The 60,103-nt window shown below is 39.5% G+C and overlaps 1 protein-coding gene across 1 annotated transcript; it reads right to left on the minus strand.

The window, feature by feature from the left end:
* Positions 1-12,479: 12,479 nt before the first annotated feature.
* On the minus strand, positions 12,480-54,868 carry gucy1a2 (guanylate cyclase 1, soluble, alpha 2). Its single transcript, XM_042415393.1, has 9 exons — positions 53,471-54,868; positions 45,117-45,178; positions 43,962-44,086; positions 40,288-41,198; positions 25,889-26,101; positions 25,000-25,272; positions 22,657-22,800; positions 14,427-14,581; positions 12,480-13,780 (listed from the first exon to the last, which is right to left on the minus strand). Exons 1-9 carry the CDS (start codon positions 53,792-53,794, stop codon positions 13,561-13,563), a joined length of 2,427 nt encoding a protein of 808 aa, XP_042271327.1. The 5' UTR covers positions 53,795-54,868; the 3' UTR covers positions 12,480-13,560.
* Between the last annotated feature and the right edge of the window lie 5,235 nt (positions 54,869-60,103).

Raw genomic sequence — 60,103 nt, forward strand, 5'->3', positions numbered from 1 at the left:
TTCTGAGTACTAATCCAAGACCCAAGTTAAAGTGACTCCCAGTAAAGTAAACTGACTGCTGTGTGCTGGTGAGCTATTGGGGCAAGGTGACCGTGTCGTCCATAGTTCTCACTTCACAGGAGTACTCTCATGCAGTCGTGTTTCCATCACTTCAGAGGACATTACATTGACTTACATTCATTTCCTGAGGCTTACCCTGACCCTAACCATAACCACTACTTGACTAACCCTAATCTTTAAAATAATGCTAACTTTACATTCACCTTAAAACAAGTTTTCACCCTAAAATTGAATGATTTTACGTTTTGGGGACTTTTTGTCCTCAAAAGAGAGGAGAGTTCCCACAATGTGACAAACAGATTTATGTCGCCACAACATGAGTCATACAAGTACACACACACAGCAGATCAACAGAGAGTCCGTATGTCATACTGTAATTGCTTTCTCTTTCACTGTCCCCTTATAACCAAAACCAACTCAGTGAAGAAGTGAGGACTGTCCAACATGTCCTCACTTTGACAGCGTGAAACCCCAAACGGTTCCCACAAATGTAAAAGTACAAGGACGGGCACACATAACAGATGGTGGGTCCCAGTTCTAATTAGCTGGATATTTGCAGTAATAATAGATTTCTCTCATTATTTATGCGGAATGATTAGATTACAGAGCAATCTGATTGGTCTAAATGAGTTTCTAATGAAAGGATTGTAATGAAGTTACAGGATGTTCCAGGAAGTGGGAGGGTAATCAGAGTGTATCCTTAAATCACACACACACACGCGCACACACACACACACACACACACACACACACACACACACACACACACACACACACACAGTTATGTACAGTTTGTTTCATCAGCTGTTTATCTGTGTCCTGTTAGTTCCTTTGAACAGCCCTGGACTGACTTCAAAGCCTGACAAAAACACACACACACACACACACACACACACACACACACACACACACACACACACACACACACACACAATTAGAGACAGTTAGTCTCCAAAGTGTTAAATGAGGATATTGTGTATTTTCTGTTTCAGCTCTATCAGATCTGCCTTTTTTTAGTCAGGCATCCAAATTGACCAGCAGAGATTAACATTTTAAATGACCTTCACATTAAGGGCAACTTGCAGGTTTGTGCCTTGCTCAAGGGAAAACAGTTCTGTCAATTAATATTTTTGACATCAATCGACTCTTTCCTTTGATTGTATTCCTGGATATTTAAAGCTGGAGTGTGGGACTTGTGGCAGTGAGAGTAAAGGGGGGCGCTTGGCAGTGATTGCCTGAGTACAAAGACATTACTAGGACAGGACAAGGGGAGGACATTTCTCTTCCTTTGATAACATTTAAAGTAAAGTCAGACTTTTCTGTCAACTTCCCAACTCATTTTAAAAAGAGACGAGAGAAAAAAAGAGAGAGAGAGGGCTGAGAGCACCAGCGAGTGAGAGAGAGAGAGAGAGAGAGAGAAAGCAGCTGTGGTCGAGTGAGCTAGAGAGTGAATGAAGAGAATGGTCGCGAGAAAGATGGTGAATCAGATCAATAAAATGAACAGACTTTGATCCATTCAGTCTGATAACATTTGGAAAGTCTAGAAGAGCAGCATAATTAACGGTCAAACAGCCAGCGCAGGAATTTCACCCCCGACATGAGAGTTAAAAACTCCATATACAGTAAAATACAGAGAGATTTATCTGATGGTGATAAGCTTGATCTGCATTGTGTGGACTTGTTTGGCCAGGGCTTGAATTCATTTAAAAAAGTCCCACACTGCAGTTTTAAAGTCTAGGGTGAATTAAACAACCTTCAGCAAAGTTGAGAGTTCATATGGGGATATGAGGATACATTAAGGACAAAATTATCTTTTTTTTATTACTGTGGGTACTGTGGGTACAACACCATCCATGCTATTTCCTGTTGCCCCTGCTTTTGGTGACACACTGATAAATTTACATATGGCAGCACAGTTTCCATGAATCAGCAAGTTACCAATAAAAAGTCAGTTGATCATGAGCTCTTCCACCAAACTTCATTGCAATCATTATGAATTATGTCAGTTGGTAATCACAGACAGCAAGACGGACAGACAGATGCAAATCTCGGACAAGATGTGTCTGATTTCAGTCTGTTAGGCCAGATTATAATGTAAAATCCAGGCTTTCTAGAGCAGTGCAGTGTTTGCTGCAACATTGGTGCTTATGGTGTGTTTCTAGTAATCCTGTAGGTAAAAACATTTTCACAGAGATATTATACACTGATCTCTGAGATTAACCAGGACTTCACCAGGGGAGATCACAGAGACATCTAGGAAAAATATACATTTATGTCATTCTAGTCTGCAAAATATGCATCACTTTGCTCAAACCATTAAGATTAATGGAGGCTAAATCTCCATGAATTCACACAGATGCGTAAAGCACTGAAAAAAAGGCACGTGTTCATGGAAAGTGGAAGTGGAAGGGGGGTAAGTGCAAGCTCTGGCACACAGACTCTAAACATTCACACACATGCAGATTCATGCAAAGGGCATCCTACTCACACGGCCTTGTGAGGTTGCCTCTATGATCTTTTAATTTGCATGGATCAACTCTAATCCACAATCCTGCTCATCTCTTTCCACTCTGGTGACCCTGATGGAAAATATCAGAGCCAGGCAGGATATGTGGATTATTGCTTGTTTGGGATAAATTTGTCTGAGGTTTCAGATTGTTTGTTATGTTTTTCACTCAGAGCCCAATGAGAATTACGTCACTCTTCAGTTCTTCAACAGTTACAACTGGACATAGTCAAGGTTTTTTTCAGCCTTTTGTCCTTGTCGTTATTATAGTATAATATAGTTAAACATTAAAGGGGACATATTATGCTTTTTGTGATTTTCTGATATTTTCATAATGTTATAATGTTGGATGTCTATGTTAAACATGGTCAAATGTCGAAAGCTTGAGGTGAATGTATGTAAAAATGCTCCCTGCACGTAAAAAACCCAGGCTTCAGCTCTACTTCACTACTTCCTCCTCGTGATGACATCAGATTGTTCACAAATGTCCAAAATAGCCATCCATTGCGTAGCCTCTGGTGCTAAGATTACTGTTGAGGTTGTTCCAATCATTGTCCACATGCGTATTTTGGATCAGATTCAGGCTTGACCATGTACAGATATATTTGAGAGATTCCCATTTACAGTAAATTTTTTAAAAAATGAGAAAAAGAAGTGAAATCCTATTACTACTGCTTGTTACGTAGCCTCTTGAGCCATCTGAAGTCGGCTGAGACACAGTGTAAACGGGAGCTAACCAATTAGAAAAGAGTGGGCTCATCGGGAGGTGGGGGGCTTAAACAGACAGGAACTAAAACAGCCTGTTTCAGACAGAGGCTGAACTGAAGGGCTGCATAAAGGATAGTATGAGATAAATAAGGAGTTTTGGTTGTGTTTTTTGGGGGATTTTTTTTTTTTACAGTAAATCATGCAAAGATATTCCAGTAGAGCCCCAGAATATAAACACAGATCTGGAAATGTGCATGATATGTCCCCTTGAAATAATCAGTTGCAGAAAAAAAAAGAAAATATTAATCAGTAAAGAAGACATTATCTGAATGTCTTTCTGGCATTCAACTAAAGGAGTGTAAAAAAGTAGAAAGACAGCAACAACAGAGAAGTTTACAGGCAAGTTAATGAGAAAAGGACTTGGCTGGGAGGAAAGAATGATTTGAAAAAGCTGAGGGAGCCAGAGAGTGATGGATGAGAAGAAGATGGAGAGAGAGAAAACAGATGAAAGAAGAAAACAAGTGAGAGGGCGGCAGTGATTCATTATTGAGGACCACGCCCCTTGACTGAACTACAGCTATGAAATACACACACAGATATGTGCACTGATTCAGATAAACACTTGTGAATTTAAGGCTTGGCAGGGTGTGTGACACCCCTCTCAGCCCTGTGTGGACACGCCCTGTTAGCCAGAGCACCTGACAGATTAATACCTAACCACAAGAACCACAAGGAAGATGAAGGTCAATCCTTCCCTCATATATCTTCATCTACATGTTTACAGCCCACATATTTATCTAATGACGGTTACAGGATCAAGCCGTCACACTTTCTATTTTTGAATTAATTTGTCTCTTTGGTTTTGAAAGAATGTTTTGCTTCTTATTAGGTCAGCACTTAATGTTTTGTGCTGCATCTCTCCCTGATGTTTTTTATTTAATTTCTTTTTGCCCATGTTTTGTTCTAATGTGAACCTGTGAACCAACTCTCAGTAGTGGAGTGACAAGCAGGGCCATGGCAGAGGTAATATTGGAATTTGTAAGGTTACTCTTCGATTATACACTTTACAAAGGCTAATTCTCATATTTCCAGACTAAATATCTTTTAAAATCTAAGTAATTAAATAAAGGATATTCTCCACCAAAATGACCTAACTGGAACTATAGAGAGGCCTTTGAAACAACATTTAGACCATAATGTAGAGAGATAAAATATACAGAAAATATATATAAGAAGTTAAATTCATAAGTGAAATGTGGCAGCTAGTCAAACATTTCTCAGGTGGATGGGGTTCTGCTGAGAGAATGTGGACTCATGACCTCAGTATTTCTAAAATTTGGCTACAGCTCTGGCAACCGGCTTCTCACCTGCATGTGAACACAGCCAGTTGTCTTTGTTGGAATGACGACCGAGCCTGAGGTGCTGTACTGCTACTGCAAATCGCACCCTGGGTTCCTGCAGTAGTAAGCAACAACTTTTTACCTGTGCCAAGTGTTGTTTTGAAGCAGTTTGGTTTGGTTAGAATCTTCACACTCATGATAATTTATAATTAATAATAATTTATTGTTTTGCTATTGTTTCTGTTAGGTTTGGGTTAGCCGCATGAAGCAATTTGATTAAAGTGACAGTGCTGTCCACGTAGTTAAACCTGCAATAACTGATTTTTTCTGCCATCTTGGGGGCAGCGCAACAAGCTGTAAACACAACATTGACATAACATTTTATAAAGTGGATTTGGGGAATGTGTTAGCAAACAGTTGTCTATTTAAACATCCAACAGACACAGAGAAACAATTCTCCACCAAATCCTGTGTGAAATACAGGATTTGGTGGAGAATTAGCTGCTAAATGCTCCGCTAACTCTGTGCCATTCTGTTTCATTCTGAGCACGAAGCATACAGTGGGTATGCCAAAGGTTTTTGCAGAAAACAGCTGCCTGCTGTGGCTGAAACGAGGTTGATGAGAGCAGTGAGACAACAAGCTTAAAGACACTGAAATAGAAACATTAGAGCTGAGGGGAACTGCAGAGTCTTGTGATAACTTTTATATTTGTCACTATAAGTGACCCTGTTCTAATTAACATAATAATTTGATCAATTGTTAATATAAAATATTGATCATGCTGATTGATTATGTTTTATTTTCACTTTCATGGTGCAAAATGTTTTGCAATGAGCTGGGCATCAGACACATATCACAGCAAGAGGGAGAAAATAACCCCAAGAACCCCTCACAACAGAAATTCTCTCAGTAGGAGGTCATACTAAAAGAAAATACATACTCAACCACACCCTGTACATTCTTCAGTACAATCCACACACACACCCTGAAATACACATCACACATAGAGATCAGAGAGCATCTCCTCTACAGATGCATACATGAATAACAATTGCATAATTCATTCTGATATGGAGTGGTCTGAAACACACAAACATACACACCCTCTAACCACACAACACCCTCATAAGTCCCTGTCGAACTGTTAACACCGTCAACACCCCCATAATTCAATCCTGCTTCATTTGGCTAATATGACAGGCACAGTGTGTAAATTACATGACCTTTGTTCACTCATTCATACCTGTAGTGTTTGTGTGTGATTTCCATTAGCACATTAGCGTGTGCAATGTTATGCCACAGCCCATACTCACCCGCCTGTGCAGTGAAGACGGTCCATGTAAAATATTCAAACCTCACACAGCCAATTAGTGTAATGGGGACATATTTGCATATATGGAGGGTATGAGGGGGTAAAAGATAAAGGGAGGAAGGGCTTGGAGGAATGAGAAGAGGAGAAGGTAAAACTGAGCAGAGAAGACTGGTGAACTGAGATGCTGTGGGAAAACATGAGAGGGAAATGAACAATATCACTGAAATTGAGAAGGTGTCATGCAGTTACATTCTATGAAATTATAGCTTTCACCTCATTCTCTATCAAAACATCCACATACACACTGAAAATACAAATTAACCACTTCGAGCGAAGAAAGAAGAGGTTACTGCTTTGAGGGAAAGAGAATCAATTCCTTTTCCATCTATTGAGTATTGAAACAATGACAACAGGAAGTTTTTAATGCAGTTAATCTATCACTTGGCAGTTACAACCAAGACTATAAAACCAAGTCTGAAAACGTTTCCTACAAAGAGGTACACATGAAAAACAAAAATAACAGCAGACAGGCAAATAAAAAACAACCCTGCTGGTTACCATATTTGACATGGCAACCAATTTCATTTTGCATATTGCATGCAGGCTGGAAATTATGAACACAGTTTGAAAGCATCCTTGGCACCGTGTTGAATCCACGTTTCAAATTATTTAAGGGAGTCGGGACGCACTGATGGGCGCTCTGTGGTGTTTCAGTGTTGATTTCATCTGCGACACAGACACACACATGAGAACTGACAGTATATATGTGAACTGTAGGTCTGTTTTAAATGCTAAGGCATAAGGCATTAACATATTGTAGGGGAAAATCCAAGATATGAAGGTGTCTATAGATGTTTTCTTTACTTAATCAAATGTATCCATGCGGACTAACGCTCATATAAAATATATGAACATGTAAAAGAATGCATACACAGTAACAGACGCAGCCTTTCTTCCTTATTAAAGATACTTGGTGTTTTTTATTTACATCATATAAGACAGAAGATGTGCCCTTAATGTCAGTCAGAAACCAACCGCTGTCATCAAGCCTCCTCCAGATACACACCTGTTTCCAACTACAGCATCAAACAGGGTTCATGTCCAGGGTCAGCTCTGTATGTTTACGACATGACATCAAAGTACAAAATACTACAAGACTGTTAACAAAACTCTTTTGTCCGAAATGAGTGACACAGATCAAAGGTTTCCAAAGTGAAGTCTGAGAATGATCCTTGTGAAGTGAGGAGCTGATACATGTTGCGAATGTTTATTAGTTTTAAATTCAGCTGGTGAACAAATGTTATGGAAGCTACTATTGTCATGAGGGTGAAACTAGACTGAGGATCAGTAGAGTAGGATTTGTTTGGGAACCCTGGACATGGGCATCAACCATGTTTGCTTCTGCTGTTAAAACCAGGCTGCTGTTAAACAAATAAGGAACAGTTTCCCATCAGCATAGAGCCATTGTACTGTGAGTCAGTGGGGATTAAGTTGATCTTTTTAACAACAAAACAGTTTGTGACAATGTCCTGCAAAAAACATGTGTTAAGCGATTTTATTTTTCGCTAAAATGACAGTGTCATGCTTATTCAATTAAAGAAAATATTTCATAAAACCAGCGTTGAAGAAAACCAAGCAAAATGTGATGTGGAATGAAACAAATACAATAGTGTTAAAAATCTACTATTTTTTTCTTCAGTACTGCAAAAAAGGACATTACTCTGGGGTGAGAAGGTTTTGTAGGACACTGACATTTTGGGAAATCCAGACGAGCTTTAGATGGCACACATACTGTGCTGACAGAAAGTAATTGTCTGAAGTAGAAAAAGACAGCAAAGCAGTGGAAAATGTGGAAAAAGTCCAATCATTTTGTGAATTATACCAAAAAGTCTGCTATATAATTTTATTACAATTTCCATTCTTCAGTTAAGAATATATTTAATAGATCTAAACTGTAGAGATTTGTTACAGCTACAGTAGGCCTTTATTAACACGTTGGCACATTGTACATCGGCAAACTCAATATGTTCTCATATTTGGATGGATGTGTGAGCACAGAGATCTCAGTTGCTGGATTTTTTTTGGCTATATTTGTCTCTATGGACAATGAAGACTCTCACACCCTCATGACATTCCCCCAGGCTCAACATTTTGTTCATGTTCATTGTTTGACACAGCTTCTACAGTACAGCTCAGTCGTATTGCCACTGTAACTGTGATGTGTGCCTGTTTATAAGTGACTCACGCACAGTATGCACTGCAGTGTAATGGTCTATGACTGATAATAATACTGTAGAGAACCAGTACCTGCAACACCTCCGCATCATAACAAGCAAGACTTGTAAGGTTTGACCAAACGTCTAATATTGTGCCAAGAATTTACAGACTTGGAAACACAGGCGTTGGACACAAGTTGTGTGGGCGTAATGCTGGTGCAGTGTCCTTTATTTAGCCTAGATGCTGAATTCAGGCACCGCTGAAGTTGAGTGTGTATGACACCGGCACAACATTTATGCTACAATAGATTCATCAAGTACATATTAATGTGTTTATATGACTTATAGAGTCTCACCAGGATGGCAGTCAGAGAGTACTTGTGCATCTCTTTCTGTGAAAACCAACCTTGGAAAAACTTAACTCCAGGCTCGACAACAGAACTGTCAAATACACTTAACAGTGGTTCACCAACTTTACCAGGATCTTAAGGTCTTACTGCTTTATACAATACACAGAATTTTACATGCACTGTTTTTTTTTTTCTTCAACAATCATGGATTTAACATTACTTGATCATATAATATTATGGTCAAATTGTGTTTTTTTGTTGGGATTCAATAAATGGAACTTCTTTCTACCAAAGAAATAGTACCTACCCTATGAAAACTGACAGCAGTGTATTCTGTGGACTATCCAGAGTAACAGGGCACTGCTTGAGGAAAGATGTAATATAATTTTATTTTCATTTTCCCATTGTGCAGGGATGGAGATATGTATCTCAGAGATGATCATCTCCAAACCCGAACAAGTGAAACCAAAACTATGTTGGTTCCTGCACTGAAGTGTACTCTTATGTGTACTCTTTATTGAGGATGCAACATCCTCAATAAAGCTGTTTTCCATACTTGCTCTTCCATGAGACACTGTTACAGATACATAAAATCGCTATTGTCCTGTGTTTCTGGTTTAATCCACCAGTGCTTATGGTTTCATTTGTCCACATGAGATGTTTGATAACAGCTGAGGACACTTGAGGCAAAATTGAGGCAAACCAATGTCCATTTTCTGAGGCTTTAGACATGGGAAATATTCCTCAGGCTGTTAGAAAGCTTGGTGAACCATTCTCTGGTGTATTTGACAATCTGTACTGGACCAGAAGTTACTCTTTGTACAAGGCAGGCCTGTTACACATTACTATAAAGGAACATGTCAAAGTGATGATCATCTGAACCATGTTGTATGTTGCGTGAATGTTGCAGATTCTTGTTCTCTATAATATCACCAAAACGAAAGAGTGTTAAATACCTTTTGGTCTAATGAACTGTTTTGGCTTTTTTGCAACAGGCCAAACTGTCCAAACATCTTTTTGTCCAAGTTACAAATGTGACCAACATGATGCAGCTTTTTATCTAACAGGTGTAGCAAATCCCCCCCCCCCCCCCCCCCCCCCCCCCCCAAAAAAAAAATCCCCTTTTGACTTAAATTTTGATTTGCCACTATAGTCTTTAAAGTCATTTTATATTCTGTAGCTAAGATATCTAGGCTTAAGATTATAAGGTTGGCCCACTAAGCAACAGCACCTAGTTTGTAAATAATACACATATTTTTTTCTGACATTCTTTAGGCTAAAAACTATGCTCCCATGTGTTTGGCTGGATTTATTTTGATGTTTTACTGTTGTCTGCTCTGTTTGTTCTGTTCTGCATACATACTTTAGGAGACAGAAACTATTTTGAAAATAAGTTATTTAAGATATTATAAATATGGATTATATTATGGGGTGTATGTAAAGAAATATTTTTCAAAAATATATTTGTGATTTCTTTGTTATTATTAAATAACAATTAAAATTTCTATTTTCATTGCTAAAATTGATCTGAACCTGTACAGAACATAAACATTGATGACAGTTCTTGGAATTATTTATGGCAATGATGAACTATCACTTAAAAAAAACATCTCAAGTTCAAATAGTGGCAGGTGACAAGGGAATCAGAGATCATTCTTCTTCCTTCTCCTCCTCCTCCTCCTCTAATATGGCACATCACTTTGTTATGCTGGTATCAATCCCAGTTAGAGGGCATGATGCTCCTTAGTGGGTGAAGCTTTTGAATAGATAATTGTTTTTGTGTCCTAAGTGACTGAGTGACACTCCCTTTCCTTTCTTACATTTAAATTTGCATTTCAGTCACAATTTTTAAGTTTATATTAAATGTCAAAGTTTAAACTGGGCCAGTGTAACTGTGTTTTACAAAAACATGTTCCTGTTGAATCCCAGTCAGCTGACAAAGTGTTTCACTGTCAAAATGTGCTGGTCCTGCCATGTTCACAACAGACAACGGGAGCCAAATTTTTACTTCAAACATTAAAGGTATACTATGCAGGATTTGTTGGTTGGTGTTTGTAAACACAGCATTCAAAGTTGGCCCCTCCTCCCTGGCTTGACCAGTGTAAGCTGAGAGCAGAGAGAGAGTGAATAGAGAGAGCGAGCAGTGCTGGCGAGAACAAAGCCGTGAATCAGATAAATAAAACGTTATTTCTCTCACAGCAGTTACGTTCTAAAGCACAAGTAAACACACCCACACCTTTGCACAGCACCGCACAACCCTGCGAGAAGGTGCAGCATTGCCAGATTTAGCTTAGCCCCGCCCTCGGTCAAGCAGACACACAGACCTGCAGCTCTTTATACATCCGTGACACAGAGACAGAGAGCAGAGCGGAGCAGAGGAGAGAGACAGAGACAGTGATGTAACCTGGTTGCCACACTACAAGTCCAGACCTCACACCCTGCACACTGTTACTGAATGGGGGTTACACACCCACTGCCCAAAGGCTGACGCCCAGAAGCGTCCCGAACACAGTGAAATAATAAGAAAATACAGGCAGAGGGCAGAGTCTCTGTAGATACATACACCGACACACACTTCTAGTGGGTCACAAGTGACGATTGAGAGGAATTATTTTTGTATGAGTCTATACATAGTTGGATTTCTTTTAGGAAAATCCTGCATAGTATCCCTTTAAGTAGGATTAGCCTGTGCTGGTGTTGAAGAGATAGGAATAAGTGCTAGCAACACTGGAGATCTAAAATATTTATTGGCACATTTTATTTCCTCAGAGCTTTCCAGAGGTTCAGCAACCAATATATAATTTGGAAAGATGCGGTGAAACCGCAGCACTCTTACTATACTTTCCCATTTAACCTAAGGTGTTTTTAGTTTCTGTGATTTTTGTGATTTAAGGGTGAATTTAAAGATGTACCAGAGTTTCCTATTGTGCCTCTGAACAGAAGCTGTCAGTAACATAAGCCAAATTGTGATGTTGGTTTACAGTTGAAAAACATTATTTTAACACTTTTTTATAACAAGTAAGAAAGCACATGTCTGCAGATTATTAATAATTAATCACATTATTTCAAAAGTTATGAATCATAAATAATCAGTTAAAATTTGAATGTCATGTTAAAAAACATCTGTCAAACGTCTATCGACATTAAAAAAAATATTTCATGGAAACTCAGCCTGATGACAAAAAAGTTTTGTTTAGTTTGTGGGTCATGGCCAGCTATTTGAAATCTGATATATTTGAAGTTCACAACTGTTACATATATGTGATGTAAACAACCATAAGGAATAATGGCAGCATCACCAGGCTATTAGTTACATTAAATAAGTTCCTAGATGACTATCCAACAAAACAAAGCCAACCCTTCACATCCTGAACTTCATGATGACAGTTTATGAAAATTCTGACAATTACTTCCCCATATCTGGGTAACTGAGCTACACTGAAATATTTGGAAGGCCTGAGATTTCCACTGAGTAAAGCATACTCAGTCTACCAGCAAACTAGTAGACTTGAATTTGAATCCTGTTACATTTACACGGGGCTAGTACATATTTTTATATCAGTGTGGTACAAAATAATGCAATTAAAAAAGATTATGTATGTAAATGTGAACCGTGTCAAGCGTGCATACTGTGACTATGTGTACATGTTAGTATGCACTACATTGTGTGTATTATTGGTTGATCTGGACAAAATAGATGAATACGATTTCAAATATTTGAACTCTCTGAAGTGCATTTGATTTTTTTTTTTTTTTTTTTTGCCAGCCACTCATGACAGTCTCAATATTAAATACACCACTGATCAGGACTAATCAGGAGCTCGGTGGGATAAGGTGCCCACCGTGACTTTCAACCTCACAGGTTTAAATGTGGCTCATAAGCTTTGGCACATGTCATTCTCTCTTTTGAATTGTTCACTCAGCAGTGTAAGATACAGAAATGTCACAAAAATATCCTAAAACAAGTGGAAACATTGCATATGAAATAAGATGAATGAAGTGCTCCCTTTATTTGTCAAATATTTGAAATGAAACCTGTATTTTGTCCTGATTTGAGCAGTAAAAAGGCACTGAGCTGAGAATAATTTTCAGTCCTAAACATATTACCTGCAATGAAATGGCTGGATTTTTGTCGATTATAGTTTGCTGTGGGTTAAAAGCAGAAAAAGGGCTCTAAGATCAGCTTAGTTCTAGCGTTTTTTGGCATTTGTCCTTTGATGACCCTTTTTCAAACCTACTGTATCTCCTTGTTTATACCTCTCATCTGTCTCTCCCCCACCCGACCAACTGGTCCTAGGATGGAAGTGTTGATGTAATGAGCAGCAGATGTTTAGGGGTACGTTTAGTAAAGCATGACATGATTGAAGGACAGTTGGAAGGGGTGGAAAGGGAGTTGTATTGTTCTTCAGTAGTGGTCTTCCTTGTACAACAGTTGTGGTCTTCCTTGTACAAGAGGCCATGATGCACAGCAAACATGTACGGCAATTTTGCCATCTTCCCACAGTTATTCATATAACGTCATTCCTCAGCACCCATTTTGTTAATGGATCATGGATTTGTTCAGTTTGCGCAATTCCATTGCTAATGAGTGCAACACTGGTTATTTAAATGAGCCACCTACAGGTTTTGTCCAAGCGTTGTTGCCTCTCGACCAGGGTTAGGTAACCAGTCGTACACAGAGGACTGCTGAAGAGAGCTAGATGTCAGATCTAGAGCTGAGGGAACCAGCAAGATCAAAAAGTTTTATATTAACGTTTCTCCACTAATTAACCCCATCACTGAACCTCCTTGGGGAAGGGTCCATGTGGGACTTGCACAGTTGCTGTACCTCAAGTCTTTTGAACCATATCTCCCTTGCTCAGGAGGGCATGTTGTTCTTTTACCCTTTGATGAGAAGCCTTTTTTATGTTTCCTTCATACAGGCCATCCCACAGGTCTGACTCCAAGTTTTCACATAACGCATTTGCATATCCATAGATCCGTGCGATTGGTGTCCTGCATGTACCGCAGGTTCAAATCCAGCCTCTTACATCATGAATATTCATGTCTCCTGTCTGTGTATGGGACCTACAAACTTGTTTCTCTTAGAAACATGGTCCCGATGCTGTAGGAGACTTTCCTCATAGAGGCTGGGGGAGCGGAGCGAGAGCTGGTCAGTGATGCATGGCTGTGAGATGTCCCCGCCTCCAGGAAGTAACAGGTTCCCGGGATCTCTTTGGGAAAATTCTCTGGGAGCTCCAGCCGTGAACGAGGGACAAAGGAAAAAGAGCGGTCGTCTTTCAGCAACCTGTTGTGAAGAGAAGAGAAGAGACTTCATGAATGAATAATCACTCATGATAATAACAACATTTTCTGCTTTGCGTGTCCGTGTACATGTGTGTACAGTGGGTGTGTGTGTCCACAGCTTAATCTCTGTTGTACTGTAGCACAACAAACCGAGATAAGATACATCACAGAATTAGACATTAGACATATAAAGTATGGTATGCAAAGTAAGAAGAGATATTTCTGATGTCAAGTAAACTGTAATTACAGTATATATTTCTGGAAGAGGTTTGAATTGAATTAAAGCATACTGGTTTGTCAAAGCCTTTACTATCATGGCTATGTGGTAAAAAAAAAAGACAATTTACAATTTATGTGTATATTAAAAATATTCGAAGATGTATTTGTTGCAGAGCTGTGTACAGTGAAATGATTAGTTACGATCTACAGAGACTGTGCATTGTTCAAGTTTAACCAAACGGAGACAAAATACATAAAAATAGAGAAAAAAATATATAAGACATAAGAAAATGTAAAAGAAAAAATGACATTAAAAAATAAGGAACCTTTTAAAGAGCACATGCAGGCAAAAGAAAATAGGGAAAAACAGAGTATCTGTAAGAATGTGCAATCCAGTGTATGTTTATATATGAAGTGCAGTTACTTACTGGTAAGTCGTGGGACTAACATTTATACACCTCGGATGGCTCCCTGATTCAAACTTGCTGGCCAGTGTCACGTTGTTCCCAAACAGGCAATAACGCGGCATTTTCACTCCAACCACACCTGCCAGCACCGAACCTGTGTGGATACCTATTCTTAGCTAAAGGAGACAAGGAGGAAGAAGGTGGTGGGATTGTAGAGAAAAAAGGTGTAGAAGCAGAGGGAGAGAAAATAGTTTAAATATTGTGTCATGTATATTCCTTACCAATTCACATGCCCACACTTGGCCTGAAAATGGAAGATATGCATCTGATGTTGTTGCTGTATCTTCATTAAAGTCTGTGTTTATGTTACTTTTCCCTTCCTTTTGACTCCCTTAAACTGTAAATGCCTGCAGCTTGACTGTTACATCACTCAAGTCTGATCTAGTGCTGAAATGATCAAGTCAATTAATCAACTAGTTGATCAACAGAAAAGCAATTGGAAACCTTGTTGATAATTAATTATCTAAGTCACTTATCAAGCGAAAATTTAAAGACATTAGCTGATTCCATCTTCTCAAATGTTAGGATTTGATGAATTTCTTTATCATATATGATACAAAACTGTATATTTCTGGGTTTTGAGCTGTTGGTTGGATGTAACTATTTGAATAAGTCACCTTAATTTGAATTTGAATGGGCATTTTTCTCTATTTTCCTGACATTTTACAGGCAAAAAGATGAATTGATTATTGGGAAAAATAATGAAAAAATCCCAAATTGGAGCCCCAGTCTGATCTCACTGCGAGCCTTAAAGGTAACATGTGACAACAGGATTTAATCCATCCTGGCATCTAAATTGACTAACCTGTCACATCCTGTGCTGTACCACAACAACATATGAATGTTCATTAACTGAATCTCCCTCCCAAACTGATGCCAATCATTCATGTGCTGCCCATCCTGCAGCTCAAAGCCTGTCTGGTTTTGAACCAGAAGTGCTATGTGCACATTCATTCGCTGAATTGGAATTGTACTGTAACAATCATCCTGCCATAGTAGCTGTTATTATCTAATCTGAGTTTCTTTGGCAACAGACCTTTAGACTGATGAAAATCTTAAAATAGCAAGAGAGAGAGAGAGAGAGGGAAATAAATTAAGAAAAATAATTGCTGCCATCTCCTCTTGCTGATAGATGACATATATAGGGCACCAACATGGTGCTCATAACATAATCTGGTTAAAGTATGAATCTATAAATGGCTGGAGGCAGCATGAAAGCTATCCAGCCATCATTCCAATTTGACCATTTCACTTCATGGCCTCTCGACAACACTATTGATTTCCTCCACTTGGGGACACACATACAGTACACACACACACAAAAGCCGGTGGAAACAAGTAGATTTCTAATGATCTACTTGAGTATCTTATCACCTTGGTAACCAACGCCACTGTGTGCATGCCAGCACACTGCGAGGTAGTCATGGCAACAACAGGCGATGGGGGTAGTGAGGTAGAAAGAGCACAGACAGACAGAAAGACAGAAAGAAAGACAATAGGGAGAGAGAAATAACCCTATAATTAGATGGCAAAACCTTGACAGCACGGGAGGAGAGATAAAGAAAACGAGAGAGACAGAAAACAAGAGAAAAAAGGGCTGGCAGGTGCACTGGATTGACCTATTTTTCAGATAAACTGCTCACAGATGGCCATACACTTTTCTGTCCGTCTCTACAACAGACAACTGTTTACATACACACACACACACACACACAAATCTGCATCCAGCGCCCACTCTCCTCTTTATTTCTTAGTCTCAAAACACAGACACAGAAACACTCATACACTCCTGCCCTCCGTTTCGATATGAGTCAGCATATACAGCACATGGCCCTCGGTGAACCAATGAGCAAATGGCGCAGCAGCACAGGCAACCAATCACAATCTACCCTCTGGCCAAGCTGACAGAAGGATACAGAGATGGATACAGAGAGAGGAAAGAGTTGTTATAGAGTCAATGTTTCATAAACTATAGCTGCTGTAAACAAAACATAAAACTCATGCAAGCAATGGCACATTTTAAAACAAATGTTATGAATTTGAAGCATAAAATAAACAACGAAGGAAACTATTTTCTGCTTTGTGGATGTTCTATCACATTAGGAGCCCAATTCTAAACTCACAGCTTCTCCATTGATAATGAATGACAATTACACATTTAATCCCCAACCAGTACTGTTATTACAGTATATTATTTTCTGAGCAACCTCCTGCCATACAAAACCAGTTTCTGTGACACCTTCACATCAGCATGCAAGGAAAATGGTGATCTCAAATTGGCTGTAGATATAAAAGAGAAAAGCTTTTGTGTTAATGATGTGACATTTTTTCAAGTATTTTCACTAATTGTACCTTTTAATCAGCCCAATGAAGCACTGAGTGGAATGTGTAGCTCTTATCAGTGTTAATATTTATATATATATATATATAATACATGTATTTTTATGGGCTGAGTGTGTGGTCACTACAAAAACTTTTCTAAATCCAAAATTCTCAGATACTGCTGATATGTTTGGTGGAAATAAGCCCACATAAACACAGAGAAACAACTAAATTTAGTCTTGTCAGTTGTTTTGATAGTCACGCTCTCATGTGAACACAAGAACTGAGCACTTCTGTGTTTGCACTTACATTGGATTATCATAGCTCCTACGTGTGTAGAGTTAGAAACTGTGGCAGTTTAGATATAATTCATATTAGCAGTTACAAGATAAGCCCTACATCCACACCCACACACCTACTCATACACCCACACATACACATGAGCACACAATCACACACTATGAGATATCATGCTACATGCCTGAACATAAAGCATCAATATATTGTAGAGTAAATGTTGTTAGGTTTACTATATGTCATTTCTTCTATATGTCTTCCCCTGTTGTATATTTCTCTCTATGTCTCTGCATCATTCTCTCCATCTCGTTCTCACTAACCCTTTTCTCCCTCACAGCTCTCATGCTAGTTTGCATAACAGTGCAACATTGGCTGGAGTTGAGTGCACTCACTGAACAGCATTTATCATGCTGAAGTGTTGAATATCTCCATAACTCCCCTTTATACCAACATGAGGGGAACAGAGATAAGAAAGAGGACAGCATAACAGAGGGTGCAAGAAAAAGAAACACAGAAGAGCAGAAAAAGAATAAGAATGGAGAGAAAAGGCAACTGGAGACGGGAAATGAAAGGCGTGAGTTAGAGAAAAGTGCAGCGGAGAGAGAGAGAGACTGAGGGAAAGAGAGGAGGGGGCAGGGAAAGATAGCGAGGGGAAGAGGAAGGACAGAGAGAGAGAGAGAGAGAGTAAGTGGAAGAGCAAGAGAGCAGGCCAAAAATGCTTGGCAAGGCCTTTCTATTTTGAGATAAATGGACAATGTTAGGAGCACAGCAGTACACAGAACAGTGTCCTTTCTGTTATTCAGCAGCTATCTGTCTTTGCTTCTCTCTCATACACACACATTTAGTTTCTATCTGTGTCATCCTCTATTTATATTTTAAAACAAGTCAAAACACAGAATGTTGCAAAGTGTTTAATAGCGATGTTAAAAGGATAAGGCTGTCATTATTCTACATTTTTCTTATTGTCAAAAAAATCCTTGAAAAGACCATAAACAGCAATGTATTAGTCCGTCTTCTCAGTACTTTCTGACTTCCCACCATGTTTTCAGCATTCAGTCCCAAGTCCTTTTGTCACCATTGAATATGTAAAACAGGTCATAAATATATAGTTTAATTTTAAAAAAAGGAAAAAGTGTTTCCTGAACAGGTGTGCATTTTAGTGTTTAGCAAACATTATTCAATCAATAGTAAATAGTGCATGTGTTGGGAACTATTTTCAGCGACGGATTAATACACATTTGGTGCTCTTGTGAATATTTGCAGCAGCAGGACAGTGTGTGTGGGATTGACTCAAAATAAACTACAGTGGCTGTGTTCATGTTAATGAAGGAACATGTTACTCAACAGTGTGTCTAACTGATGTGTTTTTAATTGCTTTTTGGACAACAGTGGTGCTCTATGACACAGAGGACTAAGCTACAGCAGGCTTTTGTAATGCAGTCATTGTTAGTGATCAACTCATTGTTGGTTTTTTTCTGTTCATGGGATGATAAATATATAGAATATCACCAGCCTTATCCTGTAATATGACTAAATATAAGAAAGAAAGAAATCTATTATAAACAAATTAGTGAAATTGTTATGAACGTCTTACTTATGCTACATTTGTGGGTCCTGCTTCATTGCTGATCTGCTAAAAAACAGGGAAAGGTCGGCAGAACAAAAGTAAAAGTAAAATGCAACTTACTGTGGGTAATGACTCTGACTCATACTCATGACATTGCAAGCAGGCACCTTGGCCCACAAAGCTACCAAGGCAGCCCAAGAGTGATGGGTGACCTTGACAGAGACTGGACTGAGGATAGATATAAATAAATTATATCCTGTGTTCCCTTTTCATTCTACTGATTTAATATGAAAGGTTTAAACTCAATTCCATCAGTTATGCCCCTTTCCTTCCCTTCCTACCCCTTTTTTGGCTGGACCGCAACAGCGGGGCCAGTCCTGTAAACGCATTTGTCCCTGACTGACTGACTGATTGAGTGATGAAGTTACACCACCAGTCAGCTGACGAGTTTCCCCATTGGTCCAGTCCAGCATAGAGCAGAGTAGGAGAGAAAACAACTCTCCATGCACTGAGAGGCATGAGGGAGAACACACAGTTAAAGCACCCAAAATAACAATTGCCAATGAACATGTCCAGGAATTCACATTATAGACACTACCACTGAATATCCCTGTTACAAATTGGCCATTATTTCACACACCCGTAAACAGTCCAGTCATATACTAGTCTACTACCTAGTCTTGTTTTTCTTCAGAAGAGCAGCTTGCATCTCGTTCCTGTATGAAGTCATCCACCACTCATTTTGAATTTAATTATACAGTAAAATAAACCACAAGTCCATAACTGTTAAATTCAAATCCACAGCGGACACTGAGTCAATGCTTTGTCATTGTCATGAACCTTCGCATTGATACCTGATAAACATTAAAATGTTCACAGCAAGTGACTGCAGTTTTAACACTTACTATCATATCTCTACTGCAGTTGATACAAAGGACACTCCTCTAGTAAAATAAGTGTTATAAATGTCTCATTACAAACATGCAAAAAGTTATTACAGGAACCAGAGTATTTTTGGTATTTTTGCTTGAAAAAAGACATAAACAATTCATCTGTTATCAAAATAGTTGCAGATTTTCTGTCTATTGACTAATTGATTGATCGTTGCAGCTCTACATGAAGGTCATGATATGCAAAAAGGAACTTTACATATTACATACTGTTGAGAAGTCCAGGAGAAATACAGCATATAACTGAAGGAAAGAATTTTAAAAAATCCTACAACAGTGTCAATCAAGCAATCCTTGGACGATTGTGTGAAATAAATACACTGCGAGCACTTGCACACATGTCCCACACATACACACACACACACACACACACACACACACACACACACATACACACACACACACACACACACACACACATACACACACACACACACACACACACACATATACACACACACACACACACACACACACAAACAGCTCACCATCCAATCATATCTGTACACAAAATTTTTTAAAAAATAGATAAAGAGAGGAAAAAGGAAAAGAAGACAGAATTAGGAACATTGAACACTGATGAGGCAGAAAGGGGAAGGGAGAGATGAAGAGAGAGACTAACACACACATACACTCAGATGCATTATAGTACATAAATAGAACAAAACATCACATACGCACACCCACATGGCACACATAGGCGCATATAGCAATCTCCCACTATAAACACAAGTGCATCTACATTAAGAAACATACAGCCACACACGCACAGCATGACACATGCAGCTGGCTGGAGGAGAGTATGTACAAAACACATATTTTAAATATATGGAAGGTAGATAAAAAATGGTATACAGTAAAATAAGATGGAATCATTGTAAATAAGCACAGGGAAGTAAAATTGTGAAGGTAAGAGAAGAGGAAAAGCGTAAATGGACAAACAAACCAAACATACTGACCCCTGAACGCTGCAAGCAAGTCAAGTAGCCACTTAATCTAAATATGTTACAGTATCATGGAAGAGGCAATGACTGGAATAAAAACTACAGTATAATGGGAACTAAACATGAACACACTAGTAAACAAATTGGGGCATCTTTAATAACTAATTTTAACTAATTAGGCTCATGGTCTGCATGTTATAAGCAGACAGATGTTACAAAAAACTTTTTAGGGCTGATTTAAGTGCTGATCCTACTACTATAATTGGAGCGCGGTTTGTGTATTCATGTGTGTGTGTGTCCTACCATTCCTCCAGTCCCCTCCAAACTCGCCCAAAAAAAAGGTTCAGATTTTGCATGTGGTGTTTTTTTTATCATTTCATCGCATTTTTAATGTTACATAAATATTTGGCAGCTTTACTTTTTACTTTGGAATCCTTTATTTTGGAATCTTTTTGGAAACTTGTTCCACCACACCAACAGTTACACAAAGCCTATATTCTACCGGGAATATAACAGAAGAAGAAGAAGAACAGTTACACTGAAAACGTTGGAGAGGATCCATTAAAGAACAATGTTCTTCTGAACAACGCATCATGCCTAAAAAGAAGTGCAAATTGCTGCCGGCAAGTCGTGTTGCCGCAAAATGCAAGAGATTGGTGCGCAGTAGCAAATTTTAGTTGCAGTCGGAATTATACTGCTGATTCACCATTTGGCATTGGCATGCTAATACAGTACCTAGCTAGTTAGCTCAGCATTCGTGTCTCATGCTTCTTGCGGTCGGCGCAGTCTAAATGCAGTCTAAATGCAGTCTAAATGCAGTCTAAATGCGGTCTAAATGCAGACTGCACACATGGTCTCCATGACTGCACACATGGTCTCCATGAATTTATGGTCTTCATGTATTGATGTCCAAGATATAGAAATTAATACTGTTATACTGTTATTTTTGTTTTGAACATATGATTGTGTTTTCATTAGCAACTACCTCATAGTTCACAACGTGATTATTCATGTAATAGCCTAACCCTTTCATGCATGGTGTGCAGATTCCTCAAGGGTACTTGATGAAGGATCACAGATTCCTTCAAGGTACTTGGTGAAGGTTCTCAAGACTCTGATTTCTGAGACCTTCCCTGACCTCCAGAATGGATGTGGTGACAAAGACAACCTTTTCAAGGTGCCATATACACTCCTGTGAACAAGGGTATCAGAGCCATCAATGACATGTGTTTGGCTGTATTCCCTGAAGAAGAGAGAGTCTACTTTTCAGCTGACTCAGTTCTGCAGGACAATCACAAGGATGCACTGCCTATCGAGTTCCTAAAATCATTGACACCCTCTGGAATGCCTGGGGTCAGAGGGTCTTCCTACCAAGGATTCCTCACCAGGACAAAAATGACAATCCTCCCATCACCTTTGTCAGGCTGTCAGTTCCCTGTCAGTTACCATTAACAAGGTTCAGGGACAACAAAATGAGCTGAGTTGGCATCTACCTTCTTCAGCCGGTGTTCACTCACCGCCAGCCCTACACAGCCTTCTCTTCTTTTTATTGAAGGAAATTCACCATTAATACTGCTTGGAGGTCTGCCCTTTGCACAGGATATATTTAAGGGGTGGGGCCAGAGGATCAAGGGGGATCAGGGGATGCTGGGGGTGAAAGCAGTGGAGACAGTTGGGGTACAGGGGCAAAAGTCTCAGCGGTCAGGGGAGTGTCAAGGAAAAAGGTTACAATATCCAAAGGGTGCTTTGTTCTAGTATAAATAACTGGCTTTAAACATGTCTAGAAAGCTCACACATTGGAGACACTGTAAAAGCTGTATTATCCATGTTGTTTCTCATGTTTGACGTACTACTTTATTTATATTTTCATCTATACCACTAGTCATTTTAGAAGAGGAAGCTGAAAACTGTAATTCACTGCAATTTCATATATTCCCTTACACTCTTCAAACTCGCCAGCTGCATCCTTCCTTATGTTTAAAGTTCTAGATGGTTCTCACTCCCTGAATGTCTCTCTCAAAGAGTATACGGCAGCTTTTAAGAGCAAAAAGAAAGTTAGTTACATAACTTCCTCAAGGTGCCTGCATGGTGAAGAATGAATGAAAACTCACCTTGATAGGTTTTCCATCAGGTGTCAGCACTTCTTCAGAAAGTTCCATCATCTTCAGAGCCATGTGAGCAATTGGCCTCGCATGACTATCAACCTTCTTGTGAAGTCCTCCTGCCACACAGTAGGCATCACCTATTGTCTCGATCTGTGCGAGAAATGGAAAAACAGGGAGGAAGCGCAGAAACTGGAATTAATAAGTGTGGCTGTTACTACATGCAGATGTGCGAAACTACAGAGCCATTCAACAACTCATCTTCTCCACTGAATCGTAGGACTTAATATCACTCCTTCATTGTTATATAGAAACTACCTCTCTGTTTCTCTCTTTTGGCCTTCAGCATTCACAATAAAGCCACTTACTGCATTCCCACAAATTCCTGACAACAGCTTGAATCCATCACCACCATTTGGATTACATCATTACTGATACATCCCCAACAGTACTTATCATCCTGAAGTCTACTGAAAGTCATCAAACAAGCACCAAACCAAAGTGTCACTTCAACCTTGCATCATCACATAAAAAAGCACATAAACACAAAGGCCTCAATCTTATTTAATGCCTTTAGAGCAACAATTTTACAGTTACAATTTTTATTAAAGGGAAGACAATGAAGTTTATGTATTTTATCTGTGATCAACTTTGAACAATATTAAACATAAATGTTTAGTATATTGTGTCACAGTTAGCTTAAAATCATTTTACATCTGCAAACTGGCAAAAATAATGCAATTCATTAAGATATACTTTTTTTTATCTTAACCCCTGAACAATAAAGTCCTTTTAGTAATGGGGCATCTTGAGTCTCTAATGTAGACCACTATAACTGGTCTGCATCAATCTGTGTGAAGGGATAATGGCCCGGTACATAGAGATGCTTGGATCATCTTGGTCAGTGGATATTCATTTCAAATTACTTTTTCTGAATTGCCAATGAGCAATGATTTTTTAAGCATCAGTTTCCCATATATAATTAATTTGGGCAACTCACCCAAATACAGTTGTCCCCATCCAAAAAGATTTTTTTGTATTTTTTTAAATTTTAAATTTGTTCCTTTGTGGAAATACAGTTGACAGGGCAAAATGTTTCAGAAATGATCCCTGCATGCTGCTTTACACCATTAATAGTGCATAACACTAAGGGAGGTTTTTATCTAATAAAGTATTCTTTTAATATACTGTTAGTAAATGGTCTTTCAAACTGTGTTATATTTGTATATTTGCAATGAGCTCATTCCAAAACATTGACAACATCTACATATACAGATGAAGTGTTATTTTGGCCATGAAGCCAACTCATTCCCTGTTTGCCAGGGATTGCAAGAACAGCAAGTCTTCCCTCATTTAAGAATTATTCCCCAAAACCAAATTCAAAATGAGCACATGTGAATAAAGCAAACAAGGGAGTGCCACCTTCATGGATGTGTAGCCATATTTCCAGTGGAAGGAGTGAGGGGGCTACTGTACGTGTCACGATAGCTGACACAGCAGTTATGAAGAAAAAGAGAGATGGTACAAGAGGAGAAAAAGAAATAGAGTGAAAAACGAAAACAAGGAGATGAACTACTCTCATTTAGGCCTTCCACCGGCTAAGTCATTTAGACAGTAACCATGACAATGGCAACATATGGGTGCCTCAATCTCCTCAACATGTCCTCCTGTTCATGCTTTTTCTTTTACACACAAACTCACTCTTCTTTTCCAGACGCATATACATACACTCACTCTCTCTGCCTTCCTCTCTTATAGCGTATCTCTTCTTCTCTCTTCTCCAAAAGTCTGATAAATGACATTTCTGATACACACAGGAAAAGCATGTTTTAATGAGAAAGTGGCAAATATATGCTGTATGCTACGATTATGAGACGCAAAGGAAAGATGATGATGAAAGAGAGAAGACAAATGAGTAAACATGAAGAAAAAGGACAGAGATGATGACAGAAAAGACAGGATGAAAAGAAGGAAAGACAGCAGACAACAGCGATGACTGTAACTAGGCCCACAGCCACTCTGTCAGATGGACAATATTGACGCATCTTTGTTAAGCTCCCACAGACTAGCCATTAATCAGTTACTTTTTCCACAACACATGCACACACACACACACACATACCAGCACACACACACACACACACAGTGAGTGACATACCCTAAAAATTTAGCTAATCTTACAGTTGAATTGGGAGATTTAACTTCCTGGGAAACTGTTACTTCCTGAAAACAATTAATCTTTTAAAGTGACCTCAACCCTCTTCCTTTTCACCCAAACAAACATCTTGTGTCAACAGGTATTACCGTACATCACATATACAGTACGCTGTGTGCATCTTTCTGTCTACTGACCTTGTAAACATCCAGAATGCCACACTGGTAGTCGAAGCGCGTGTACAACTCATTCAGCATGGAGATGACCTGCATAGGTGTGCACTGGGCGCACACAGCAGTAAAGCCCACAATGTCCGAGAACAGCATGGTGACATCATCAAACTTGCGAGCGGGCACTGGCTGACCCTGCCACAGTTTCTGGGCCACATCACCCGGAAATATGGAATAAAGGAGATCAACAGTTCTCCTCTTTTCCTCCTCCAGCGCCTGATGAGTCCGTTCTAATGTGGCCTGGGAGAGGAGGGGGAGACATAGAGAAGAGAGGGGGATTAAGCGGTTTTGTTCTGTGCGCTTTGCTTTGATGAAGGCGCTGATGACACCAATGCTGGGATGTGGGAGTACTGCACCAAATTAAAACTGCTGTATTAATTTCATTTATTTTGGATGGTGTGTATCTGCATATGCTTATTTGTGTCTGTGGGCGGGCTCCTCTATGCCAAGTTTGTCTGATGCAGTGCTATACCATTGTTCAAGCAGGAAAGTTGACTAAAATACAGCTATTTATAACAGTGGCCTGAGGGATTAGTAGCAGTGAGAGAATGATGCAGTGAGCAGATGCATGGGATTGGGTCAAGACTCAGTGACTTGCTCATGGGTACTTTGAAAGCAAATTATAAGAGCAAGTCCCAGGAGCTACGTTCCTCCAGCTAGTGTGGATTTAAAATGGCAACAGTGAGATTTAACTCATCAGTGCACACAGTTGCTCCAGTGAGCTGTGTCGTACTGTACATGATAGGAAACCAACCGCAAAACAAAGACTAAACACACTGAATATTGCTGTTAAATTTGACTATTTCAAGACACTGCTTGCATTAAACATTTCTTCACTAATCGGTTAACATTCTACCTTCAGTTTGTCCATTCTCTTCTTGAGGCCATCCTGAGCCTTGGCCTGCTCCCCCACCAGGATAACGTCCCGCGTGGCATCATGGATGGGGATATCTGACAGGTGGAGGCCCCTGCCCATCAGCTCCTCCAACTTATCAACACGTGGCGAGCCCAGAAACATCAGGGAGCAGGACTCGGGCACGTGGATCATCTGACCCTTCAACTCCATGACCTGGAAGATAGAGAAATCAAATTGGAGAGAAGAGGTGAATCTGCAAAGTCTTTTGGCTATGTGTTTATTTTAAAGGACATCACCAGACAAATAATGACATTTAATTATGTGTGTTTTTTATTTGATTGTAATTCTCTCTGTAAGGCACTTTGGTCAACATGACTTGACTTGATTTACTGCACATAAACCCTGTATTACTACTACTTCAGTGACTGCCTCCTCTGTAATTTCCCTCTATGTGAAAATCAATGTAAAATGGTGAATCAAGAATGAAACGTTTCCTTCTGACAGAAACCTGATCTCTTGATGTTTTAAATAATTTTTAATTATTATTTTCCATTACATAACTCTATTGTGGCTGTCTTGAAACATCTCAAGGCACTGCACTTTTGGTCATTTGCCGGTGAAAATGCATTACTAGCAACAATACAACAGCAACGATGCAAAGTACATGATTAATTACTGTTTACAACACTCAAAGGATGTCAGCTGTGTTTTGTTGAGATTGACTTTCCTTCTTCATTACTTGGCGTCTCACTGCTGTATGTGTAAGAACAATGATTGAAAAATCAAAATCAAACATTTTTTTTCCGTTAAATATTTTTTTGTCATGACCTTACTTAAGCCCAATATATAGAGAAGTATTGAAGTGGTAACTCTTCCTCTTTGACACAAACTATCCTGGTTTGCACATTTGATGATGGAGACAGAATATAGATATGAGCATAAAGCCTTGTTATTGCACCATATATTTCATGTTGTATATGTTATCTGGGATATTTATGAACAAATGTATGTTTATTTTGTTTGCCAAAACGTAATTCACAGACAAAGAAATGTACACAGTATGACCACGTAGTGATCTTACCTATGTTCAGGATCATTTAGGCCCATATTAGATCTTTCATGAACAAACAGCTATAAAATCCCAGTAAGTGACATTCAGACTAATTTGAGATTTGGGAGGGATAACTCTACGTTAACATGTTGTACTTAAACATGTTTTACAGCTGAGGTCTCTGAGACCCCAAACAGAAGTAATGTGTAATTTCCTGTAGCTGTCGTCTTCAACATGTCGTCAGTTCAAAAATAATAATGTAACATCTCTACTGGTGGCCTGGTTATTTGAAAGACAATACTGTCATCATCTAGTATCATAGGCTTGACCCTCCAACATCAGCCAGAGTCAATTAAATACAGATTGGTGATAAGATGTGATAATTTTGAATAAACACTAACATGGCAGATGATACATAAATATGTGCAGTATTATTACTAACTATATCTGCAAAATATGAATAAGAATAGGATTTTACTAGTTTCTGCACATTTTCCTCAAGCACTTGATGACAAATATGTGCAGGACCTGCTGGTCATCCTCAACACAGGTGTGGTGAGTATAAACAAAGCAGACCACTTCTTGTTCCTTGCAGATATAGATGAGAGATATTGAAATGGGCATGGGTTGGAGATTTCCCAAGGAGATGCTGAGGAAAGACTTTACTGTCTTTTTGAATATGACTCTGGCTGTTTCACGGTGCTAACAACCTCTGCTAGAGGCCCTGTGGATTAACCGCTCTCTCCTTCTCCCTCTGCACAATTGCTCTCTCTTCTTATTTCAGCCCATTCCCCTGTTCCTTCCTATTCTTTACTTTTCTCTTATCCCATCTCTTTGTATCTTTACCTGTCTTTCATTCCTGCCTGTCTTTCACTCTCTCTCTCTCTGTGCTCTCCTTCTTTCTGTCTCTTCCATTCCTTGTCTCTCTCTCTTTCTCCATAGTGTCAGATAGATTATTCCGCCAGTGAGCACACTGCAGCCCTGTTTTATTTATAGCACAAGGCTCTCCTAGGTCTGCATAATACATACAGTCTACAACCCCCCCCACCACCACCACCACCACCACCACCACACACACACACACACACACACACACACACACACACACAGTATTTCTCTACACACAAACACAGCGTACATCCAACAGGGAGACACACATACTGCCTCATTCCTCAGAAACACCGACATACACACACATGCAAACATATATGCACATATGCAGCCTTCAACTCACAAGGTCCGAGGTCAAGACACACCCCTCCCTTGAAACACAACTCAGTGTGATCATATTAGTGTGAACTACTTATTGACAGTCTCGGCACAGATGTAAACACAGAAACACATTCGTGCAGTAGTTTAGCAGATATGGTTTCTCTACGTTAAATGTACATTCATCTCCTCTATGCCTAACATCTGCATATGCTGCCACACAAATACAGCAGAAGTCATGGTGTCATATGGGAGTTTAAGAAACATTAATGTGTGTGCACCCACTCAAATATGCACATGTACACTCTCAACTGCATAAACACACACACACATTTAGATACATATGTCAGCAGTGGTAGAACGTGAGCTGCTGTTTCCTGAGGTTGTGTCTGGCCGAGTGGGAGGGCCTACATGCCTGACATACTAACAGCCATCTCCATGGAGACTGTAAAATCAGGAAAGCCAGATATAAAATGAATAACGTACTCTAATGCTGCTTGTACAAATGTACTATTCTCTCTCTTATCTGTCTCTACTGTTTCTTTAAATCCCTTTCTGTGTCTATGTCTGTCTCTCTTACACTATATATACTGTATGAGCTCAATAAAAAAGAAGAGGATTAGAAACATTGGCTCTTTTAATGATAAGGTGATTTCAGATAAAGATGTAATCATAAATTAATCTCTTACACTAAAGAAAAATTCTGCTTTGTTCCACTTTGGTATTATTTTTGTGCTTTTCGCTATCATTTCTCTTAGTGATAACATTGCACTCAACAAAGTCATTGTTGAGATCTGGAAAAACAGCAAAATCGCTACAATAAAGTCCAACAGGACAATACATTATAATTTCACAGTTCACCTTTGTTTCGCCATTTTTACAGATCTCACCAAATCACCTGATGAGAATAAGGTTATTTTTTTAACAGTAAATTGGACAATGATGGATAAAGCTACAAAAGTAGGACCCAAGTTGTCATAAATGAGAATTATCCTTTACATTTACACCAATTACAAAGATGGAGATGGGGAAAAGATGTTGTTATCCTTTGAGAAAATAAACATGTGGATTGTGTAAATTGAGCTCTGCTCAGCATCAGGAGAATGTCACTCATATTTTGTACATTCAGTGTGTATCTGATGGAAAAATACATCTGACATTTTGTTGAATGAAAAAAAGACAGAGTCACTAAACACAGGAACTCCATCAAAAACAACCAGCAGACATTTTTCAGAGGCCAAAGGGGAATTAATGAAGATTTTAGTATTAGAGATTTTTTTAAATAATTTTTACTATTATTTAATAAAGGTTTTTGCTGTTCTCATTTTATTAGCAGTTTGCAACATTTACATATGTTTTTAAATTATATCCTTATTTTTGTAATGGTATTTTGTGACTGTGAGATGTTTTTTGCTGTTCATGTGTGTTTTACCTGTGTCAAGCCCTCATTGGATAACTGATGAGAATCCAGCCTTCTTGTAGAGTTTATATGTAGGCTGTGTTTTTTAAACATACAGTAAATCACTCTGATGAAGGCCAAATGCTGAAACATGTTCTTCTATAAGTCAGCTTAGTGTTGCTGAGTTGGTTGCTGAAGTTGCTGAACTTTCCTTTCACCCTTTACCTGACAAGGTCCCACTGGAACTACAATGTCTCATAAGGTCGGCCTTTAAAAGTCCTCAAGTTCACGTTAAGTTCAATACACAAAGAAGGCCAAGCTTAGTCACCATGTAATGCCTCAAATGTGAGATGCCCTTGACTGCAGCATCAGGTGATGTTACTTCACTGCCAGTGGCCAGCAACTTCATCATACCCTCCAGCAGGTTTGGCGTAGGACTGCAAGGCAACTGCTGTTAATGTTCACATGTGTATTTGTTTTCCTTTTACTGTTGTACAATTGCTGTTTTTTGTGTTACTGTTACACAATGCAGGTTGAAATTCCCATCCAACTATAGTTGTTATCTTTTTGCAAATCATGTATAGTATGTAAAATTATACACTGTCTCAACACCTTACTCTCAGTGTCTGTCTTTGTCTCTCTGTCACTCTCATTCTCTTACTTACTCTGTGTCAAACACACATACTGATGCACACACAGACAGATACACACATACATGGACACACACATCCCTGGAGGCACTTGTGTTGGCCTAGTTGTGCGTCTCTGTTTAACTCAGCACTCTCCTCTCCTTCTGCCTGCATCTCTGTCATCGCAGCACAGAGAAAGAGGAGGTGAGTGAACGATGGAGCAAGAAAGGGCGAAACAGAGGATAGTGGTTAGTGAAGAAAGCAAAACAGAAAGAAGGGGGGAGGGTTGAGAGAGAGAAAGTGACAGTGACAGTGGGAGGCTGAATGAGAAAAAGAAAGAAAGGGATAAAAATATGGTAAACGGTACTGGTGCATAATTACCTTGAATGAAACGTATTTCCTCAACAATACAACAATAGAGCGTGAGTGAGTTTATGGAAGGCAGAAAGTAAGGAAGGGATGTAAAATATATTTTTACAAAAGCAGATAAAAACACAACAAACTGTAAACATGTTGCGTTCTAGCCGAGTATGTAACAATGAGTCTTATTTGTAAGCAGGTTGTTACAGTAAAGATGTACATTGAGCTCTTGTTCAAGGTCACTGCACTGTTACCATGAGGAAATACATTTCATCCAAGGTAATTATGCACCTGCAACACTGAGAAATCTTCACAGATACACAGTTATGATTGATAGAATGTTTTTAACGTTATAAATCAGGGCATAAGAACAGCTTGTGTGGAGGGTTTGTGCGGTAAAAAGAAAACCATTATGTTGTTTATGGTCTTGGTAGCCTGGTTTAAAACATCAGCAAAATTATTTTAACTAGCAATCTGTTCTAGTATTACTTCCTTTAAAACATATCTCCCAACTGATATATTTTTACACTAGCAGTACTAGTGAGACAAAATTACTGTTTGTTTTTTTGTTTTTTTCTGCACACAACCACCAGATACACATATCATCAATTGCACACTTAAACTGGACACTAATAGTGTTTTTGTTTGTTTTTAGCTAACAAAAACAGCTGTTTAACATTTTTAAATCAAATGAATGAATTAATTAATTAAGTAAAAATCCAAACTACGTTCATACATGTCCACACACATACTGTATTCAAGGCATCTATGGTTATTCAACATCTCCATCCACGATGGGATGCTGAAGCTATCATCATGTAGCTACTTTTGAGTTTTCAATTACTGACAACATCAGCAGGCATTTACAATCCTTGAAAGATCAGCAGGGACCCACACTTCTTTGATTTGTCAGGAATTCAAGGCCAAACTTTTTTTTTCCTCTTAATCAGATCACACTGGAGCAAATTCTTTCTCATCAAACCTAAGTATTACTGACTACTATCTATTGAGAATTGACTCTCAACTGATGGTAGTAGTACCTCAGTGTGAGCATATTTGTGTATTTTGTGTTAATGCGTGATAGAGTTTTGTATCATGCGGTACGAGTCAAAGTAAATGCTGCTGTGCCTTACAAGAGTAAGGCCTGTGTAGTATACACTGTATGTGCACATTTAACAAATACAGATTATTGGATTGTACAGATTCAGGTTGCTATCGCCATAGGCAACAGGGAGCTGAAGGTAGATGAAAAGGAGAGAGAGAGGAGGGGGGGCAGGAATAGCTGAAAAGGCCAGAAATGGAAATAGAGGCAGAAAGAAGGGGAATAAGGAGAGAGGAAGAGGAAGAGGGAGAGAGACACAAGGAGAATGAAATGCACTGGACTTGAAAAATGGAAAAAAGGTAAGAGTGAGGGAAATGAAGAGAGGGATAGCAGGAGGTGGAACGGACAGCTAATGGATAGTCTTTTGTGAGCAGACTCTGGCATGTCAACATACTCTCATTTGCATGAACAAGCACTGAGCAGCAAAGAGTCAATGAGTCAGCCTCTCTCATCCCTCTCTCCCTCTCATATTCACACACACATACATACACACACACACACACACGCAGCGCTGCAATGCTCTTATCTTGTCAGACCCTGGCTATACTGTGCAGTACTCCTACATCCCACTAACACAGTAAAACATGTACACAAACACACACTCACAGCATGTAGGCAAGATAAACACTGCATGAAAAAAAACCACATTTGCATGGGATGTCCTGTTTCAGATGAAAGAGTCAGCAGAAGCTTTAAAACACTGATGTCATATAGAAAAATCACATAGTTGATGTGAGCCATCGTGAAAATGAGCAAGTGTCAGGAAAAAATACCACTGACAATGTTTAAAAGGAACTGGGGGAGGTAAACAGTTGATAAGACTTGAATTTAAATAAAACACTTCAGTCAAAATACGGAATCACAACCAGACTCCACCAAATATACATTTTTATCTAGACAACAAACAGATGACCCTTTTGAAAATTCACTTAATGGAAAAAAATCAGTCCACATATTGTATCAGATGTCTCTGGAGCATGTACCGCATCTACCCTCCAAGGGAAAATTTTGTCATGTGGTTTAATGATTCTTATTTAAAATCCTTTCATGCAGAGAAGATTCAATGTCATTTTATGCACCATAATGTATGTTTTGCATCTTGAAAACATTTTATATACTTATACCTTTTTGGTTCATTTTTAGAATACACTTTCCACAATGAATATGACAAAAGTGTTGATCCAACTTAGTGATTATATGCCAATCCAAAAGCACAAAAAGTGAAGAAAATAACATTTATATACTCTATATGACTAGATCTACCATCATTGACATTTTTGCCCCCTAAATGTGAAGACATGAGAAACATGCACAGGCCAATAGCAACAAAGCTACCAGTAAGGAGAACAATGCTAGCCATGACTGTTAAATGCTACAGGATGCATATTCAGCAGGCAGAGCGTTGCTGTAAAGCTGACAGTGCTCCAGAACAGAACAGGGTCATGAGGCAGACTTGCTACAGCAGTGTTAAGACAGACAACAGCACTGCTTGAAAAACACAGCGTTGGGTCAGCGGGGGTGGTAACATAGTGGTCTGTGGCCAAAAAAAACGGTTTCTGACAAAAATGTTAATCCTAGCTCAACTTTTGCTGCAACACAATATAGCATCACATGTAGCCTACATCACTACATCATTGTCATATGCAGTGTTACTCAAACCGGTCTTTGTGCAACATATTTCATCATCTCACCAGTACCCATGGACGCCCACTGTGTTGTTTTAACGCAGGTCTGTTTTCAGTCTGAACATTTTGTAAGTGTGTTTCATGGTGCAGCAGAACAGACTTCTGACAACCAGATGCTCAACCTATTAGCTATACGCTTTCCATGACGTTAATGGCGAGAATTTAAAGTTTACTGGAAACACTTGTTCCTTTGCTTATACATAAGGTGCCAGCACGCTTCATCAGAAGTGCTTGTCTGATGGTCGAACAGCTTTGGAAATCTCCTCCTTTCACACTTTTCCAATATTGGACTTGGAGCTGTGGCAACAGTTTACTTAACTTTCCACAACCAAGAATCTGACTTTCACACCCCCTTCACGCAGTGATTGACCAACTGTGGGGAGGTGAGACAGTAAGCAGGGTTTGAACTCCTCTCTCAAGCTCTCTTTTGTAATTTGTAACACTATTACTTCTTTACTTTTGTGTAACACCATGAATACCTTTCAGACTGTATGAAAATGTGCACCATTACCCCCATAATCATCTCATCCCAAGCTGGAAGACTTGTTTATATTGGTCAATAAGCCAGTGATTCATCCAATTTTATTCTTATTAATGTTCCTACTGCAGCAGTTTGTAGCGTGATACAGAGGTCGATGCATTTATTTAATTATAACATTATTACCCTCATAAAGCGGCCACCATTAGTATGGTGGCCATTTTAGGACACCTCAGACTCAGTTTGTCAGGAACAGAACACATTGATCAACATCACTGTAAATGGGACAGCGCTAGCCAAATGGTTTGTTTTCATTGTCTCCAGGCCCAGTGTTGAATTATGTGTGACTAAAATGGACTTTAGTGAGATAGTAGAAAGCTCTTTTTTTCTTTCTCTTATTTCATGATCATTTTTTAATCCAATTGAAGTGGTAATTCTGAAAGAGAATAAAAAAGGCAAAGTATCCACCCAGTGATCATATTTATCTTTATCTTTGCTTCAACAATCATACTAAAAATATATCTGTCATGTTCATTACTTTTTTCCTCCTCTCTTCTGTTTCATTCACTCTGCTTTGTAAATTTATGAAGAGTAGAGACAGAGAGGGCAGTGATTTTCAAAGCACTCTCCACTGAACAAACAAACCAACACATCAGTGATTTATCTAGAAACAGATCAAAGGTGGTGCTAATGTCAAGATTCTCTTTGTTCTCAGACACACATGTGCACATGTGCACACACACCAACAAACCTCAGTCAAAAAACCCTACAAAAGCGATACAGTTGCATTTGTTAAATAACAAGTGTGAAATTGCAGAGTTGAACAGCCTGATGGCCCCTCAAGCAAGATGTTGACTTTATCCCCCTACCCCAATGTTCCTTGTCCACAATCTTCCTCTTTTAATTAGCTAATTGAATAAAGTACAAATGTCATAGGAAGAAGTTAGACAAAAAATACAAATTTGCATGTGAACACCCCAAAATTGTATCCAAAACAAACATTATTCCATATGCCTCAAAAAGTGAGAACGATAGCAATAATTTCCCTCCATCAGGTCAGTTGAGTTAATCAATTTTTAAACTCGGATGAATAATCCTAAAATTCACTGTGTTGAGAAACTGCAACACAATCTAGCTTAGTCAGTGTAACAACATGCTAATGCGTGCCAAAACCTGCTCCAACTTCTGTTTTGAAGGAGGAAAGAAGACTAGGAATAAAGGATTGTATAAAGGATGTAGGAAACTGGGCTGTGAAGGAATCTTGATGCTTGAGATGCGCTGGTTAGAAGAGAGTTTTTGACAGCGCAACCTGTATGCACCCCCCCCGTGTGCTGACCACAGTACACACACTACACAGAGACAGAGAGATGCGATTTGACCTTTTCAGTAGGTCTTTGGATGTCTCTTGCACAGGCAATGTCCCTGGGCAGAGACAGGAAAGAAGTCAAACTGAAAATCCACTACAGGCCGCTCAAATACACACACACACAGGGCAGCACAGGGGAGTGTGGACTCTTTACCTTGGCCTGTCGCCTTCTCTCGCTGCCCTTTCTAGTGAAAATGTCAGCCCATCCTTCTCTTTCTCTCTTTTTTCTGCTTCTCTGTCCAGGTGACACAAGATTCATATGGCAAAAATAAAGAAAAAAACAATGTCCACCCACCCTGCTCCACAACGCATACTGCAATGCAAATCTTTCAGTGTTTAGTTGGTGATTGATGCTTGGGGTTTGGAGGTAGTGTCTTACTTAAACTTCAGCCGTGCCAGGTCTGATCAGCGGTGACACACATACAAATGGGAGAGGAGACAACTACACTAACTCAGTAAGACCAGAGTCAATAAGTTGGAGCATTTTTTCTGCATGTGGTCTTTGGATGGGAAAGGCAAAGAAGACAGATTCTTATAATTCTTATAATGTAAGGCTGCTTCACAGAATCAAAAACAGATACTTTAGTCTACTAAAAGTTTACGTATACTCTAGAGTTCATGTGACATATGAGAATTACATTGAAATTTCTATTTTATGTCCTTGATCCCTGAAAACCCCAAAGCACTGATATAATTAAAAATAAGAAAAACTGACATAAACTGAGATATTGAGGCTACAAATCTTATATTGCATTTGTGATCCGACCTCCAGCCAAGCTCACAAGTTGAAATAGAAAAGGCAGGGTAAAAGACTTAACTCTTATCAGGGAACTCTAATAGCAAAGTGGAAAACTGAGAGAGGGAAAGACAGAAAAAAGAGAAATCATTTGTTGAACATCTGTTGTTTCTTTTCCATTTTTGACAGCTGAAAACCCTTTTTAAATTAATTTACTGTCTGAATACATAAGGGGGAGAAAATAAAAAAACTGGGAACATGAGAGAGGAGACAGGAGAGATATGTCAGAAGGAAAAGAGAGAAATTGGTTAAAGGCGGAAGGGAGAGAGAACGAGTGAATTTGTGATGGAGACTGACAGAGAGAGGATGAAAGCTCAAACTGAGAGGTACTGTAGTGGTACTCAAGGTCTGACTGTGAAGAGGGAAATCTTGCTGTTATTCCTGAAGGCATGTGGAATGTCGGAATTGTGAGTTATTGTGCATGCATATATGGAGGATATGTGAACTTACGTAGTTATGTTACACAGTCATTTGTTCAGATTAATGCACTAAATCCTGGGATTGATTTATTTGGCCACAGCAAGACCAAAATCACCCGATTAGCGCTGTGTGTACACAAGCCTGAAACATCATCCTGGCCCTACATTGCAGTGCAAACAATGTTCATGAGAAGAGCCCATGAATGAATCACTTCTGTGGTGTTGATTTGCACGGAAAATGTCTCATAACCAAGTTCTCAAACTGTGACATACTGACTACTATGACAAATTATATTAACCAACAACCATTTAAAATAATTATTATCAAATATATTCATAATTTAGTAGTCTTTTACAGCACATGCTTAAATACAATATCTAAATATATACACAATGTATTGCCCTCCATAATCCTTTGACTATTAAATATTCTCTACGGCATTTAAACATATGGAGAACTCAAAGTTGACATAATTTAAAGACGAAGCAGCAGCACATCCTGATCATCTTACATATTGCAGCAAATAACTTGAAATGATCTGCAGATCCAGTATTATTGTATCGAGTTTGTTTAGAAATGTCTTTTAACTGGTTTGAGTGTTTTGTGAGTATGCTAGCTGTCTGTGGGCTCTATTTTTGTGGCAGAGCAAAGACTAGTGCAAACAGCACTATGACAAAGAAGGACAACATGACATGACAGGACTTTTAACCGCACCATCTGTCTTGGCTGCAGATTTGTGGTTCTGTGTATTTATGTCTTGCCACTCAGCATGATCCAAAAAACAATATTAATTTCCTGTTTGTAAAAGCTTTATTTCCAGTTGGTGAGCCTTTTTTGTCATGCATCAGTGTGACTTGCACAGCTGTTTCAAAGCTACAAGACACATAATGTAACTCGTTGAGAGGATAATTATCTGACTACCACACCCTCCAATTTAGGCACGTGCATAGATAGACCTCAAAGGGGGTTTGAGCACCTGCCCATTTGGTCTCCTAGACAGAAAGTGCACCTCTTCTGGGGTGTTTCTTTAATAAATAAATAAATTCCTGTTATTCCTGCTACATCCAGTGTGACACAACAATATACTCAGTGCCTCATCTTTTTTCTGAGTACAGCTGACAGAGACTTAGTATATGTAAATGTTAACAGTTAACCATAGATCATAAATGTACCATGCTAACCAGTATCAGCTCGCGTTAGGGTCAGCTCCACCCTCTCGTCCAAATATGGTCATTTATGGCTCCAAAAGTCCAAGATGGCGACAGTCAAATCCAAGATGGCGGCAGTCAAATCTCTAAAACTCGAGGCTTCAAAACGGCAGTCCACAAAGCAATGGGTGACGTCACAGTGACTACATCCATATTTTTTTTACAGACTATCGTATGGACACTGTCATGTAACCCATTTCCCCAAGTTGTTTAAGTTAGTTATGAATTTGTGAAAAAGGTATGCATCTTTATCCCCCACAAGTTACAAGATAATGACAATATGATACACTTAAGAAATATGACGAAATTAAGGATGTTTTCCTCCCTTCTGTAAAAAACAGCCAATGAGGTGTATTCAATGTTAGTGAGTTTTAGCGTCAAATTAATCTGCATTAACTAAAGTCAGCAGGGTGTTGTCATTGTGTATTATGTCTTTTATGAATTTGGGCCCCTGCCCCTCTAACATCCTCTGCACGTCCCTGCTCCAATTATTTATTTTTTAAATTTTCATTTAAATTCACCCAACCCTTTTGCACATACTGCCTACATGAGTGAAAATAGTAGGTACACATCAATTTAAGCAAGAGCTAGCCTTGTGCATTGGTCATTTGTCTGGTTTATTTACATATTTAGCCCCAAGCTAGACATGGGACGACTAGGAAGCACATCACAAGAAAACATGAAGAACAATCACAAAGAAAACACAAATCTACAAACCCCTTAACAAAACAATAATTGTGACCAGGAAGAACTATGTTGAACTAATGGCTGAGAGCTACTTCAGCTACACTTACAGTGTGTAAATTACAAGTACATTAGCGTATCCTTTCTTGGTCCAGCATCTATACTGTAAAATTACCAATTATTGTACTGTATGTACCCAAAGTGACAACTTAGTACCTCTACACAATATTGAGAGAAAACTATCATTATTAATTCATTTGTTTGTTTTGGTTATTGTATTTTTCACTCCCACTCTTGGCTTGAGGAGGAGTTGCTAGTGATGTGACAAGGACATGATCCCTCACCAGCTTCCTACCCACCTTTCCCATCCACCGAGTGTGCTTTCTCAGTAACTGCACCTTTAGTTCAGGACAAATTGATACAAATTTGTAACCAAAACTGTCAGAAACTGTTTTATACCTTTGTGGTGGATCAAAGGGTACACCTAACCTACACCTAACTCACCCATCCGTACACAAATGTATACACAGCACAGAACTGCGGCTGGACTGATCAGTCTCCTCTCTGTCAGTTCTGTTTAGCATCAGGGTGCTTGGTGCTGTCACTGACAGCCTGTGGAGACCATCCAATCAATAAATAACTGGATATAGCATGCAACTCAGATTGATTAATTGTTTCTGGCAAATTCAAACCAATTCAAACCTCTCTCCTAACATGCGAAAACATCACAGGCTCACAGGTGTGTCATGGAATGTCATTCAGTATAAACAGTGCCACAGTGAGATTTTTGAAGATGGTGTGGCCAAACTTTCATAGTAGAGAATAACACTGCTACTCTCCAAACAAGACTTTCCAATTCCAACAGATGATTAAATTATTGTATTAGTAATATGTACCAAACTCTGACATTACACTCTGTCCTGACATGTATCCTCATGGAGGGAACACTGTGGTTTTTTTATCCGCTGACATTTGTAACAAACTGGAAAATTATTCCATGGCTGTATTGCACTCCACATATTTCAAATGAAACACTTGGAATTCTGATTTGGGAGATTAATAGCAAAGAGATGGTGAAATGCTTAAGCACCCTTTTTTTTTTTTTTTCTTTTACTTTTTTCCAGTACAGGAGGCTCTGTGGTTGACCATGACACAGGGTGAACACATTGTAAAACAAAGTGCAGTTATGATCCAAATGACCAATTAATTAAAGATGCATAAAATGGGTGGTTTTTATCAAGTTTAGGGCATGTCTACCCAACATGGAGCTACTCTCCAGTGATCAAAACTGTAGCGACAGAGCCATTTTTAGAATAAATTACCCTGGCCATGTTCATTGTAATACAGGAATATGCAGTACTCAGATCCTTTACCTAAGTAAAAGTACCAATACAGCAATGTAAAAATACTCCATTACAAGTAAAAGCCCTGCATGAAAAATCCTATTTAAGTAAAATTACAGAAGTATTAGCAGTAAGCAGCATTTAACTATTGTAGCTGCTGGAGATGGAGCTAGTTTGAACTACTTCATATACAGTTAGCTAGTTTAGTCCAGTGGTTCCCAACCTAGGGGTCGGGCCCCTCCAAAGGGTCACCAGATAAATCTGAGGGGTCATGAGATGATTATGGGAAAGACGAAACGTTTTGATACACAAATCTGTTTTCAGTTTTTGAAATTTTCTCTAATCTTTGAATTTGCTGAAATATTGGATCATTTCAACATTTATTGAAATGAAACCATGTGAGAAGTTTAGAGGGAAAACTACTTGGTGGAGCTGTTAATAATAACTCATAGACATCTGAAATGTGACCCTGACATCTGAAATGTGACCCTGACTACTAGTCTGTGGCTACAAGGACAATACTGTTTCTTGATTAAATTCATTACTGGGTTTTGTCTCTACAGGGGATTTGTAGATTTAAGGAAAAAAATCAATGCAATTTTCTTTATAATATGTGGTAAAATGTAGGATTTGAGCAATAGCACCATCTGTTAGGTATGATATCTTTACCTTCTCCTTGGTGCCAGCCTGTGTGGTGTCGGGCCTGGTACGAATGGTAAATGGTGATGCAAGCCTCAGCAGGATGCCCTGGAACGAAGGCTCCATCTTGGGTGAGACAATCTCAAAACAGTCCCTGAATGAGAGACTCCGGTGAGGCTCGATGCGAGCCTGCCTCCTCAATCCCTCTCCAAGCTGCAGTAGCTCCATGCGAGGTCCCAGAACAAGGTGAAATGGAAAGGCACGGCAAAACGTGGCCAGGCCAATGCGCAGATCACTGGGGTTGGTGGAAAGTGAGAGGGGAGGCCTCTTGGAGCACACTGAGGCAGAGTTTGGGAGAGAGGAGAAGGAGGGAGGGGATGTCTCCTGGATTTGGAAGGACAGGCAAACCGTGGGAGCAGAGGTTGGGAAAGGAGAGGGAGGAGATGGGGAGGAGGAGGGTGACGCAGAGGGGGACGCCGTCGGAGTTGGGGTTACAGAGTCACCGTCTGTGTGTTTTGCATCTTCATTGGGCAACAATGGAGTTAGAGGTGGTACCTCTTCCACTTCAACTTCTGAATGAAAGATCCGCCTGGCAACAGCTCTGATCAACCCTGGCATGACCAATCCTACAACAGGCGCAGGGTTGAAACAATGAAGAAGCAACACCTTCCCTCTTCCATCTCTTTGTCCTCGCTCTCCAACTTTGTCCAATTTTCTTCTCCCTGTCTCTTCCTCGTAGGGATCCTTGCACTGGAAGGAGGGGCTCTCAGATGAGGCACGGCGCCCTGTAGAGGTGCGAATGTGTTCCAAAATGGCGTCAAAACCATTGAAAAAGTCCTGGAGGTTGCCGCCTACAGCCCGGAGCACGCGTTCATTTTCTTCAAAGCAGAGGCCAAAGAACTCCTCTCCGAAATGCTCTCGCAGCTCACAGAATGGTACTCCTGGGAGAAAGGAGATGCAAAACAGGAGGACTCTAGTGTCAGCAACTGGACATTGCACTCTAGATTATATACAGATTAACAGTGTTATAGATGTGATACACAGTCATATACCTGTTCAAATACACACAATCAAGTATTAGCAGTATGATTGAGGAGGCATGTCCTTCTGCAAGCTTTCAACTTGGTTCACGGTCATTAAAAGTTATTTCCAACACAAATTTCTGCACTTGAACACTTAGTCCCTTAAGAAGTACATGAAAGAGTGTATAATAATTTCCTGTCTTTTACAGGAAATCTAATGTTACCTTTGATCCATGATAATTTTTTGGCCTACACTTAAAATCAGCAAAAATCATTTTAAGCATATCAACCACAGAAAATCAGTGTTCAAAATAATCAAACATCAAAGCCTTGCTAAAATAATGAATATTGATGAGACAAAATAATCATGTCACATGCCTACTGACTGTATAATAACTGAGAATAACATAGGATTAAAGGATTATAGCTAAATTAAAACTGACACTTAATATAAATAAACCTGTAGCCCAGAAAAAAATCCAAAAATGTGCAAGAAAATACACAAAATTAGGGAGGCATTAAAAGGTTTAGACAACTAAACAAACTAAAGAGAGAACAGCAAGCAATGCAGGTGATTTAGTCTTGAAGACACAATTAAAAAATGCAGTTGTCACAAACAACTTTTGAACTTTTACAGATACACATTTACAACTTGAATTAAAATAGCATGCATACATTCACAAATGACTGACACATGCAAACTCCACAGATTATGTATGCATGTACTGTCTTTTGGGTTTTTTTCAAGGCTACAGGTGCACTGCACACCTAAGGACCATGTGGGTGCGTTAGGGGCTGGCATATCAAATATCAATTTATAGCTAACTGTACAACGTGGTGTACAGAAGACCACAGAGAAGTCTGTGGTTTTCCTAGCAGAATAATGAAGTGGCAATTTGGTCAAGGTGGAAACACATACTGTATATCTGTCCTGTCACCTTCAGATGACTGTAGGAATTCTATGAAGTGAAAAATAATGCCTTTCTTCAAATAGCAAATCTATAATGCCATACTAGCATAACTATCATCATCTGATTTAAACCTTCTTTTTACCATGCATTTAATTGAAATTCAGCCAAATAAAGGATAAAACACTGTAGATCTGGCTTACGCTTTTTGACTTTAACTTGATCCGAACATGTTTGCTTGTAGCAGGTAAAAAAATGCAGTCGGCCTTGACTATAAAAATTGCAGTGAACCAATAGGTTGCCACTGACACACCCACTATGAAAGCTCTCCTGTGCTCTGATCAGTTAACCATGATTAAGAGCTGTATACACAGGTGAGAGAGGTAAGATGAGACCATGAGATGGACAGCCAGATTGGTGTGGCATTAGCAGAGATGCTGGCGTGTAACTGGACTGTTGTGTGGTGCAGAGGGTGCAGGGTCTGGTAGTAGCAAAGCCTCCTCGACACTTCCCTGTGGTTATAGCTATTCCAGGCACATACAAGTGGGAGTAGATCCCGGGGCTGATCCAGACCGTGCTGGACGGATTATATGTCCCATCTGGCTGGGAAAGACCTCGGGATTGCCCAGGAAGAGCTGGAAGATGTGGCTTAGGGGGAATGATGTCTGGACTAATTGCTTAGCCTGCTGCTGCCATGACTTGCACTCAGATAAGCAGCATAAAATGGATGGAAGTATGGAAACTAAACTGCACCTTGCTCTGCTTTACTCTCAGAATGTATATGGAAGGCTGTCCCAGGTGCTAATTTTGAAATGCCATAGTAAACGCAGGCGCTCTAATTACACATAAATAGTAAGCACAAACTGAATGGACGGCATAACACAAACTCAGTTTGTTTTTATTTATGTAAATCTAAGACTTTTTTTTACAACTCAGTGAGAGAGTTTCAGGGAAAAAATTAGATAAAAGAAACCATGGGCGTGGTAGAAGTAGATGGAGAGAGGAGAAGAGGATTTGCAGGCAATGAGAAGAAGACAAAAAGAGAGAGGAGGTGGAGCATGGAGTAAGCTGAAAAGAAGAGTGAGGGTTAAAAAAATGTAGATAAGAAGAGGTCTGAAGGACAGAGAAGTTGACTAATACAGTAGTAATGTGCAGTTAATGCACAACAGAGAGACAGGACATAGAAGGAGGACCAGGGGGAGGAAAAGGAGTGTAGGAAAGAGAGGAAGGAGGACAAAGATGTACTGAGTGACTCACCGAGACATGGTCTGTGTCTGTGTGTGTGTGTTTTTCAATGTTGGGCCATAGAGACAGTAGAAGCCTTGGGACTGAGTCATACAGTATCTGTGTGTGTCTGTGCCTTTGCATCTGTAAATTTGCATGCACGCTGGCTAGGTCATGATACTATATCTTCCTTTTTCATTACATGTGTCTACAATGTGTTTTAGAGGTCTAGCCTCTAGGGGATGGCTTGTGTGTGTTAGTGTCACACACACACACACACATACATTTTATACTAATACTGAGGACATGCATGAGAGCAAAGAGTATGTAATAAAAATAACACAGTAGAGTACAATCGATACAACATAAAAAGGACAAAGGCAGAAAAAAAGTTATACAAACTATACAGTAAATTAATGCACACAATAAATAACCACAATAAATTGACTGCATTTATATAGCATTTTATCCAAAGTATCATTTGCCTGCGAGCTGCCATGCTCACAGACAATAATACACACACACTTCTTACTTCACATCACATTCTTACCCAGTATGGTGGCCATGTACTGCAAGATTTGTAGGACATCCTCTTCTGACCCAGAATTTTCTAGAAATGGACACTTTTCCTCTCTCTTCTCCCTTCGCCTCTCCTCACTACCAACATCCTGACACCTGTGAAAGAAACAAACCAAACACACACGGAACAAGCATGATTAGCCGTGAGCAAAAAGGAAGAACTAACAAAGCGCTAATAAGCTAATAATAAGCGCTAATAAAATTCCATTTATCTCTAATTTATTTGGGTGATGGCATAAATCAGAGACTGATGTTTGCATGCATTAATACTACTTGGATTTCTTTGTTGTTGTTGTTGTGATCTGAGTGACCTCACCCTTTAATTGTGTAGATTCATATTCATTAGTCACTGAGCATATCCACTGATGCGGTTGGAAAATACAAATATAGAGTGCCCAAGGTCACCTCAACAATGGAAGTAAGGGAGGAGCCAGCAATGCTCTCTCACTTTCCCACTCAGATTTATTTTGTTAGCTGGACAATCAGAAGAGTGACATTTGAGTCACAAGCTTCACTACATTTATAACCTTTAGCTTAAAGTAAACAGAGAGGCCAGTTACACTGTACATGAATCAAGCAGAGAAACATTGAGTGACAAAAAGTAAGACCAAGGTGTGAAGGAGAGTGGACAGGAGAGAAAAAGACAAGCACCAAAGAGAAATAAAAATCCATAGTTGTTCCAATCCAGTGTCTATAGCTGTATGCAGTACGTGTTTCATAGACAATGTTATCACATGTTGTCCCAGACTGAATCCTGAGTTCTATTATTTTGACAGAGAGGGACAGTGAGAGAGAGGCAGACACAAGAGCTGATGGAGTGTATCTCTATGCGTGTGAGTGTTTCTTTCTCTATTTGTGTCTGTGTGATCAAAAAAAAGAGAAGGAGAAGACAGGGAGTCTGGGGATGGGAGGATGAGGGACAGAGACAGGGAAGACCGACAGACAGACAAAGAAGAGAGAAAAATAGGCAAAGGGTAGAAAATGAGTGTTGGGGACAGTAGAACAAGTCAGCAGGTGGACAGCAAGTGACAGAGAGTATCTGAGTCTAGAGATTGATGAAAGAGGACAAGAGTCAGAAAGAGAAACAGCGAGCGAGGCAGACGGAAAACGAGAGAGACAATCCTACCTGATCTCTTGCTGTCTGTAGAATTGCAGAGTTCGCTTTAGAGCCTCCTGAACAGTCTGAGTCTGCAAAAAGAAGTGAAAAATGTTAGACAAGCAAGTGTGTATTTAAGTGTGCACGTGCATTTATTTGTGTATTCACATGTGACTGCATTTATTGCACCTCAAAGCTTAAACACTGCATATATTCAGTAATTCAAACGCTAAAAGTCATTAAAGAGTTGAGGTAAGATAATAAAACTGGGAGGGAGTGATGAGAGGAAGAGACTGATTATTACTGATATATAACACTTCTTAACTAAATGATACAATGATGCATATGTACATTGCTGCAATTGAAAATGTGCAAGTTGTCATGTTTTGCAGTGTTCCAAACATACAGTATGATTTACCCTAAAATTTTCCCTTACTCCACAAACCAAGATTGACTTTGCTGTTCTTTTCTCAGGATAAAAATAAACTATTTCTTTGTTAAGAAATATGGTTATATTTTTTGTTTTGACAGAAGATTGCATGATCTTGTATTAATTTATCTTAACTAGCAATAATAATAATAATGATGTGTGTGTGTGTGTGTATGTGGAGGTCATGTATTTTGCATATCTGACAGCTTAAGCCTCAGAGAACAGGTCCGATGTGATTATCTGAGATACAGCTCGAATGCAAGGCTGTAGTGACAATACTAGAACACAGTGTGCCAGCTGGAGAGGTCATACCGAGGCCTCCGCTCACTCCGGACAGATACAGGAGTGATTTTGTGTGTGTGTGAAAAGAGACATAGAGGGAGAGAGAGATTGGTGAGTTGTGGGGTTGTAGAGTCAAAACACCAGGCAAATAAGAGAAACAGTGTGTGTGCAGACAGAGAAAAAATATCTACATATGCGTCAGTCAGCAGGTGTTTAAAAATAAAAATATCCATATTCCATTCTTGGGTTAATTGAGGATTACATGTTATATTGTACCTGACTGTTTGGACAGGACATATTCTCAACAGCACTAACAACTGAGAATATTGTAGCACTCAGAGCTACTTGAAACAGCTGCTGATACAAAAACATTTTCACTATAGAGAGCCACACATCAACAGGAGCAAGATCTCTTCATATGAGCAACTGTTAAGACCTGATAGCAAAAGAAAAACAAAAAAACACAAAAAAAAACCCAGTGGGCTATATCTTCACAGACTATTTGTGAGAAAAACTCCCCTTTCTCTCTGTCACCTCTTTATTCCCAACTTACATGTTTGCCTGAATGTCCATATGTGTGTGTGTGTGCGTGTGTAAAACAAAAATAGTGTTTCCTCATGCCAATCTCCTGTTACCGCATCCTTGATTCATCTACTCATTTACCACCAAGCATGCACAGTATAGCATGTGTGTGCACACAGAGGATTCTACAATATGACCAAACACACAGGCACAAACTGTTATCAGCCAGACACACACACGCATGTGCAAACACACTGTACACATACATCATCATTAGTCCGCATTGTTACAATCACTGGCATGTTTACTATACGCACAACTCGATAGCATCATACATTAATCTCACTCGGTCACAAACACAAACATGCATGGATCAGTAGTGGACCAATCAAGAATCACACACGACAACAGAAGCATTGTAATAAATTTCATGTGTTTAACTGAGTAAAGATTTTAACATTTTTATCATTTAATCATGGCAACGTGGGGGTGAGAAGATCTTCCACTAAAATGAAAGAGTGTCTTCCTCTTTTTCTTTTAGGACACACACACACACACCCCTCTTCTCCTTTTATCTCTCTCCTCTCTTTCTCTAGTTCCCATCTTCTTTATCAACACCAGTCTGTCTCATTTGTTTGCTCTGTCTCTTTACCTTGGGAGGGGAGCAGAATCTCACCAATACTCACTCATTCCTCTTGTTCTGTTGCTCTGCATTGCTTTCTCTGCCTGTGTTTCTCAGTCATCTCTTCTCTACTATGTGAATCGGCCTTTCCTGCCTGTCTGTGTGACTGATTCTCTCTTACACAAACACACACACACACAGTGCAGCGCACCAGCTCCTCCTTTCCTCCTCTTATTGCATCTTCCTCCTCCAAATTTCCATTAGCATGAACTGGTGTGGTCTATGGTCACAGAGCAGTGGGTATTGGTGCTTCAGCTCAGTTGGGAAGCTGCCATGACTACTAAAGAAAATAGAGACTCATACACCAGATGAGACCCCACAAGATAAATCACAGCATGAGACACATCAGGCCTCTCTGTCAGGGAGGAGGCCAGTAATAGAGCAGGTACAAAGAAAACAATTCTGCTGCAATCTGCTTGGTATCAGAGGGTTTCGAGGTTGTCTCTGAGCATAGTTCAACAATTAATGCCATATGAAGTACTGTGGTGTTAGTTCTGAAAATGCAGCCATTGCATCGGTGAGTATTTTGGCCTGACTAAGCAAAAGAGATGCACCAGGCAAGTAGGGGTATCATGGTGGCCTACAGGTCTAAGACGTGTACCACATAACTGCAACGCCCTCGGTTCAAATCCCCCTCTCTCTCCCTCCACACCTTTTGACTATATGCTGTCAACTAAAGGCCAAAAAAGGAATTAGGCAAGTAAACTCTGGACAGTTGAGGAATCATTAAACCAGATTAACATCTGCTAGTTATAAACAACATTTGCTGGTTCCAGCTTCTCAAATGAAAAGATTTGCTGCTTTTCTCTGTTTATATAATTGTAAACTGAATATTTTGGGTTTTGACTGTTGGTCGGACAAAACAAGACATTTGAAGACGTCACCTTGGGTTGTGGGAAATTATAACGGAAATTTGAATAATGAAAATAATTGTTAGTTGCAGCCTTAGATTGATGAAACCTTTGCTTTGGTTTCTCACAATCCCATTAGCAGGATGCATCAATATAGTCTACTGAAGTCCAACCTGAATTCAAAATACTGTAGTCTGTAACAATAGCAGGCTATGGAGATTTGAATGAATCTTATTCTCTGTATTGAAATCACTGAAAAGTGTGTAGATCAATAATTTGTCTCCCCGTTTCAAGAAACAAGCCCTATTCAAGGAACATATAAAAACAATAGAGAAAGACTAATCACTGATAGATTTCAATTAAAATAGCCAGTATCTGTTCACTCAACGCTAAATCACCAACTGAGTATTTAACTAAAAACAAGGTAGATCCATTTCATAATAAAACAATTTCCTGTTAGGGAAGATGTGACCACTGATTTACACACAAAAGCACACTCACACATTTGTCTGACACTTTTCATATTTGTGGCCAACATTCAGGCCCTTTTGAACAGCATCATGGGTCACTAAGCTAATGATCACCCTCCATGTGTATACACAAAACGGACAGGGAAAATGAATGTTTGCTCACATGTAAATGTGTGTGCGTGTGTGTTGTTGCTTCTGGGTCAGTGTGGTCAGGGTGAAGACAACCACAGAGAGCATGCTCTGTTCTCTCTGTCACGGTCCATTGCTGTCAACAACAGACACTGCCGCTGCATGCAGCCACTGTGTGTGTGTGTGAGTGGCGGTGTGTGTTTGTGTGTGTGTGAGAGAGAGAGAGAGAGAGATGATAAACAGTGTATTGTGAGTGAGTGCGTGAGGGAGAGAGGGAGCGAATGTGTCTGGTTATGTTTAAGGGCTAATTTGTTACAGTATGTGTATCATGGTCTGTTCTTTTAAACTTCTTTAAAACTGTGCCACCTTAACAGGGCTCCATGTCTTGACTCGCACGTGAAGCAGTCCAAATCATAACCCTGCAGCCACCGATTTATTCTCACTTTTAACAAACAAAACAAAAAACATTTCCGAGTCTAACGTGAGGTCAAGGTTTGCAGCGATGCCCCATTCAACATGTTTGCTGAAGAAGACTAGACTCAGTCCCACCTCTTCCTTCTATCAGACAAATATCAGATATCATAATAAATCCAAAAATAACTTGCTCAAAATATTATATTGACATCAATTCATAAGTAAAAAGAAAAAAATTACATTATTTCAATAATTTGGAAAATTGTGAATATATAATTTTTGTGCCTACTTAATTAAACTTGCCATAAATAATCTGATTTTACTGTATGCATGATTTTCATTTAAGTCACATTGAAGTCACAGCTTCACAGCAGTTAAACTATTAATATATTTAGACAGTGGAATTGCGCTATAGGAGACAGAAATTTGAAATTCAGAGTGTAAGCTGAACTATCACAGCCCAGCTTCTATGAAATTAACACACACACACAGACACACTTCAGACACTAAAAAAAAGACCTTGGATATTTTCTCTTCCTGTCCCTGTGACCAAATCATATGAACCTTACATATTTAGATAATAAAGGCTCCACTGGTGCCCAATTTATGCCAATTTATATTTATGTAATTGCAATTACAGGCAAACAAACACATACTTATGTTACCTTATGCAAATGTACACAGAGTGGCACGCACAGCCCCGGACTGTTCCATAATGTTGACCACATGTAAATGCTGGATATCAGCACCAGTTAGTGTTATACAAATCTGTCTTTAAGTGTTGCCTGCAGCCTATTTTTTTACAAACCTATTAAAAGATCAGGGCCAGTTTAAGCTGCAGCTGAGAGCTGAAGTTGGTTCTCATCAGTGCTCTAAAATACACCAACTTCAGATTTTTAGCTGTGCTGTTGAATTTCATTATTTTCCGAGTTTGTGCACAAGCAGCAAAAAGACTAACAAGATCAGATTTTCTCTGCTACATCTATTTCTCTCAGGAGTGAGACCACCGAGTCTGAGCATTTGCAATTTGCAGAAACCTATTCTTACAACCTCCTGTAGTCTGATGAAAACACTGTAGTGTGGAGAACCGACATAAACAGACCTGGAACCCATGTGAGTTCAACAATGAACCCACGATTAGAAGCAATGACTAGGGCACAAAAAAATCTACCCTTCTGTTTTCAATCCATTTACCTATTCATTAATCCATCGAATGTAGACTGTGTAGACTCAAATAGGGTGTGACTATTAGGGTGATGGTGCACACTTTCACAGCATGTAGTAACTGTGATACCCGTGAGATATGGCTGAAAGCTCCAGAAAAAGGTAGTACAGACCTGCCAACCCTGGACAATTTTTTTGAGTACCACTTTGGCAACCTAGATGCATCAGGTGCAAACCACTGCAGATCGCACAATGAATTATTGTGGATAATTTGCATACATATCCATAACCGTACAATGTTTGCATTCAAACATTCAAATAAACAAAAATTTACATTTGTCTTTCACCTGCCTAAACATAGCTTACCAAATAATACAATTTCATTTAGGCTACACACTAACCTACCACTACTGCTGCATTAATATAGCTTCTACTGCGGTATAGCTTGTGTAGCTTGTTGTTGATGATGTCACTGATTTTTAAATTGCTTTTCTCAGCTCAAGGAAAGTTTTACAAATATAAAACCTCCATGGATCAAAAACTCATCATAGAAAGAGTCATAATTGACCTTGTTTGCAGTTCTAGGTGTCCTGTCAACAATTTTACAGACGTCTGTTTTACAATGGTGGTCTATGGGGAAAATGCTTTTTGGGCTGCTGGGGGATTTTTCGCTTCAATACCGCAAGTGGCCTCTGGGAAAAACTGGATGCAAGCCTGAGCAGCAGCGCCCTATCCAGCTATTATAATACATAAATGGGTGAAGGCAGGGCGAATGAATCTGGCGCTATGATTGGTCGAGCTCTTTTTCTTTTCCTTTTCGGCAGGCTAGACGCTTCTGCATCTTGCTGTTAGACTTGCGTGCTGCATGTGCACAATTGAACTCACAGCATGAATCACAGGCGTCACCACCCTTTTGCATAGTTTAGAGTGACAAATCGTACCAGTGTATTTTGATGTCAAAATGCGAACAGGTTGGCAGGTCTGTTAGTATAGTTAGTTGACCTTGAGTTAGGATTTTTTGCTTAAACTGCTGTTTCCAAAGTCAAGAATCAACTTTCATGTTCAATATTTTATATGTTAACAATGAATCAAATGACTCCCAGTTATGTACATCAGATGTGTACTAAAACGTCTGTGTATATTAAACTGAATTTCTACAGGTGGTCAGCAAAGGAGATCTGTTGATTAATTTCTCAATTAGTTGATTTGTTGTTTGGTCCATAAAATATCAGAAAATGGTGAAAAATGCTGATCACTGTTTCCCAGAGCTCAAGGTGACGTCTTCAAATGTCTTGTTTTGTCCACAACAGTCCACAACCCAAAGACATTCAGTTTGCTGCCGTAGAAGGCTAAAGAAACCAGAAAATATTGTTCTTAAAAAATGAAACAAAACAACAACTATCAAAATAGTTGGCAGTTAACATGATCATTGACAGCTAATCGATTAATCAACTAATCGTTGCAGCTGTAATGCTCATGTTGCTCTATTTGTGTTAACAAGCATTTAGTAACTAAAATTTTAACCATAAAAGGTTGATTAGGAAAGGAAGGACCCCTAGTGGTCAAAAATTGCTTACAGCAGCTTTAACTACTGAGACCATTACATACTGTATGTACAGGGGGGACCCAAAAATTCCCAAAAAGCCATCAAGAGCACAAGAGTAGGGTGTAGTTATCGGATTTGCCGTTAGGTAACATATGCCTGCAGTTTGTTGAAACTAAAATTGGGACTGAAAGGAAGAAAATTCACCACTAGATTACTACAGGAAATCAATCCACATCTCAAGGAGAGTACTTTGAAGGGAATTAGAAAAATACTACTAAAAGATTTGTAATGACAGTTTTTTTAACAATTCTGGAAATATCGGGGTTTCCCCCATATATAACAAAAATCACTTTGTATTTACCAGAGTTGGGGACTTTTAAATACAGTCACAACTAATGATGAAGTGATGGAAAAAGTGGCCAAACTCCTATAACACTGCAAGCGTCTGTCTGTGTATGTCACTGTCCGTAGGCTACTTCACAATTATTTATGGCTTGATATTACTGACTTATATCCATTGTACAAGAGATTGACTTCCATATTTGACTGAATTCTGGGGTCTATGTATATTGGCAGGAAATCTCTCTGGCCAGAAAAGGTCAGATCTGTCACTTCTTCAGTCACATTATGTTGAGTTGGAAAACATTTGTTTTTGTTTGTCAGTCAGTTTAGATTAATGATATTTCAGTTGGGTTTTCCCGTTTGAAGCCACCAAAGTGCAACATTTCCTGGTGCAGCTTCACCTTTTGCAGTTTATACAGAAATCTGAGGACAGAGACGTCAGTTTCTTCATGAAAGTATAAACAGAATATGGTATAAATTATGAAATGGTAATTGTCTTTTCTTGTACAGTTTTACACATACTGCTAATTGACATTCAACTTAATATTACTTGAACGAGTATGTAGTCAAACTCTTTTCTTGTATGGCATTTCTATTGTGTCCACCTCTTGGACATCTGTCTCTCTTTATCCATATACTTTGTTGTTGACCAACTACATAACAGCTACAATACAGGAGATGCGATCAAATCCCAAACTATTGTACCATCACAAATGACTATGCAATAGCAAATGCCCTAATCACATGCCATCCATCACAGTTGTGCTCAGTTCTAATAGATGCTTTATTATATTACAGCCTGTAATACAAGTGAGACACAGATAGAACAGAGACGCACAGACCGAAACAGGCCCATTTGTCATACTCCTCACATCATAACATATACACAGACAGGGCATGGGCATCTCTCTCTCTCTCTCCCCCACAACAACATATTTATTATATAATCTGCCAGATGATTCAGGATATCAGAGGTTAAGGATGAAAAGAGGCTTGTTTTTTTCATAGACAGCACAGCACACATAGTATCATGATGTGAGAAAAGACTTTGTCTGGGATTTGGGGAATCGTAATGTGGTGTAAATAGCTTGAATGTTGTCTTTTCCTGGCTTTAAAGGCTGTGTTGTTTCTGAACTTTGGAAACAGCTGAATGAAATGGAATAAATGCCTCCAGCTGTTTCATCATCATATTGACTGTTTCTCAAAAAACAAAACAAAAAAAAAATCTATGAGCACCTTCTGAAAGGACAAACAGTCATTGATTTGGTCAATAATGCCCAGCTCTAATTGCACATCTAATGACAAACAAATTAGGCTCCTAGACCTAATACATTTTTTAAATAGATTTTAAGAGGCATAGCTTACAATTTACATTGAAACTATAGATAAAGTTAGATATGATATCCTGTGTATATAGCCTATTTACAATGGCATGGGTGGCACATTGGCAAAATAAGTCCCTATAGAACACTTAAGTATTTATGGCTCAATCAACATATTGGAATATATTTTGTGAGGGTAGCGTACAATCAAGACTGAGTTGAGGGCCTACCGTGGGTGAGGTCAAGCGCCTCAGGCTCTCTCCCAGCGAGTCCAGGTTCACCCGTCTCCTCCTGGTCACCCTCTTGTGGGGTCCACCGGGTCCGTGTTGCTCCTCGCCCGCCGGGCAAACCGGCTTCTCGGCGGGGCTGCGGCCGTTCCAGAGGACCGCTCTGTGAGAGGAGGGGAAGGAGGAGAAGGGGCAGCCTCCTCGGCTCTCCTCCGCCGGCTCCAAGCCGCCGTCCCCTCCGTCTCCCCCGGGGCTTTCGAGCCCGCAGTCCGAGCCCACCGAGCTGCTGAATGACTCGGAGGAGATCTTGCGCGACGACGAGGACATGGTGATGGTAGTGAGGAGGAGGAAGAGGAGGATGGTGATGATGATGACAGTGGTAGTGTTGAGGATGATGATGGTAATGATGATGATGCTACAGCCGGTTCCGTACCACGTCCACCTCTACGCCGGGGACTCATCAGATAGTGAGGGGTGGGGGGGGGGGGGGAGGAGGGGTGAGAGGGTTTGGTGGAGGGGTGTGTGAGGTCTGTCTGTATACTTATGTATGCATGAAAGGTGTTTGTGTTTGCGCGCGTGCAATAATGTCCAGGTGTGTCTATGTGTGCATATGAGATGCGTCTGTCTGCGTGTGAGACTCAGAAACCTATTCAGAGGGAGAGGGGGGGTCGACCGAGAACGAGAGCACTAACGGCACGCAAACATTTATGTAAGGGGGAGGACGAGGACGAGGGGGAGGATGAGGAGGAGAGGGGGTCATCGCCTTCTAAAAACCGTCCTCCTTTACCCCCAAAACAAATCCTCTCTGCTCCATGGGAAGCCAAACACACGCAAGAGGATGCTTGAAATGAAAAATATTTTTTTTAAAAAATAAAGGACCCGTTGCCACAGTAATTGATATTCTTAAAAAGCCGTTTTAGCCGCTGCTCGACAACATGTTGGCCGACCTCGGTAATTCCGACACATGTTAATCATTCCTCTCACACACGGCGAATTTTGGCATCCGAAGAATGTGTCGTCTCCAGGTGAAGAAATCCCCAAAGTCACAGCAGATGTGTGCGCCTGCCTGCCTCTCTCCTCCGTCCCTTCTCCTCCTCCTCCTCGTCCTCTGCGACAGCGGTTCTCCTGTCTGTCTGCCAGCTGACCGTCCTCTCATCATTCGTCCATGTTCCGCTTGTATTCCCCTCACCGTGGCCCCTTCGTCTTCTATCGTCTTGTCTCTTCTTGGTCGTCGCTCGAAGGTGGCTGGAAAGTGGAGGTGCGCGAGATGGGGAGAGAGATGGAGAGAGAGAGAGAGGGAGGGAGGGAGAGAGAGAGAGAGAGAGAGAGAGAGAGAGAGAGAGAGAGAGAAAGAAAGAGAGAGAGAGAGAGCGGTCAGCCAGCGGCAGCACGCGCCGGTGATGTTCTGTGCACATCAGTGGGAAGCATCAGCGCGATGCTCCCTTTTAGTTGGACAACCACGACCAATCAGAGAGTAGACAGAAGAAAATTCAACATGAAGTTATGTGCCTAGTTCGGATATTGGCCAAATAGCTACAATATTTTTATTAGAGCACGTTTTCGTAAAACTCTATGAGGATACAACTGCCCCAGACCCCCCAGGCAGGGCCATAACCAGGATTTAAAGAAATGCTAGAAAAACTAAGGTCATGAGTCAAAACTCAGTTACATTGTTCATTTTATCTCCCTTTGATGGTCAAAATGCTGATTCGAAGTCTTCTTTACACTGGCAGGAGGAGAAATAATCACTTTTATACATTTTGATTTATTATAGCCTAGTATTCTTGCCCTAAAAGGTCAAATTGAAAGATATTTAGTCTAAAATACCACCAGAATCAGCCCTTAAATAACACCTTGTGTTTGACTACATAATGTCAACTGCTCCTCAGGTTGTTAAAAATCCTTATTCCTATAAACAATTGGTGGAAATTCATGTCCTCAATGATAAAACACTGATTCTGTGCCCACAAGTCATATATTCACTGCATGTAAGTTGGTTTTGAAAGTTTGGTTAATTTCAAATTTGTTAGGGAATTGCATTCTAATTTGCACCATTTAAATACAATATCAAAGATGTACTAAGATATTAGTATATAATATTTTAGTTTATATTGTGCATATTCCCAAATAAATTAAATGAAGTCAAATTACTGCTTGACAAAACCTGGAGCCTGCCAATATCATTTCAGCATACTAAGACTGTGTGATAAAGTTAAAAGCTCAAGCAAAAAGCTAATAAGTGAACCTTGAGTTGGGATTGTGTCGTCAAACTACTGTTTCTAAGGTTAAGAATAAACTGTCTTGCATAACTTTAAGCCAACATGGATGATACGTTCTAAAAGCGCTATGGATGAAATCCTAACAGCTAGAGCCTCACATGTGAACAGATCATCTCCATGACAACTGAGCAAACTCCATCTGCTGATGAGGCCTATGTAAAATGGTTAAAAGCTCAGGGAAATGCCTATTAAATGGCCCTTGATTTGGGATTGTTTTGTCAGAAATATTATTCCAGCATACTAGTCGGCCTACTGGTTGGTCTCTGCATAATACATTTGTCTTAAAAGTATAATACAAAATAAACTATCTAAATTAAAGCAGTTTGGTAAATGTCACTTTTATTCCCACATAGTGTCATTTACGGGTCCCTGCAACAGTGACACCTTTGCAGACAACAAACAGGTGATTGTTCCCCAATTAAATAACTGGAAGTGGCAATCAAGCAACATCTGATTGTAATCAAACAACAGTCACGGCCAATAAGCCAAGTTCGCGGCAATGTGCCAGATGTGTTCAACAAGGACAAATATGGCTCCACAGGCAGATAATGGAGCTGGCAGCAATGGTGCACGCTTGTTGCCTCCCATCAGAGAACAGGATGATGCTCGTGTCTGGCGCTAATCACAGCCATGACCTTGACCTTGATTGGCAGAGCATGTCTGTTCATCAAGGGCCCCAAAGGGACAAGTAGAGAGACACCGAAACAGACATGATGCATCATATAAGTGCATGCACGCACGCACGCACACACACACACACGCACCAATCACAGTGTCATTTCCTGGAGGTGCATACTAATTCATTTGACTTTCTGGAGCAGCATGACCCCAATTCATGGCATAGAATTTTGCTCTTTCTCTCTCTAACACACACACACTCACTTTCTCTCTTTCTCTCACACATGGGCTGCACTGACACACACTCTTAACACACTCAAACAGTCTCTCTGCTCCTTTCTCTTTCCTTATCTGGTCGCTTGCACTTACCAATCAGTCTGCCATCCATCAGTAATAATGTGGGCATTTAATAAAGCCAACACTACAATGGAATAAATAATGTTCCAGAGAAGATAAGCTCACCAGCTGAGGGACTGCCTCGAGCTGGCAACAAGCCATCGACAGCTGAGTGCAGACAGGGCAATAGCTCTGTGCTATCATGGAATTAAGGGAAATAGATAGAAAGGGCACCTCTGGGCATGTTATTCTCATTCAATACGCACATTTAATATGGATGACATCACATTTTACTAACATTATCATGTAAATAAAGTATGGAGAAGTCCAATCCTCTGACTATCTGACATCGCTTTTTAGAATTAAACTGCACTGATGGAAACAATGGGTGTTATTATCCATTCATGATGTCATCCATATGTTTAAGTTTATGTTATCATAGATAGAATGAATAATATATTGTGCCATTTTGTTCACATTTTCAACCTGTAACTGCTCAAAAACATTTATCTGAATGTCACAAATATGTAAACATTGCCCTGGATGGCCAAATTACACTTTCAGAGTCATGATCCAAAGTAATACTAGTTTACTTTAAAGCCAAAGATATTGATCATTTAGAGTAAACTTTAAAACATCAGGCAATAAATTTGACAGCATTGCAGTAAATAGACCCATAAAAACTAAATACATGAGAGGAGAGGGAGGAAATAACTAGCATGTTTTGCAGACAGATTTACAGACTCATCTCAGGTACCACTTGTATTTATGTGGAGTGTAAAAGCCTGGATTCTCCTTGAAGAATACACACACACACACAAACAGAATCACAGAAATTTCAAATAAATGCAGGCAAAAAGCGACAAAACCATATATAGACAAAACCATCCAGGAACAGACAAACAGAGCAGAGTTAAAGCCAGAAAAAGGTGAAATATGTGTAGCTGTGGAATGCAGGAAGATAAGAAAAGGTTCAGCCACGTTGACACACACCAGTGAGTCAAAACCAGGTGCCTTCCACAGGAGATAAGCAGACAGTCATACAGACACACTCAAACACATACAGTAACACTATCTTAACATTCAAACCACAATGTTTTATTGGTTTGTACTCGCTACAGCTTCAGATCTTTTAGCTCTCCTGTGTGTGTGTCTGTGACAAGTGTGTTATCAGGCATGTTAGACATTGTATAGTTCCTCATCTTTCTGTCAAATAGGCCTCCTACATGTGTGACTGTGTATATTCAATAAATAGAATGTGGAAAAATAAGAAAGAGAAGAAATTAGAGAGCCCGAGCAGCAGAGAGTGAATGAGTGAAGATGAAGCAGGATGAAGCAGCATGGTGTGGGGGGCTGCAAAATAACACTAAAGCAGAGGTGTGTGTGTGTGTGTTCGTGTGCATGAGGAAGAGACAGGGAGAAAGAAATGGCTGTCTCGGTCATAAATCTGCCCCCAGCCAATCTAATTGGCCATAACCATATATCACTCCACGCCACTCCGCTGCTATTAACCATGAACCCCGGCCTCTCAGTCACTCGCGCAATATAAATAACCTACTGTCCAGTCCCACGGGATGAGTTAGAAAGTACAAACAAGGTTAAAGAGTGGCAAATTACATGTTGTGGTGTTGCACTGAAAAAACTGCATTATAGATTCAGTTGGATTTTCTGAAAATGATCACTTTTCGATCAGACCTTTGAACGCACATTTTGATTCAGGGATGATTTTTTTGCACTTACATCATATTTAAGTGGTGGGTGATAGCGGTGGCAGACAAACTGAATTACTGCTGATTTACAATGGACCTGGCCCTCTGATGCACATATAAACAATAAATAATCCACAGTCCATTTACGGCTTAGCCACAGAGACATTATGGTCGCCACAGCTTGCTGATCCTTACAGTGAAACAGGTCTTACCGAGGTGATGTTACAATAGTGATAATAACAATACACAAATTCATTTTTCTCTGTTCCTGTGTGTCCTTGCTGACAGCTTAAGTCCTGCAAGTGAAGGTCAGTTTCCCCGTATTCATCATATACCTGTTACCTCTCTAAAAAAGCTGACTTTTAGCAAACACTCTTGTTCCATGTTACTTGGAATAAGTGCAAACTGAGGAATATGTGAACAATTACTACAAGAGCAAACGTTTCAATCCTGTGGATTGAAAAATAGTGCAGATGATGGCAATTGTTTTGCTAGGAAATGTTAGTAATACTTCAAATACTTTTGTTAATTTGCAAAAATTCTTAATAAATTAGACTTAATAATTCTTTAACAGACAAAAAATACTTAGTTTTATGTGTGTAGTCTTCTGTGTCAAACTACATATTACCATATAAGGTTGTTTCTTAAAAATTCTACAATGAGCACATTCCCCATATACCACCAAATTAAATAACCTTTTTTATAGAAATGTCCTAAGAATTAACAGTTACACAGCAGCTACTTTTATGAAATTATTGGAAAAAACCTAATATGCTAATATATCATACAAAACTACACACTGGAAAGAATTGTTTAAAAAAAAAAAAAAAAACTACAAATCAACCCACATATAATGATTGGGCACTTACCCATTCACTTTTTTCTATTTTTTCTTATTTGTAGCAAACTGCACAACCCTCACTGTAAACTACAACTCTGTCCTAAAAATTCCTTAAATACCTGCAAATTGCCAGGAAATCAGTGAATTAGTGTAAATTTAAGGGACCTGTAAAATAAGGCCTTATAATATTTCCCTGTAGATACTAAAATTACATGAGGAAGAAAAAAAATCCTGAAACGATACTAACAGAGCTACTCATAGGGGACGGTGAATGTGTTGAACATTCCATACAGATTATCCAACATATCACCGAGTGACTGCTACCTGTGGGATCTATTCCTATGTGAATCTCCCACATGGTGTACCCTCTACTTATCTAACAACAGGGATTGATTCATTTAGGAGAGGACTGCCTCTATTTACTCTCAGACTAGAGAGCATGCAAGAGAGAAAATCCTGATTTTTCACCCCACTGACCACATACACAAATAGTGCAATAAAAACAATTCTTTTGTGATTCACACAAATTCAGCACTAACCAATTGAACCCATGCTCCATGTGGTGCCTGAGATGAAACCTGGAAATAAGGTGACTCTCCAAAGTAATGAGCTAATCAAAGAGCCAATAGCATAGCTGAAAAAAAAAGATGAGGTCACATGCCGGGGCAAGGTGACTGATTGCTCATGAGAAGAGTGTATGAGTGTCAGACTAGGTGTGAGGGTTGTGATGCTGTGGCATTTGTGTGCATGTGTATACATTTGTTCTTGTGGCTGTGATGACAGTGAAACCTCTTAGAATTAAAGTGACAGCTGCAAAGGATCACAAGGCCACAGAGGAAGAAATTGAATCCCA

This window comes from Thunnus maccoyii, chromosome 6 (genome assembly GCF_910596095.1).
Source record: "Thunnus maccoyii chromosome 6, fThuMac1.1, whole genome shotgun sequence".
Classification (NCBI taxonomy): domain Eukaryota; kingdom Metazoa; phylum Chordata; class Actinopteri; order Scombriformes; family Scombridae; genus Thunnus; species Thunnus maccoyii.

What these genes read in the sequence shown, in the direction of transcription:
- gucy1a2 (XM_042415393.1), bottom strand. Translation starts at nt 53,794, where the DNA reads ATGTCCTCGTCGTCGCGCAAGATCTCCTCCGAGTCATTCAGCAGCTCG. An exon ending in AGAGAATGGACAAACTGAAG is followed by an intron (nt 25,273 to 25,888) that starts GTAGAATGTTAA and finishes CTCCTCTCCCAG; the next exon opens with GCCACATTAGAACGGACTCA. An exon ending in CTGATGGAAAACCTATCAAG is followed by an intron (nt 14,582 to 22,656) that starts GTGAGTTTTCAT and finishes TGTCTCCTTTAG; the next exon opens with CTAAGAATAGGTATCCACAC.